A 62569-nucleotide genomic window follows, 5' to 3' on the forward strand; every position below is an offset into this window, starting at 1 on the left:
TCAGGTCTTATAAATTGTGTGTGTGCGTGCGTGTGTGTGTTTTTTTCCCCCTTATGTTATGTAACTGATTTTGATTATGTGTAATTTTCTACTTTATTTTATATATTATGTAACCGATCTTGACTATTTGTCATTTTATATTATGTAATTGATCTTGTCTATTGTAATTTTCTACTATATTTTATGTAATTTCTAAGGTATTTTCTTTTGTGTTGTTTTGTAATCTAATTTTGTATTTCATGTATATTATTGTAACCTGGTTGAGTGGAAGAGAAGGCCTCATGGCCTTAACTCTGCCAGGCAAAATAAACCTACTACTACTACTACTACTACTACTACTACTACTACTACTACCACTACCACTACCACTACCACTACCACCACCACCACCACCACCACTACTACTACTACTACATATACCCTTAATGGTACAGAATCAACTAAACATCTTACAGTGGAATGCTGGTGGAATAACATCAGCCAAGAAGACTGAACTAGCCAATATACACTCCGTTAATAGTATACACACATTTGTTTAATAGACTTTAATTGCAGTGACTCAAATTACATGCACAAGACCGCGCTGAATCAGTCCGCATAGAAGAATACTGCAACAATAAGTCCATAGAGCCCTAATACTTCTGCGAAGATAAGGATGAGGATCATCCCTATGAAGAGTCTAGGCTGTTGGGCATTCCCGCGCCCTCCACTGTCACCAACGATGCCGATAGCAAAGCCGGCAGCCAGTCCGCCCCCGAAGTGAAGGAAACCTCTGCAATTAGAGAAATGAACATCAGTAAAGTTCATTGTTCTTTGAATATGCATGTCAGTAGCGTATAAAATGTTATGTTTTATTTAACAACCCTCGCAACTGCAGAGGTTATATCAGCGTCGCCGGATGTGCCGGAATTTTGTCCCGCAGGAGTTCTTTTACATGCCAGTAAATCTACTGACATGAGCCTGTCACATTTAAGCACACTTAAATGCCATCGACCTGGCCCGGGATCGAACCCGCAACCTTGGGCATAGAAGGCCAGCGCTATACTAACTTGCCAACCAGGTCGACTCAGTAGCGTATAATAAGATAGAGATAGAGATAGTTTATTTTGCAAAAACATGTGGAACATGTATGGCATCGTCATATACAATCTATACTAATAATAAATCTGTAGCCGAAATTTTTCTGGTAACTTTCGATTTTCCAAAAATAATTGGTCCTAACATATTTTATAATTAACCACCCCGAAACCGAAAATAGCTTTTTTGAAATTTTTGTTTGTATGTCTGTCTGTCTGTCTGTCTATTTGTTACCTTTTCACGCGATAATGGCTGAACGGGTTTCGATGAAAATTGGAATATAAATTAAGTTCGTTGTAACTTACATTTTAGGCTATATGGCATTCAAAATACATTATTTAAAAGGGGAGTTATAAGGTGGCCTGAATTAAATAAATCGAAATATCTCGTTTATTATTGATTTTTATGAAAAATGTTACATAACAAAAGTTTCTTTAAAAATAATTTGCGATAAGGTTTATTCCTTGAAACATTTTGATAGGACTGATAATTAATGAGATAAATGAGTTTTAAAATTAAAATAACTGCCATCTAAGGCCGTGTAATGAATTAAAAAACAAATGACTTCGTCTGTAAGGGGCCTTGGACAACAACAATCGAAAGCTATGAAAGATAGCCTACAGACAATGTTTCTGTGTTTTATGAAGTAATATCGGAAGCTAAATTAACCGATTTGTATAATTAATTATTATTTCACCATTGGAAAGTGTAGTTTCTCTAGATGGACATAATGCTATAATGTTATTACAGTAACTTCTGATATAATATAATATAATATAATATGTAATATTATATAATATAATTTAGGTTATTTGAAGGGTTCACAACCATAGTGGGCCACGCGCCATTTACTGAATACGTAGAAAATAAGGGTTAAAATTAAGTTATTACCATAATTCAATGAAAACCTATAACAAGTAAAATAAAATATACACATTAAATCTAAATTATGTCAATCTTCATTAAACTATGGTTGCATGTAATAAAAATTAAGAAACAGGTTAAAGGAATTGTCATTGCACAAATGAGTGTCTCTGGACCAAAATGATCGCATTTTAATTATTTGGATAGAATTTAAATTAAGTAACATATTAAACGATTTATCCTTCTATCAAACACGAATGTTCCCTGGATCAAACGTCCTATTTTAATTATGTAATTACTTTATATTTATTTCTAACGGGTGCAGCGGAGCGCACGGTTACGGCTAGTTTAAAATACATGATGTCATACAATGGAAACAAATTAAGATACATCATACTCATCGACACCATAATATAGTCCTAATTCGTGTCCTAAACACTCGGAATGGAAGATTCCTTATATCAACAGGTAGACTATTATAGTACATTATGCAACGAGCCTATAATAATAGTAATTAAGAAGCGAGTATGGATGTTTATGAAACAAGCGCAAGCGAGTTTCATAATTTTCATACGAGCTTCTTAATTACCATTATAAGCGAGTTTCATACGACTTTTTATGCTCGACCATATTTCTAACTTGAAATTATTCAGATGTATACATTTTATTTGTATCTGACAAGATCGGAAGTGACCTTGTTCTAGGTCGTGAATTGTGAGATGTGCGCAGACGCGAAAGTATTGATTTTTTCCGAGGAACAATAATGTCATTGACCTTGTGTAATCCCGTTAAACTTGGTATAACCTTGATTATTGAATTCGAATTGGAAAAACGAGATGACAAATTGAATTTATTTGAATATTATTTACAATTAACGCTAATTATTATAGTAAGAGAACATAACCTTCTGCGACAGTATTGGATTTCCAGCCTCCGTGACTTTTCGCTAATTCTCTTTCGATAGCATATCTGAGAATAATCGATACTTGCGGTTTTATAACGGTACAAAGCTGACTTGTTATTGGCTGAACACCTGTAAGCTGAGTTGTCATTGGCTGAAAACACCTATTCTTTAATGAGTAGGTGTACTTTAATGATATGCATTAAAGGACTGCTACTAGGTGTATAATTACTACATTTCGGCATGGTCGAGCATAAAATAATTTAAAAGCAAAGAATAGAAAACTGTTGTGAGTAATACTGTATTTACATTTATCAATATATAAATTTGTATTATTTCTCGTAGAATATTTATGAACAGAAGTACATGCTATGTAATTATTAATGTTATTCCGAATGTAAAGGAGACAGGCCAGTACATACTTAGACGGCAATGAATTGATCTTAAAGCTTTCTTTTGTAATATGAAAAGAGCTTGAGCAGATGTATGGTGACCGCAAAGAATAATACCATGATTTAAATGACTTTGTATATGGCTATGAAATATTGTAAACAATACCTTGTTAGGTAAATTATTCCTTAACAACCTTAACATATATAGGCCTTTACTTATTTTTTTGCAACATAGTCAACATGAGTTTTCCATCCCATTCCAGGCTCAAGAAAGATGTCCTGAAACCTAACAGCAGTATTACTAACAGTAGTAAGACGATTAATAATAAGATAGATTGATTGTTATACTCGGACTTTTGATATTATGTAATATATATTTTAATGTGGGTGAGGTAAAAACGAAAAGGGTTTCGTAGTCAACTAATAAAAACAGCTCGTAAAGTTTATACTCACATAGAAGAATAACACTAATTGACAAAAGAAAAACACTATGAATTCTAACGACAGAAATTAATAGTGAGATTCAACAAGGGTGTCCCTTTTCACCAATACTTTTATCTTTAGTCAGTCGAATTCATCAGAAAATGGCTCATTGTTGTAAATAAAAACTGTATAATTAATAAAATAAATTTAAATTGCATTTTATTTACCGACGACTTTAACGTAATTATTGCAGATTCAAAAGACGTCCTTCAAATGGCTACATACAAGATGTGGCAAATAACAGAGGATTTTTAGCCTTAACATATTCATTCATTCATTCATTCATTCATTCATAGTGTTCTGCCCAAAGGCCGATCTTTCATTGCAAACCCAGCATTCTCCAGTCTTTTCTATTTTTTTGATTTCCTTTTTGTCTCTTCATATGACCCATAACATAACTTATATGTGTAAATAAAACCTAAATTATACTTGTTATTACTTTCAAGTCCTACAAGATCCAAAGGGGTCAGCATGCTGGGCTCTTACGCAGAGGGCCCGGGTTCGATTCCCGGTCGGGTTGAATTTCCTGGTTGAGGTTTTTCAGGGTTTTCCCTCAACCGTAAGGCAAATTCCAGGAAATTCGGGCCACACAACATCCCTGAATATCACCGGCCCCATTCATCACCGAAATCATATTCATAACAAATCAGTAATTCATATACAATTGCCATCTAGTTCACAACAATAGAACCAGTCTCAACAATAGTACACAGGCCTTCGGATTTCACCTAAAAGATTAACTCGCGATATGACCAAAGATGTTAAAGCGGGTATAAATAACAGCGAGTGAAAAAAAAAAAAGATCCAAAATAGCTGTAGATAATAAAATCATTGAATAAGTTAATTTCACTACCTTCGATGCAATATATCTCACCTAAAATATATTATGGAAAATAGGCTTATGAAATATCAATGAATGTGTGAAACAGTGACGAGGAATTTAAATAAAGTGACAAGAAAACAAAATCAGATGAAGTTTTAAAATGATGATCATCTCTGTATTTATGTATGTTTCAAAGACGTGATCTTAACACAAAGGAAAGGGGAATTTAAATACAGAAATAAAAGATCGCAGAAGAAACTGAAAATAACACATTAATCCTATGATAGAAAATGGAATTCTATACATGAGCCGTTCAGAGCAGAAGTGGTGTAAGTCAAAAATGGATAATGAGGGTAAAAGTAAACATTCTGTAAAATACAGCGCAAGGTATCAATAATATTCAATTTCTTTAAACTATTAGTAGTCAGTGGATAGCAATAAGGCCATATTAATTGCTACTTTGCGCTGTACTTTACAGGATTTTTACTTTAAACCTCATTACCCAATTTTGACTTACACCACTTTTGCTCTGAGCGGCTCACAAACTGTTAAACTATGATGGTGGGATCAGTGCTAGACAGTAGGGACGGAACGGACCAAGTGACCCATATAACGATGATGGTGAACGGAATTACATTTTTTTTTATCGGAAGATAAGTTATAATTCTTCCGACTTCAAAATTTTGCTGGTACAGAATCTCATTTACCACTTATGTAAGAAGCAAAATTAAAATAACGTCATATGCAGACCCATTGATTTTCACTAGAAATATTTCATGTCCACCGTCCCTGGTTCCTGAGAATATAGATTATGAACATTTTTCAAATAAAAAATTCGAGACGAAACCGGGATTCGATCCCGGTCATCTTGTTTGAAAGGCCAAAAGTGTGACCACTCTTAAGTTTCATGCCTAGTATAAGGTGTATGTGGTACTGTTCCCTTCTATCATAGACTTCTGGAATGCAGGCAGATTCCCCATCCCATTGTAACCTGCCCGAATTCATGCGGTATTAATGGTACCTGCATGCGTCAGTTTCGACAGGAAGTTTTCACTAAGTGCACGCATTTTAACGCAGCATGGCCACTAAAAGAAGTGAGTGACGCTTTAGAAGCCATTAGAATTACGAATATTTCTATGAAGCTAGAGGAGGGAGTATGAAGCTAGGAGAGGGAGCAGTGAAATTGCAACTGAAATAATGAACATAGAATTTAATTTAGAAAGTGTATATTGGGCAAGTAGGAGACAACAGAGTAAAATGACTGATTACTTCACTCCTCAGTAAATAAGTTTGGTGAGTAATGAACAAACTGTTTTAATACAGAATACTGTATTTATAATTGTACATGTATTTTATTGTGTTCATGGTATGCTTGAAAGTGAATACATAAATCTAAAATAAGCCTAATTATGTTTATTATTTTTCATTTTCCACCTCACTAGACTGATAATATGAATCTCGGTTACTACGACACTCGTTTATAACAACATAATTTTCAAGGTCCCTTGGATGTCGTTATAACCAAGTTCTACTGTATTTCAGATTTCATATTCGACTCTGTCCAAGCTGAATTTCCCATTGAAAAAAAAAACACAAGATGTTTTTATTTCTTTACCTATTTGGTATCTGTTGAACTACATTGAGTTCTTCATTGACTTACTGCACCTATTTTGAAAGTGGGGCAACACGCAGGGTCACCGAGGACAGGAACCACACTCATCATAGTGGCACATTGTTAGTTATCTCTGGTTGAATGTCGTGACTTACTTGTACACTGTGTACCCGCCGATGTTCTTCTTGATGTCATTGGCGATGAGAGCCCGTAGATAGCCAGGATGCCCGCCATGATGATGGGGACGAGGGATTTCATGATGAGGTCGGGTCGCATTACAGAGATGGCTGCGACAGCTGTGCCGGCTTTCGCGGTTCCAAACGCTGCTCCCAGAGCTAGAAAACATCGTACATTTGACAGATTCGTTGGCGTATTTCTTCGTTTCTATATCTAGTGTTTTCCGTAGCCTATCCCTAGCTGGTTTAGCAATATATCCGTATTTTAATATAATACAGAGTGTAAGAGAACGTACTACATTTCTTCTCAGATACAATTTTTGTAATTACGTTGAACAAAAAAGTAGACCCACAATCTTTTGCGGCTTTCGAAATTAAAAAAAAATACATTTTGTGTTACAATTTTGATTGTGAATTTCATGACATTGTTTCTATTAGTCCTCCTTGAGGGGACGGACACGGGTACGGGCTTGGGACATCCCTCGCACGTAGGCCGCTTGAGTGGGCCCATTGTACTACCCTAAATAGAATGATGTGCATGCCCCCGCTGCAAATTCCACTGCGTGCCGTCACCGAACTAGTAGTAGTAGTAGTAGTAGTAGTAGTAGTAGTAGTAGTAGTAGCAGCAGCAGCAGCAGTAGTTTCCCTGGCAGAGTTAAGGCCATCAGGCCTTCTCTTCCACTCAACCAGGATCAAATCACATACACAAAAATACATACCGGTATACAAATATTAATTTAAAAATAATAATAAACCTAATTAAGTAAAATAGAGAGATTGAATACATATGCACAATCAGTATTAACTTTAAAATAACAATTATATGTATATATATATATATATATATATATATATATATATATATATATATATATATATATATATATATAGTATAATAAAAAAGAGACTGAATATATAATCACAAAAAGGAAAATACATTCTAGTATACAAGTATTAACTTAAAAAAAAAAGAATTAATACATATGAATATAATCTCACAACTACAGGAATAGTAGAATTATTAGTATGATCAGCACAGCACGTGGTACATTGAGACAATGACAATTACCTAGATATAAGTGTTAATGGAAAAATAAAGTAATGACTGTGTAAAATAATAATAATAATAATAATAATAACAATAATAATACTTACTTACTGGCTTTTAAGGAACACGGAGGTTCATTGCCGCCCTCACATAAGCCCGCCATTGGTCCCTATCCTGAGCAAGATTAATCCAGTCTCTACCATAATATCCTACCTCCCTCAAATCCATTTTAATATTATCTTCCCATCTACGTCTCGGCCTCCCCAAAGGTCTTTTGCCCTTCGGCCTTCCAACTAACAATAAAAATAATACTAATAATAATAATAAATAAAATTATACCTAAAAAACTAGTTCTGTGCATTTAAAATATTTCTAAACAACCTAATTTTAAACAACTGAGGACTAAGACTACGTCTGATTTCCAGCGCCAGCGAATTCCATGAGCATTCGATACAGAATCCCTTTATCTTTCCGCATAGACATCACCGCGGTTCCTTAACCTCTGGTCCCACGAGCTACCATGGGCCCCAGCGGAATACATAGCACCACCACCACCAGCAACTAATGACCACATACCACAGGGTCCAAGTTCGGTGACATCCCGCAAGCTACTCTACATCGGAGTAAGCCCGAAATATGGGAAAGAAACGATGATAACAAAAGAGGAGAAGTGTAATTATCATGATGAAATGAGTTCGAGGTTTAACGCCGAAAGTTAATCTGCAAGTCAGTTGGTTCCATAATTGACCTTTCTAGAACATGTGAAAAAGACCAATTGAGCGAATCAAGCAACTGAACCTATGAATGGAGTCGCCTGCCGCATAGATTTATAAAAACAAGTACAAAAATATTACTCTACAAATAATAGTATAGTACATTATGCAACGAGCCTATAATGGTAGTAATTAAGACGCGAGGATGTTCATGAAACGAGCGCAAGCGAATTTCATAATTTTCATACGAGCGTCTTAATTACCATTATAGGCAAGTTCCATACGACTTTTTATGCTCGACCATATTTCTAACTTGAAATTATTCATAAGTATTCATGTTATTATGTGAGTGCAATAGCCTACATCATACATTGTGAGATGTGCGCAGACGCGAAAGTATTATAGGCAAGTTTCATACGACTTTTTATGCTCGACCATATTTCTAACTTGAAATTATTCATAAGGATTCATGTTATTGTTATGTGAGTGAGTGCAATAGCCTACATCATAAATTGTGAGATGTGCGCAGACGCGAAAGTATTGATTTTTTCCGGGAAACGAATGCCGACGACCTTGATATAATCTAAAGAGTAAGATAAACATTAGTCTTGATATAACCTTGAAATTGAATTCGACATTGAAAAACGAGATGACAAATTGAATTTATTTGAATATTATTTACAATTAACGCTAATTATTATAGTAACAGAACATAACCTTCTGCGACAGTATTGGATTTCCAGCCTCCGTGACGTTTCGATACTTGTCTTTCGATTGCATATCCGAGAATAACCGAAAACCTGAACTTTAATGACATGCATTAAAGGACTGCTACCAGGTGTATGATTACTACATTTCGGCATGGTCGAGCATAAAAAATATAAGTTATCTGCTTACATATGGCACAGAAAGTTGGATATTAAAAAGCGGGTCCGAGTACAAATCCTGTTTGGGACAAGTTACCTAGTTTTGTTAAAACTGAGAAATTGCTTAAAAATGAAAGTGGTTGAAATGGGTAGTCTTCGTAGAATCATGCGAGTAGGTTTTTCAAGAATGCAGCATATTAGAAATAAGGAATTCAGAGAAGGGATGGATTTAAGAGAAAGGACCATAGATCTGTTGGAAAAGAGAAGTATACAATGGTGTGGGCACGTACAGAGAATGGTGGATGGAAGATTGCCAAAGCAAGTTATAAATTGGTCACCAGCAGGCAGTAGAAGAGGAAGAGCCAATATAATATGGCATAGAGGAAGTGCTAAAGCCTAGAGAGAATAGATTTAGAAGAGGGAAAATGACAAGACCGAAATTTGAAGGAAACGAATAAAAAGCAACCGCTGAAAAGGGGAACACTTGTAAAAGAAGAAGAAAAAGAAGATACCCAGATGACCAAGAACATCATGGCCAAAGAATCTCAAACATTGATTTGGACAGTCCCCTGTGCAACTGTGAATCAATTTATGATCGCTAAAGCCAACTTATATGACAGCGATAGTTAAACATTCACAGCATTAGAATAATTAGTACGATCAATTATAGCCACTGCCCTTAAACATGCCGATTACAACACCTTTGAAGAAGTGCATGGTCTCTCCGTCACTGGCAGTACACGGCGCATAGATATAATAGCTTTCAAGGAATCTACAAGATCTGGATACATAATTGATCCCACTGTGCGTTTCGAAACGGATGAGAAACAGCCAGCAGAAGTGGATAATGAAAAAAAGAATATCTACAATCCTACCATTCCCTATTACCTCAAAAAATACCAGCTAAAAGAGCTTGAAGTAATCGGAGCAAGAAGGTACCGCTACTCTCTTCATGAAAGATGTGTTTAAGAGGCTTGGAATACCTACATCTATTATTCCGATTGTAACCTTAGCTGCATTGAAAGGATCAATTGCTCTCCTGAAGAATCACCTATATTCGAAATCAGACTAAGTTCAGTAGCACTCTTTACTTTTTTGTAACACTTACCTTTCTAAAAATAGGTATATTTTCACTAATCAAAAAAAAATATTTGCAGGAAATTATTTGTAGGAATTTCATTGTTAAAACAAAATCAATGGTTTTTTCATGAACTTGTTAAAATTTCTATGGCTAAGTACTCTTTGTCCCTTGTGGTAGCTCACGAATGGTGAGAAGATATATAAATTAGAAATTAGAATAATAATAATAATAATAATAATATAATATTAATAATAATGCTCCTGATATAGGACTACAGGTAAGATTTCTTGGCCATTTCTCGACTACATTGAATTTCAGCTCTGAATCATTGCATTTGAAAACGTCGTTAATTTAAGTACATAAATACTACTACTGCTAAAATACATTAAAGGTGATATGTTACAGTTGTATGAACACTAATAAATACATTAAGATTGTTAAAGATATTAGTTATAGTCAGATATGTTTCGGAGATGCTTCTCCATCTTCAGTGACTATTTACCGCGACGGTTGGTTCAATTGGTCGAACCGTGTTGTTGCTTGGCTTAAAGGAGACTAACCAGCTGAACCACCCGTCGTGGTAAATAGTCACTGAAGATGGAGAAGCATCTCCGAAACATGTCTGACTATAACTAATATCTTTAACAATCTTATTGTATTTATTAGTGTTCATACAACCGTAACATATCACCTTTAATGTATTTTATCAAATCTATGAACACTGTATTATTGACCTAACATGTGTGTTTTAGCTTTAAATACTACTACTGCTATTATTACTACAATTTCCGGGGATTTTCTGTTTTCGTCTCTTGCACTAAAAAGTGCAACTTACTTTATTGGTGAAATATGAATGCAAATTATTGAGTACAAAATCTTAAATTATAAATTAAAATCGTAGATTTATAAATGTAAAATGATAACTTACAATTTGAATACTTACAACTAAAAACTATGGCAGAAACTGCGCCCATAACTCCAAAAAATAATGCATAAACTGGATTAGAATTCACCGGAGCGTTGTCTTTTATCTGAAACATGGTACCATCTGTCTTGCAGGCGAGGTAAATAAAACGGAAAATAAGCCTGTCTTCCACTCACAACATCTGAATATGCACAGCCAGTTAATTGTGTGGTACTGCAGTTTAGATAAAACAAATTGGTGAATTACTGCAACTTGTTCTGAACTTTATTGACATATTATACATGACTTTATATGTAGAGATAACGTAACTACATTCCATCGTAAATGATCGAGCATATTATGCAATTATCTACATTATTGAGTTGCTGTCATGCGTACCAACTTATGAAATGCAGTTGTAACATTTTCGAAGTGTTACCACAGTTTAGTATATACAGTCACGAAGCTTGAGTTGTGAGGGTGCTAGGAACAATAGACTGTGCCGGTACTATTTCGCATTTTCTGTAATGAGGCGATATTAGCGATCCTAGTGGTTAGCAACAATCTATGGATGCATATTTACTAGGTATTGAGCTTCGTGACTGTACATACTAGACTGTGGTGTTGCTCTTATATTGTTGACTGTTTTCTTTTGTCGAGAGGTTTTATTTGCATTTTATATTATTCTTGCTCAAACTTGAAAACATTAAATATTAACGAAGTGGCCTAGATATAATTTTTTATTCTTAAACATTGTTTTGCCTTGAAGATTCATGTTACTTTTCTGAGTTCATTCATTTAGTGTTCTGTCCAAGGATAGGTCTTTCGCTGCAAACCCAGTTTTCTGCAATCTTTCCTATTTTCTGCCTTCCTCTTTGTTTTCTCGTATGATCCATATATCTTAATGTCGTCTATGATCCGATATCTTCTTTTACCCCGAACTCTTCTCCCGTTCACCATTTCTTCTCAGCCAGTGACCCAACCAATATTCCTTATTCTCTTACTGATCAGTTTCAGCGTCATTCTTTCTTCACCCACTTAAAATTAAAATATTACATATTAAATTCAGTGGTTTCGGAAACGTTTTTGTTAATGAAATATAAGTAGGCCTTACTTACTTACTCACTTACTTATTGGCTTTTAAGGAACCCGGAAGTTCATTGCCGCCCTCACATAAGCCCGCCATTGATCCCTATCCTGAGCAAGATTAATCCAGTCTCTACCATCATATCCCACCTCCCTCACATCCATTTTAATATTATCTTCCCATCTACGTCTCGGCCTCCCCAAAGGTCATTTTCCCGCCGGCCTCCCAACTAACACTCTATATACATTTCTGGATTCGCCCATACGTGCTACAAGCCCTGCCCATCTCAAACGTCTGGATTTAATGCTCCTAATTATGTCAGGTAAAGAATACAATGCGTCCATCTCTGCGTTGTACAACTTTCTCAATTCTCCTGTAATTTCATCCCTCTTAGCCCCAAATATTTTCCTAAGAACCTCATTCTCAAACACACTTAATCTCTGTTCCTCTCTCAAAGTGAGAGTCCAAGCTTCACAACCATATAGAACAACCGGTAAAATAACTGTTTTATAAATTCTAACTCAGATTTTTTGACAGCAGACTAGATGACAAAAGCTTCTCAACCGAATAATAACAGGCATTTCTCATATTTATTCTGCGTTTAATTTCCTCCTGAGTGTAATTTATATTTGTTACTGTTGCTCTAAGATATTTGAATTTTTCCACCTCTTCGAAGGATAAATCTCCAATTTTTATATTTCCATTTCGTACAATATTCTGGTCACGAGACATATTCATATACTTAGTTTTTTCGGGATTTACTTCCAACTCTATCGCTTTACTTGCTTCAAGCAGAATTATCGTGTTTTCCCTAATGGTTTGTGGATTTTCTCCTAACATATTCACATCATCCGCATAGACAAGAAGCTGATGTAACCCGTTCAATTCCAAACCCTCAGTGTTATCCTGAAATTTCCTAATGGCATATTCTAGAGCAAAGTTAAAAAGTAGAGGTGACAATGCATCTCCCTGCTTTAGCCCGCAGTGAATTGGAAAAGCATCAGATAGAAACTGGCCTATACGGACTCTGCTGTAAGTTTCACTAAGACACATTTTAATTAATTGAACTAGTTTCTTAGGAATACCAAATCCAATAAGAATATCATATAAAATTTCTCTCTTAACCGAGTCATACGCCTTTTTGAAATCTATGAATAACTGATGTACTGTACCCTTATACTCCCATTTTTTCTCCAATATCTGTCGAATACAAAAAATCTGATCAATAGTCGATCTATTACGCCTAAAACCACACTGATGATCCCCAATAATTTCATCTACATATGGAGTTAATCTTCTCAAAAGGATATTCGAAAAAATTTTATACGATGTCAACAAAAGTGATAGTCCTCGAAAGTTACTACAGTTAGTCTTGTCCCCCTATAAGTAGGCCTATTGGTGTTAATTCTTAACGAGATGTTTCTCTTAAAGTAAGTTTTTCATTCAGTCCGACACGACATTCATTTTCTGTGAATGTAGTTTTTAGAAATGTAGGCATAATTATATGGTCTGTAATTTCTGCTTTTTGAAGAAAGTAATGAAGTAATTTCTAAAATTAGATCTAAAATATTTTTTTCTGAATTTCCTATCTCCCTGTAGTGATTTTAAGACTTGGAGGAATTTTGCGCCAAATAAGCAAATGAAAGGCTCGTGTGAGTTCAATTCTGTATACTGCCTGTCTTAGGAGTTAAGTGTTCGATGGCAAGGTTAGAAAGCAGGTTTTTTGGCGGAATATTCCAGGTAATCTATTACTGAAATGCTGTTTAAGATAATTATGTGTATTACATAATCTGTAACAAATGTAAATGATACTCGGGAGGAAATTAAACACACAATAAATATGGGAAATGCCTGTTATTATTCGGTTGAGAAACTTTTATCATCCAGTCTGCTGTCAAAAAATCTGAAAGTCAGAATTTATGAAACAGTTATATTATCGGCTGTTCTGTATAGTTGTGAAACTTGGACTCTCACTCTGAGAGAGGAACATAGGTTAAGGGTGTTTGAGAATAAGGTGCTTAGGAAAATATTTGGGCCTATGCGACATGAAGTTACAGGAGAATGGAGAAAGTTACACAACGCAGAGCTGCACGCATTGTATTGTTCACCTGACATAATTAGGAACATTAAATCCAGACGTTTGAGATGGGCAGGGCATGTAGCACGTATGGGCGAATCCAGAAATGCATATAGAGTGTTAGTTGGGAGACCGGATAGAAAAAGACCTTTAGGGAGACCGAGACGTAGATGGGAAGATAATATTAAAATGGATTTGAGGGAGGTGGGATATGATGATAGAGACTGGATTAATCTTGCACTGGATAGGGACCGATAGCGGGCTTATGTGAGGGCGGCAATGAACCTTCGGGTTCCTTAAAAGCCATTTGTAAGTATTATTATTATTATTATTATTATTATTATTATTATTATTATTATTATTATACTCTGTCTACATAGGCCTAAATTATTTCCATCGGAAACAGGGTTTGCAAAATCGATTATCGAAAAATCGTATCTTTTTTTTTTTTTTTTTTTCCTTGTGCTGTCTCTATTTAACTTGAAAACTAGTGTATATAGGCTATGCGTTACCTTTTTTTGAAGATTGTTATTAATTAATTTTCTTCATTATAACCTATTTATATCTCAATTTGTATAATCATTTTTTTTTTGTAAAAGGCAAGAGTCCAAGAGTGTTAGTTGGAAGGCCGGAGGGAAAAAGGCCTTTAGGGAGGCCGAGACGTAGATGGGAAGATAATATTAAAATGGATTTGAGGGAGGTGGGATATGATGATAGAGAATGGATTAATCTTGCTCAGGATAGGGACCAATGGCGGGCTTATGTGAGGGCGGCAATGAACCTCCGGGTTCCTTAAAAGCCAGTAAGTAAATAAGTATGGGTCCAAGAGACCTGGTACTTTTAACAAAATGTCTTAAATCTAAAAACAAAAAAAAAAATCAAGATTGTGTTGTTTTGGCGCATTGTCTACACTCTAACGAGAACTTTGAACCAAAATCTAGACATTCACAAATATCGAGTTTACCTATTTATGTGGTACGTAACTGAAGACAACGCAAGATAAACACAAAACAAACACAATTTCAATGTAAAAGGTGCAACATTCAAATCTTCACTTCCAGGAAGTCAATCCTGTGTCGTCTGAACTTGTAGTAGCCAGAAAAAGTACCACATCAGCCACACCTAAAAAGTGGAAATATTGAAAGCGTTTAGCTTAATTAATTAATCTTTATTTCGTGTAAAAGTTACATCCCAACATTGGCGTACAGTACGACACCCATTATGAGCCCATAGAGACCCAGGACCTCCGCGAAGATGAGGATGAGGAGCATCGCCACGTACAGCGAGTTCTCCAAATGATTGCCGCGGATGCCTGTGTCGCCCACGATACCGATCGCAATGCCGGAGAAGAGGCCGCAGAAACCCACACTGGAGCCCGCAGCCAGGTGCACGAAACCACTGCGAAATGCACACGATGGAGATATGGGTTATTCCAGTGGGAACTTGCAAACAGTAGCAAGGTTCTTGTCGCTAAAAGTAAACCCGTAGTAAATGTCTTCAATTGCGTGATTATTGTACTCGCCAAACTTAGACGACCTCAGCTCAGAGGAAAGAAGTCAAGGAAGTCACATCAACATGCTCTCTATGTTCATGTTATGCAGTTGGCCGCGTCCGATAACTGAATTGCTTTATAACAGCGTTGCCAAACATAGACGGCCTCAGCCCGAGTAGAGAGGTCAGCTTATCTTGCCGCAAGAGATAACTATAGGTCTCGCAAGCACGGAATACCGACGGAAGGAATGCAAATCAAACACTGCGATAAGGAAGAGCGGGGGACAGGAAAGGCCACGAGATAACTTGAATGATATTCAAGAGTACAGTCGGAAGAGAAATGACATCGATAAAATCAGTTTTGCGTTGTGATAGTTACATTACGACTTTAGTTTGTTCCATTGCATGTGAATACGTGTCTTGTATCGCACGGTATTATTATTTTATTCGTAAACATATGTTGCGCGTTTAATTAGCTTCGAATTTTTCTCTTGCTACGTTCTGTATTTCCACAGCGATGTCCTCATTTGTTCATCTTCTTAGAAGAGACAGTACTTCCATCGGCTCGCACCTCTCCCCCTCGGTGTGCCTACATACACATGTCAAAACAGACAGCAACGCCACCATTGCTTTTTGGTAATCGTTTCTTGCGCGAGCTATACTAACTTCTCTGTTAAAAAAAAACATCGTACTTGCCTCAGCCCAGCGGCTGGGCTAATTCAGAGTCATAATGTGACAACGCTGCATAACTAACAGGCATGCAACGTATGATGTATTATGTTTTGGGTAAGGCACGAGTTAGCAGAGTGGTGTGAGTGTGGTCGTCTAAGCTTGGCGAGAATAGTAGCTTCTATACCATACATGGGCACAATTTTCGGTTACGTGAGGCACTCGATTTGAAATAGTTTGTTTACTAGGAGAGGAGACTGCAGAGTTGGATGGAAAATATAAACTGCTGTGACCTGCGTCACCTTATCGTAATCGCTAAGGCGGTCAGTGGCGAATTATTAGGAAAGCGCTTGGTTAACGTGAGATACTCGAAAACTTTTATTCAATCTGGAAAATTAATTCGGCAGCTTTAATCATAAACCTCTTTACTATTTCTCCATCATTGAATTGATTTAAATCACAGGCGAGAAATTGCGTAACTAGCCAATAATATTCCATCATGTTGTCTACGTTTATTTTCTTGAATATTCTGGCGTTTATCAAGATTGCTTAGTAGATTTTCACGTTCGCGACCAAAAATAATTTCAGAAAATCATATTTCGTTTTCTACGCACATTTGATATTTTTCTTTTCATAAATTTCTTTTGGAAATAATACGTAGAAACGACAGTTAATTCCTCGTACCTTTTAATGCAGCGTGTTTAAGGTATAATGTCGTATTTAGTATACTATGCAAATGTTAATATCATAAATTTTCTTCGGAATAGTACGAAAAATAACATTTAATTTGTCTTACCTTCTAATTCAGCGTGTTCTTTATGACATAAGTACTAATGTCGTTGTATATTAAATTTATTAATGCCTAATAGGATTTTCGAGCATAACCTTCTAAACAGCAAAATAACTCTTCCTCCCATTTCTCATGAAATAATCGTTTTCTAACGCATACACACTGCTTTGATAATGCCATTATGCCACCACTGATATTGCTTATGAAACTGATATAGAATCTGCCCACGCCTAGGAGCTATGTGAGGGAGGAAAGGGGTCTGTGAGGATGATGTCACTCAGAGCGATAATCTATGTGAAGGTCAGTGAGGCAGAAATTCTCAATTGAGGCACGATGCCCAAGTATGTTCTATACTAATGGCTAACGAAATCGATGTCTGAACAGTTAAGTTTTGTTATTACGCAGGCGCGGTATGCGTCTCTTTCCTTATTTTCCATTACTTTCTCAATCTAACAGTCCACATCGCCACAGTTTTATGTGGCATGTATGTATGAATGTAGAAATGAAATGATCATTTTGGTCACTAAACTGAAGTAGGCTAAGTTCATATCGTATAAGTTTGCTACGGAACTTAGGCTCTTAGATCTGTTCTTTCTTTTCTACAATGATTTATGAAATTTTAAAATGTTGATGAATGTCCCTCAGCCGCTTTTTCGAGCGTGCAACATTTACGCGAAATTTATAACGATCTACAACAGTGATCGGCAAAGATTACGTTATATAAAATGGAGCCCGCAATACACGGATACCAAAACTGCTTTAACATTGAATGAACAAGAGGAGGGACATCATGCCTTACCCCTCTGTGCTGTTTGTGTATTAAGGGGTTGATACGTGAATCACGAAATGCCAATCACTTATTTACCAACATGCATGTTCAGCGCTGGCACTTATGTACAACAATGACGTAGAATATCTTTTAAGCGTGCGCCTGTATGAGATTCTGAAATTGTACGTCACTTTTGCATCTGATTTAAACGGTAGAAATGTCCGCACTTGAAATGCCTGACCTACAAGTTGCCTACAATGTCTTGGTTAAGATCCAGATTTCTGGGTAGTATGTTGTTATGGAAATTTCCATAGTTTTGTGAAACTTGATGCATATGTTACGTTAAAGGAAATTAATATTGTGGAATACGAAGAAGACTACAGAAAGATTTGTAATGCTCTAATCCAAATGATATACACATAAGCTTAGCATTGTTTAGAAAGATCTCAACTTCTTTGGCTTAATAGAGCGTTTATAAATGAAAATGCATTCTTACTGGTAATCTGTGTAATTATTTCCACGTTTCTTCATGTCGTTAATAATTATTACGGCAATGACAACTCCATAGATTGCAATTATTCCAGCCATAATGACGGGAAGTATCGACTTCATGATGAGATCGGGTTTTGTCGGCGAAATGGCTGAAATTGCTACTGCAGATTTAGCAGTTCCATAAGCTGCACCAAATCCTAGAAGAGTCATAAATATATATTATTTATATGATACAGTTTATAACAATTATTTACATAAAGACTAAAAACATAAACTCTATTCACATTATAATGAGAAAATTTAACATGATTTCAGGTTAAAAGTCTTAAAGATGATTAGTAATTTGTACCGTAGAACAGAGTAAACTTGACCACTTCTCACATATATTACAATTTACACGTTCAGAATGATCATAAAAATGAGATGAATACAGTGCTTAGATGCATGAATATGCAGGTGCAGATTTTAACAGCTTATTCCTTAGAGAAAGTACAGTAAATTCTAATACTATTTTAGTCCCAATTGAATACTTTCTCAGAAAAAAAAACTTTCCCCTAAATGTTAACACTATTTTACTCGATAAGTATTATCTTACGATTCTGATTTTTACTTATCATTAGGAAAACTGATAAGGAATAATTGATCCCTTTGCAATTGTTCAGTAAAATGGGCGATTTTCTTGCAAATTAAATAAAAAATTAATACATGTCGTTCCTCTGATTGAGGTTCTGGATGATATGTACAGATATGGAAATAAAATTTGGAGCTCCCTTATTGTATGTTTCGCTTACAACAAATTGCGCATGTGCAGTAATCAAGTTTATTCACTATCATCGTGTGCAATTCGGAGACTCCTTTGAACGCGCACTTAACAGATTTACGACTTCCTACACTAATCCCTTTGACCATCCCATTCACGTGGATATGAAGAGAGTCTGTGAATTTTTTTAAACGAGGGTTGTGATTGGTTAATAACAGGCGAAGACAAGTAAGGAAGATTTAATGACAACCAATTAGTAGGGGGCAATAGAAGGTATGTTGGCAAAGTCCTTGGTGTGAAACTGCATTCCATGATATAAAATGAATTATACTTGTGGACAGTCGTGTGAAATTGTTGCCTACATACAGGTAGACTCCTATCAAGACTCGCTCCAAATTTAATTCCGTATCTGTACGTCTATTTTCAGGCAGTACGTTTCACTTGACGATATGTGTCAGAGGAAGAACAATTGTTTGTATATATCTGAAGTCTGATTAGTGTATATGTAGGTACTCGGCGATGTATGCAATGGATAGGAAAAGTAACTGACCACCCTACCCCATTATCTTCTGGCCTAGTTGCCTCATAAGTTTTGCCTTCTTGGTGTCACTTGTGGGGTTCAGACCTGTCTTCGGACAGTTGACCAAACAAATAATACAAATCGTTATTTCCTGCCAATAAGTCTGACAACCCTACAGGAGTGACTGAGGGAGGGAACTCTGCTATTCAGACCGAGTGCGTGTGTGCTTTGAGTTGATCCCACAATTCGTCTCGATTTCGAGGGCGTCGGTGGGCATAGGTGGCTATCCTTCTCTTTTTCAATTCCGCCCATAAATTTTCGATGACATTCAAATCAAGTGACTTCGGAGGCCAATTAATGATTTCGAGCTCGGGTCTCCTTTGAAACCATCTTTGAATGTTTGCAGCATAGTGCACGGGATGGTTATCCTGCTGGAACAGCAATGTTCCTTCGGGAAAACGTTCTCGGGCGGAGGGAAGGAATATATTTTCCAGAATGTGCTCGTAAGTTCCCGCATTAAACCGGCCATCGATGCGTTCTATAACGCCAGGTCCATCGTAAGACATCCACCCCCAACACGATATGCTAAAGCGCCCCGAACTTTCACGTCGGTGCACATAGCGCTGATAATGTCGGAGACCATCCTCACGATAGACACGGACAGGACCTTCGTAATCACTCGAGATGGTTGTTTCGTCGGAGAAAATTACATTTCTCCAATCGAAATCCACTCGATTGGTAGCGAAGGCAAGACGGTCGACAGCTTGTGCTTCCCCCAATATTTCCATTTGCGCAGCCCTCCGGCTCCTAATACCGCGGTTCCTCAACCTGCTGATCACAGTCTGTGAAGAGCCGGGAAAGTTAGATGCTGCTCTTATTTCGTTAGCAGTCAGAAAGGGGTCCTGTCGAACTGTCTCGAATAAAAGAGCATCCTCTTCCAATGAAGAAATCCGCGGACGCCCAGGAATAGGGCGATTTTCGACCTCCCCAAAATTTTGGTAACGATGAATCCACCTCGTGGCTGTACTTTCAGGAACACCGACCAAACGGCCAGCAGAACTAGCCCCATATCCAGCCTCAACTAGAGCTATAACTCGCTGTCTCATGTCACGTCGGTTCGCCATTACGATGAGAAATGAGAGATGACGATAATACTTTAGTGTAGACAATGACTATTTAACATGATATAGAATTATTGAAATAAGAGGCATCTTGCATAGTAAGAGTTAATAAATCAACCCTAAATTAAATATCTAAATAACAGGATATAACAGGAAGTCCAATTGTTGCGAAACTAATCAAATTAAATCTAATTACATTAAATAAACAAACCCCAAGTTATGACACCACATTGCTACAGCTAAATTGTAGGTTATTAACATAAGCATTGAATAGGTCCGTGGTTGTGCGTTGGACGACAAAACCAAACATCGAAAGTTCGAATCTTGCCGAGGAATGTGACTTCTTGCTTTTTATAATGTAAATCAGACTTATAACTACAATCATTCATATTTCTTACATTATTTATTAATATTTATAGCCAACATTGAATTTGTAAAGAAAAGACTTTAGAAATCTCATATGGAATTTGTGATCTGTAGTGACATAAACGTAGATTATCTCTCGGAACTTTTCCGTAAAAGTAAATTAAATTCACTCCTTGAAACTGGAAACCTTAGTCGTAGGGTCATTTTCCCATAGCATACAAGCTGAAGTAACACAGCCATTGATAAATGTTTTGTACACAGAATTAGACTGAATTCCTATTCGACAGAACCTATAATCAATGGCTTGTCTGACCATGATAAACAAATCCTAAGTGTTTTCAATGTCACTGAACAATTTCAAAATATTAATTTAAAAACTAAGAAAAGATCGTAATTGCTGTATCTAGTGATTATTTACATTTATGTCTACAAAATGAATCTTGGAAAAACATATATGATACTGGTACTACTGATATTAAGAGTAAACGTATTGAATTTTTCACTAAATTTCAGAATCACTTCAGTGGATGTTCTCCACTCAATGTTGTGAAAAAATTCAAAAGTTAAAACATGTAGATAACGCAGGGACTTCAAAGCTCATGTATTAAAAAGAAGAATCTATATGTAATGAGTTGCAATGTAATGATCCTCATGTTCTTAAATACTGCAAGAAGTACAGTGTAATTTAACAAAAATTATGAAAGAGGGAAATAGAATATATTTGAGTAGAAAAGTACAAAATTCAGATAATGCAATTAAACCTATTCGGAATATTATTAAATTTAAACTTTTAGATAACCTAAGAAAGAAAATATTTTTTCATTAAAACCAATGATTATAAAGTAGAGGATCCCAAATCTATTGCAAATTCTTTTAACGTATTATAGTATATAGTACAGAAATATTATTGACAACTTAAACATTCAAGATTTTGCAAAAGATACTGCAATTGGTTACTTAACAGATGTATTTAATAATTAGTATTAATATATGTAATTAGTCAATAACTGCAACAGTGTTTTTTCATTCAATCATAACATGAATAAAATTGAATGCAAACACGTAGATAAAATAGTTAAAATTAACTGCAGGGGTGAGAATGAAATAATCCAAAGCCATACTTTTAACAAAAATTGTTTTTCGCGAGTGCATTTCTTACACATATGTGAAAGCTATTAATAAATTATTGCAATAATTACTCAACAAATGACATAGCCTAAGGACTCTAAACCTTTGTAAAAGTTTGTCTATTATTATATATTTTTTTAATTTCATTTTAATTGTTAGTTTTTAATATATATGCATTTACATTGTATATATGTGTGTGTATAAATGCATTCATTAGATTAACGTTTATAATATTATAACTTGTAATTTTGTATTGTTTGCGATCATTAACACTTAATCTCAGGACTTCTTCTACACAACACGCAGAAGTCTTACCATCCGAGCTATGGAAACGACATGAAAGCTTTCCTTTCTGTGCGGAGTGTCGATCTAGTCATGAAGGTCCATTGTCGATTTAACTACACGATTTATGTATATATTTATCTTTTATTTACGTAATATAATCATAAGAATCGAACTCGCACTCTTCTACACAACACGCAGAAGTCTTACCATCCGAGCTATGGAAACGACATGAAAGCTTTCCTTTCTGTGCGGAGTGTCGATCTAGTCATGAAGGTCCATTGTCGATTTAACTACACGATTTATGTATATATTTATCTTTTATTTACGTAATATAATCATAATAATCGAACTCGCACTCTTCTACACAACACGCAGAAGTCTTACCGTCTGAGCTATGGAAACGACATGAAAGCTTTCCTTTCTGTGCGGAGTATCGATCTAGTCATGAAGGTCCATTGTCGATTTAACTACACGATTTATGTATATATTTATCTTTTATTTACGTAATATTATAATTTTTTTGCAGTTTTTGAAGTGAATTTCGGAACGATGCTAGTAACAAACCAAATAGCCTGAATTTAAGTAACTCAATATTCGTTACCTTGTGTATCGGTGCTCTGGTCTCCGATCATGCGCAGTGTCCTACATCCGAGACTTAGGAATATTCAATCGTCTCATCCTTTTCCAAGGAAACTGTACGTATAGACATATTACGTACGTACGTACATACATACATACATACATACATACATACATACATACATACATACATCAGTAGGCAGTTTGTTTTCAGCCAGTTACCCAGCCAATTCCTTTTTCTCTTCCTTATCAGTTTCAGCATCATTCTTTCTTCACCTACTCTTTCCAACACAGCTTCATATAAGTTATATCATCTGTAGATATTTATGTAGCCCGCTCGAGTTCTTTGTCCATTGTTTTCCAAATAGAAGAGGTACAATTTGTGCCGTAACAGTACCCACGATACTCTGAAGCGCCGCTCTCCATCACCCGTCTGTTGCGATCGTTGGGATTTAATTTCTGTTATACAGGGTTTAAATGCAGTGAATTAACAACAGGTGCGATCGCAGCGACATCTGGCAGAGCGGCCACACCGTTACACTGAACCGCAGAAGTGCGATAATTTAGAAGGGGCTTCAAATGAGCGAGTTACAGCGATTCGCAAGGAACGGTATCCCTAGCTCAGTAGTTCAGTAATGCCACAGTCCCGAAGCGTGCTACCAATCTAATCTCCTCTAAGCTGCTTACAACTTGCATGTAAGTCGGTAGGCTTTTGCCTACTGATCCGGAGTTGCGCACGGGCATGGGTTTGGTTACCGTTGGCACTCATTACCTACTTGGTGTTTTTCCGAGGTTTTCTCCAACCGAAAGGCAAATGTCAGATACATGATCAAATACCATCTCCCTAAGTTTTATCGACGCTAAGCAACCTAGTAGTTAGTACAGCGTTGTTAAATCACTAATTAAAATAAACATACATAATATTATACTATATTATTGTTAATCATATTATATTATATTATATTATATTATATTATATTATATTATATTATATTATATTATATTACTCGTATATTATATATTATATTATATTACTTACTTACAAATAGCTTTTAAGCAACCCGCAAGTTCATTGCCGCCCTCACATAAGCCCGTCATCGGTCCCTATCCTGTGCAAGATTAATCCAGTCTCTATCATCATATCCCACCTCCCTCAAGTCCATTTTTTTATTATCCTCCCATCTACGTCTCGGCCCCCTCCAAAGATCTTTTTCCCCTCCGGTCTCCCAACTAACACTCTATATGCATTTCTCGATTCGCCCATACGTGCTACATGCCTTGCCCATCTCAAACGTCTGGATTTAATGTTCCTAATTATGTCAGGTGAAGAACACAATGCGTGCAGTTCTGCGTTGTGTAACTTTCGCCATTCTCCTGTAACTTCATCCCTCTTAGTCCCAGATACTTTCCTAAGCACTTTATTCTCAAACACCTTAATCTCTGTTCCTCTCTCAAAGTGAGAGTACAAGTTTTACAACCATACAGAACAACCGGTAATATAACTGTTTTATAAATTCTAACTTTTACATTTTTTTTTACAGCAGACTAGATGACAAAGCTTCTCAACCGAATAATAACAAGCATTTCTCATATTTATTTTCCTCCCGAGTGCCATTTATATTTGTTACTGTTGCTCCAAGATATTTGAATTTTTCCACCTCTTCGAAGATAAATCCCAAATTTTTATGTTTCCACTTCGTACAATATTCTGGTCACGAGACATAATCATATACTTAGTCTTTTCGGGATTTACTTCCAAACCTATTGCTTTACTTGCTTCAAGTAGAATTTCCGTGTTTTCCCTAATCATTTGTGGATTTTCTCCTAACATATTCACGTCATCTGCATAGAAAAGAAGCTGATGTAACCCGTTCAATTCCAAATCCTGTCTGTTATCCTGAACTTTCCTAATGGCATGTTCTAGAGTAAAGTTAAAAAGTAAAGGTGATAGTGCATCTCCTTGCTTTATCCTGCTTTATATTATATTATATTATATTATATTATATTATATTATATTATATTATATTATATTATATTATATTATATTATATTATATTATATTATATTATTATTTCAGGAACATTAAATCCAGACGTTTGAAATGCGCAGGGCATGTAGCACTTATGGGCGAATCCAGAAATGCATATAGAGTGTTAGTTGGGAGATCGGTGGGAAAAATGACCTTTGGGGAGGCCGAGACGTAGATGGGAGGATAATATTAAAATGAATTTGAGGAAGATGCGATATGATGATAGAGACTGGATTAATCTTGCTCAGGATAGGGATCGATGGCGGGCTTATGTGAGGGCGGCAATGAACTTCCGGATTCTCTAAAACCCATGAGTATGTTATGCATTCATTCATAGTTTTCTGCCCAAGGGCAGGTCTTTCAGTGCAAACCCAGCATTCTCTAGTCTTTCCTATTTTCAGCCTTCCTCTTAGACTGGCATTATGATCCATATAGGCCTATCCTAATGCCGTCTATCAACTGATATCTTCTTCTGCCCCTAACTCCTCTCCCGTTCAGCATTCCTTTTCAGTGCATCCTTCAGCAGACAGTTTCTTCTCAGCTAGTGACCCAATAAATTTATTTTTCTCTTCGTAATCAGTTTCATCACCATTCTGTCTGTACATTATATTACATTCTGCTTGGCGTTTTGTCAGTCATGTGTGAAAGTGCACACATCCGCCACTGGTACAGCAGCGATGCTGGTGTTTATTTTGTATCGAGGACAAAGAGAAACTGGAGCTTTAGAAACAAACTATGTCAAAACCAGAGACTTGTGACGTCAGAAATCTAATTGAAATGAAAAGTGAGGAAGGACTCCATCCTTCCAAATAAGTCAAGTCAGTATAGAAATGGCCTGAGGATTTGAGTTTCAAGCTTACATGCTATGCAACGTACAGCCAAGCCTGTTTAAGCGGTGAACGGAAGAGACTCTAGTCTTAACCTTCATCATTTTAATTGCTTGTGCTGATAAACTTTTATTTAAAATTTTATTTTTATGATATCATATATTTTGTTACATGTTTTTACTTTCAAGTATCTGAAAATATATATATTCGCCCTCGGTAGTGTACTTGGTATAGCCCCAGATCACATATAGATTGTTCATTCCTATGTTAAAATCGGTTGCACTTTGAAGAGAACAACCGCCAGGATCGCCACCCGTCCGCCGTAAACGAACACGAGATGGCAGTCAGTACAGTCGCTAATGCTATTCGAATGGGAATTATGACGTGACTCCTTATGTAACAATTAGATGGCAGCATAGTAAACCTGACAAAAGTTGTTACCGTCAAAGCCTATAACGCCGAGCAATCTGGGTATATATGATCTAGGGTATAGCGCTGGCCTTCTATGCTCGAGGTTGCGGGTTCGATCCCGTCCAGATCGATAGCATTTAAGTGTTTTTAAATGCGACAGGTTCGTGTCAGTAGATTTACTGACATGTAAAAGAAATCCTGCGGGACAAAATTCTTGCACACCGGCGACGCTGATGTAACATCTGCAGTTGCGAGCGTCGTTAAATAAACCATAATTAAAAAAAAAAAAAAAATCTGAAATATATTCCAAAAATATGTTTCTTATGTTCATTGCATGGTGTGGACCAATAGCCTGTCATGCAGGCGTTCCGAAGTCGAATCCCTGTCCCTGTTGAGGTTCTTTATTGAAAATCATAGTGAGACTTGTGGAGGACAATGTCGCATTTGGGTTTTTTTTTTTTTTTTTTTTTTTTTAGGTTCTCTTGTTCCCCCATAGCCTATTAGACATCTGTATCATTCCGTCAATATTTTCTCCATTTCTTCACCATTCCATAGCATTCCCCGAACTCTGGCTGGCGATAGGTGAAAGGGGTTGGCCTAGGGACGAGTATGGGTTGCCTGCTAGGAACTTGTGTACTCAGCGAACCTTAGCGTGGTCAGCCGATGTGGATTGCAAATGCTCCTAGCTGGTTAGTTAACAGTACTGGGTCATATTGATCCTTTCCAGTAGTAGCAGTAATAGTGACCAATCCCAAGCACCTGGCAACTGATTCGATCTTTTCCACTAGGCTTGGCTTACATTTCATACATGTCGTGTGTTTTTCTAGGTGTCGGACATAGGGATTTAAAACTGCCATAAGAAACCTATGTATAAAAACAATGAAGAGATAATTTAATCAGTGAGTCATGTTTAGAAATTAGTAGGCTTTGACAATTTGTAAAACAAGAGATCATAATTTATGGTTGCTAAGTCAAAGCATGATGTTCTCCAAAGAAAACACGGTATACCATACTCCTGTACCTACGAGTATCTACAATGGAATTAGGCCTACTGCGTTTCCTCTGAATATTGGTTTGTTGAAAAGCCGTTGGTATGGATCTATGGTAAGAGAAATAAGAAACATAATTCATGCAAAAAAGTACATCATCCTTCTAGCTTTAAATATATCTGCTACGAAAGTGACGTCAAAATAGTGCGACTAACTCATTACCATTGCTAAGGAAGTGACGTTAGATGGTGAAATTTTCGTAACATTTTATTCATTTGATACTAGGGTATAAGCGTTTCAAGCTGATCTGTTGCTAGGTGACGCCAGAATAGTGTGATGTAAATCATTGCCGTTGCTCTAAAACTGACGTCAGATATTGAAATATTCGTAACATTTTATTCATTTGATACTAGGGAATAACCGTTTCAAGCTGATCCGTTGCTAGGTGACGCCAGAATAGTGTGATGTAAATCATTGTCTTTGCTATAAAACTGACGTCAGATGTTCAAATTTCCGTAACATTTTATTCATTTGATACTAGAGTATAAACGTTTCAAGCTGATCCGTTGCTAGGTGATACCAGAATAATGTGATGTAAATCATTGTCGTTGCTATAAAACTGACGTCAGATGTTGAAATTTTCGTAACATTTTATTCATTTGATACTAGAGTATAAACGTTTCAAGCTGATCCGTTGCTAGGCGACGCCAGAATAATGTGATGTAAATCATTGTCGTTGCTATAAAACTGACGTCAGATGTTGAAATTTTCGTAACATTTTATTCATTTGATACTAGAGTATAAACATTTCAAGCTGATCCGTTGCTAGGTGACGCCAGAATAATGTGATGTAAATCATTGCCGTTGCTATAAAACTGACGTCACATGTTGAAAATTTCTTGACATGTTATTCATTTAACACTCAAATGTTAAACCTTTCTCGTTAAAACTAGGAAATATTGAGAACTGAAGCAGATAAAAACTTGGAGATGTCATTGTCGCTCGGAGGGTTAATGTCCTCGATGGTCAAGGACGAGACTTCGGTCGTTGCGTCACTTTCTGCTCTGGCCTAGTTTTGTCCAGAGGCCTGCAGGCCACCCTTCATGGAGAAACTTCTTCGTGTGTGGAGCGACACAGATTCCGAGAAGAGACGAAGCCCCGCGCGGAGATGATGGACCACGGCGAGATGATGAGTCTGCGCGTGAAGCTTTCTAGTATTTGAAGTGTTACGAGATTCCGGCCACAGGTTGGCCACTTTACAGTCAAGCTGAAGTCGCTGCTGAATAATAAAAAAAAAGAAAGAATCGATGTCACTAAAAGGCATATATATTTTATCTACTACACGTTTTATGTCTTTTGCAATAATTACGTTCTGTTACCATATCGCCAATCATATTCTTTTTCACTATTCATTGTCTTCAACTTTGATCGAAAGACATACTTAAATGAATCCATTTGTTAAGCACACAAATAAGAAAAAGCCTTCGTTTTCTCGTTTGCATGTAAGGAAGTCGTACTATATAATCTCGTAAAGACATCTGATTTGATTAATAAATTGTAGAGTTTAAATGGATATGCAATTAATTTTGACTAAAACATTGGTAATAGCATTTTCGTGTACTATGAACTATTACGTCTCTATAGAAGAGGCCGTGGCTAAAAAGACATAGTTTACTAGCGGTAAAACTTCGTCTTAGAATTATTGGTCACAGATGTCGCATGTGTTAACAGTTAGAGTCCGCAGAGGGGGGGGGAGAGAGAGAGAGAGAGAGAGAGAGAGAGAGAGAGAGAGATTGTGAAAACGAGTAAACAGGAAATAGTTCTAAATGTGATCACGAGAGGGCCACACGATGATCAATGTGACCAACAATGAAGGAAAGAAGAGTATAAACACTAGTTTACTGTCACATTTCTTTTAATTGCATAGCAGATTATGTACTTTCTCTACAATTGTTTAAAACGATTGGCTTTCCAGTTTTAATATTAATATTTATTTAGCATGTTTTAACTTACTGTTTTTAAGAAAGGAAATTCAGTGTTCATAAGGAAGTAGGGAAATTTCTATTTCAACTTATGACTGCACTGTTCGTTTTGTAATGTTTAATTATGGCGGTCGTCGTAGTAGTAGGTGAAGTTATTGAATGAGGAAATGATTATGAAATAACTTTTTGTAATAGCAATATATCGTTTACAAAGAAATAGTGCTCATGAAAATGAACTTGGCACATCTTTTGAAGCGCATATATTTACGATATATGCTGTTGTTACTTTAATAGATTAAGTTTCAAACTGCGAGTAACACAATGAATGTTTAATATTAATTACTCCTTTTAATTGGGCGAAAAACTGTCAGGTATGTTACATATCTCTGTTTTGTATGTAATATATACCATTTATTGTGAGCTATTTATCGTTTGCACCAATAAAGACCGCCTAAATATATAATAGACTGTTGCATTGTAATTGTATGTCACTTCATTTCAATTCTCTTCGACAAAGATATTTCCATTAAATACAGTGTGCGCTGTACAGATTTAATTTGATTTTAGCATATGAATAGAGTCATTTCAATACGTGACATTGATGTCGCCACATGATACCAACAAATTTTAATTTTAGGTGATGAGCATATTTTATTAATGTAGCTGCTTTGCATGACAGTTTTGTCTGAAAATGCGTTAACTGGAATGGTTACCGTAATTTTAGCTTAATTTTAACTTGAATCTAATTCACGTTTAGTTAATGCATATTTGTTGAAAAGACAAGTTTCCATATATATATATATATATATATATATATATATATATATATACTTGCATTAAGTTTCAAAATACCAATCTGTATGATTTACCATATAATAAATATAAAAAAAAAGTTACATTTTATAACATTTGTTCTAAATTTAAACTTAAGAGTGGCTTGTTGCCATTATATCCTCAATTATATTTTAAGAATGTCTTGCCTATGTGTGATAACATTGCATTGAATTTTCAATGAACATTGATTAATTAAAATTGGTTAATATTCATTAAATGTTGCCATAATGGGATTGCTTAGAGCAGCAGTCATCAGTATACTGCACTCTCGGGCTAGCGTCTCTTACCCACGGACAAGACACTGCTCTAGCATGCATTCGTGGCTGCTGGCGGGTATGCTGTCTCTCTATCCCTTGTGCACGATGGAGCATATTTCATTACCCTCCATGCACTCTACCCATTTCAGCGAGTGCTGACGACCACTGGTTTAGAGTGTACAAATAATTATTACTTCTCAGTGCAATTCATAATTACATTATTGGAGTGAATTTTTTTCCAGTTTCCCAAATAGGTGTAACAATAAAACGAATCAGAATGCTCCAGACTTAATATTTACAAAACAGAATTTACCAACATTGACATTAAAATTGTTGTTTTGAAGAAAAAAATGTAAGCTGCACAGTTTGTACTGTTGTGTTGGACCTCCTTTTTTAAATAAAGATCGTCAGAAAAACAATAACTCATCAGAAAGCATTTCGAGTAAATCACATTTTGATACTCTTTACAATCAAAGTAAGCTGCAAATTTATAATCGTAAATCATTATGTGCATTTTAAAAATAGATTTTCATCAAATTGTGGAAAAATAAATTAACCGTTTGAATGTAAGATTTATCAAGCTACTCAGTCTTATAACATGTAACTTCATATTTTATTGTATTCCATTTATCTTCCATCAGCATTGCAGCTTTGAGATCAATCAATCAATCAACTTAATATATCCAGCTGTTTGTTGACAACATAAAGTCCACTATAGTCCACTGTAGTCTATTCAGTTTTTGTTTTTCACGAGAAATGAGGGGTATTTTGATCGGTGTTCATTATAGATGCCTGTTGCTAGTAGCCAGAATTGAGGTGTAGTCAATATATACTGCAGGGCTGTGTCTTCTGCAACTGGTACTGATGATTTTAATTTACTTTTGTGGTTTATGGATGGACAGTATAGAATAATGTGTTCCAGATCATCATGAGTACTACACCACAGACAAGTAGGATTATCAGAAATGTGAAATCGGTGTAGGTACAATTGAGTGAAAATGTGACCTGTTCTGGCTCTTGTTAAAAATGTTTGAACATGTCTGGGCAAGTTATTGTACATTTCCAGGTCATTTGGTTTCTTTTGTACGGACTGTAAAATTTTTCCTTTGTCAGAAGAGAGCCAATTGTTGATCCATAGGTTTATAAAATGAGACTTTACTGAAGCAAAAGCACTGGATAGAGATATCACTTGAAGAGGTCTTGGTTGCAAATATGTTGCCTGTTTTGCAATATTATCGACTTTGCACTCCCTCGTGGGTACTCACCTTGTCGTGGTGAGGGGGCTTAAACATGTTGTTTATGCTAACAAGTAACAAAGAGGTACCCACACAAGCTGCATTAACACCAACGCAGTCCCATTATATTTTTTCACTGCTTATGATACATGGAGTCCCTCAATGTAAAATTCTCTGGAGGTAAAATAGTCCCTCAGTCGAATCTTCGGGTAGGAACTGCACTGAGAGATGCCAAGAATCGTACTAAAGTACTTATTTGGAACACCAAAAGTCACACCGTCCAGTCAATCAGAGCCAAGTTTAATATTGAAAAGAAACATATAATGAGACAAGGAGGCAGCTTTGAGATATGGAACAAGCAAAAAATTGTACAAAAGTAATTATATAATTTATTATTAATACAAAGTAGGCCTAAGCAAATAAATTTAATTTACAAGCATAATCAGTTTATCAGTTATGTGGAAGATATGATTATGGAGAAATTTTTGTTAATTCTGTCCTGAATTTTTTTTCGAAAAAAAATCGAAAAATCGAAGGAGAATTGGGAGGAAAATTTAAAAGGTACGCAAAACGCGTCCTTGCAAGTGGGTTGGGGGCTGTACAAAACTAAATATGTGAGCTCCAAGCCTGTTGGCCACTAGTCTCACTCCGGGTTACGCTGCTCCCCTGAAGGAGCTCTAGAAAATTTTGAAGCCGAAATTGGACGTAACCTCTTAGGTACCACATACGCGAGAGGGCTGACATTGATCAATTGATCACAGAACGGGGCAAGGAGGAGTTGGCTGGTGTTTGCCGTTAGAATGGCAAGATGCTGTCATCTGTTGTTCGATGACAAAGCATGTGAAGGCCGTCGGAAGAAGCGCCATGAAATCTAACCTGCAATTTGAGAGGTCCCTGTCCTTTCAATTTGCGACTTATTGAGTGACCTCGTATATTTAATAGACTATTTATATTATCTGAACTAGGGCATACATCGTTTATAATAAGGGTGGAATATGTATGGGGAAGGGCATAGGTCCGTGGCCCATTTCTTATAGGGCTCATCCCAGCATTTGTCTTACGCCTGAGGAAAACCACGGAATACCTTAGGCGAGATGAGTTGTCTCATGTATAAGAGACTAGCCAATTTGGCTATTATGTAGGAGGTGATTGTTGTCATGAGCCTTGTTGAATCGTCTCAATTTTGAGACAAGCCATTTTTTCTCGACCCTTCGAAGATTTAAGGGGAGAGGATGGTATTTTTTGGTGAAAAATGAGTAAATTAAAAAAAAAAATCTTTAAAATACACTGTGATATGTGTGGAATGCATAGCATAACATTTTGTGGGTATTTGTGCCCTTATCGGATGTTGAGTCGCCATTTTTAAACTTCCTGCATTATGGATTTTTAAATCACTAGCCCACTTTTACTGTTGTTTCCGGTAAATTAAATGTTCAAAAAAAAAAAAAAATTCTTTAAAATACCCTTTGATATGTGTGAAATGCATTGCATAACATTTTGTGGGTATTTGTGCCCTTATCGGATGTTGAGACGTCATTTTTAAACTTCCTGCGCCATGGATTTTCAAATCACACGCCCGCTTTTATCGGTTTCCAGTAACTTCATTTTTTTTTGCTACATTGCCAGACAAAAATGGATATAATTTCTGAACTATTAAAGATACATGCATGAAATTTAGAACACACATTCTTTAGACTATTAGGAAACTTTTCTCTGTAACAGAATTTTGTTAATTGATTTGATTTTAAAAATACGTCCGTTTGTTTGCAAGAAAGGAAATCAGAAAATTGTTATTAAATTTGAATTGTTTATTTTACAAACGTAGGGACTAATATCAAAATTCTGTTACAGACAGTTTGTAGAACATGCTTTTGCAAATACATTGCAAAAAATTGTTTGAATCTATCTTTAAAAACAGTTTAGATATATCGGTTTTAGTACAATCCTGCATTGGGTATATTTTTCAAATTTGGGGCCCCAAATAATTTTTTGTTTTCAAAATATTTTTATTTGGTTGAGTTGCCACAGCTATGAGCTCTCTACATACAAAAAATTAATATTTTACACCAAATAGGAAAAAAGTTTTAAAAAATACCATCCTCTCCACTTAAGATAATTAGGCAGTGCATTGAAGACTGTAATACATGAATAGTGAACTCTATGTTATTTATATGAAAATAATGAATTCTACTTCTGTGGTATAATTGTATTTTCTTTGCTTAGCATAAAGAAAAATAAAAAAATATTAATTGAAAATATAGTAATTCCGATCCTTCAGCTTTCAGATGTGTTAATTGTTGCAGTATGAGAATAACACTGACCCGCCTGCTGTCTGCAATTTGTCTCTCCACGGTTGTGCTGCTCATGTGGACAGTTCTGAGGCAGAGCCACGTTAAACAGTTCACGCAGACATGCCATCATCCAGAGCAGTTCCAAGAAGACCTGCATAAGCTGGCCAATAGGTACGAATGAAGGGAACTATGTAATAGTTCCATTTCATTATTATCATTGTTATAATTATAAATGTAGAATAACATGGCAAGAACAGGAAAATAAATAATTAACTGGGTCTCGAACTCGGGATTCTTCCGTTATTTGTCTCATGTCAACTCACTGAAGTTACCCCACTACTTGTTAACCAGCACGAAGGGAAGGTACTTATCTACCATAGGGAGAAAAATTTGCAGTTTTTATCCAAATTTTAAAAACTCTTTTTTTCCATGATTACTTGACACCTAATTAAAAATATTCGGAATATGTATGATAAGAACTTTCTTGTGTTAAATTTTAACGTACCTTGTTAACATGTTTCGACCTATTTTCGGTCATCTTCGGAACTGGTCGTTATTGGTCTTGGTGCCTCTTGTTTCCTGTGTGGATGCGTTCGTAGTGCAGAGTCAAAGAGTGTATGTGTTTTGAAATTGAGTTTTGTGTTGAGAATTTCGTTGGGGTGTGTTTTTGTGTGTCTGTATATTTCATATTGTTCTAGTGTGTTTAGTTTCTGGCTTTTTGGTTGGATGCGTAGTATTTCCATGTCTGTTTTGATGTCTCTGTGGGTGTGGTTAGCATTTGTGATGTGTTCTGCATATGTGGTGGTGTTTTGTAATTTTGTTATGGCTGTGATGTGTTCTTTGTAACGTGTTTGAAATGATCTGCCTGTCTGTCCTATGTAGAAGTTGTTGCAGGTGTTACATTTGAGTTTGTTTACGCCTGTGTGGTTGTATTTGTTTGTTTGTGTTGTTTGTGTGTTGAGATGTTTTTGTAGAGTGTCATTTGTTCTGTATGCGATGTTGTAATTTAATTTCTTGAATTAGGTTGCAATTTTGTGTGTTTTTTTGTTTTCGTATGTTAGTGTGATATATTTTTTGTGTTCTTGTGTTTGTGTTGTATTCTTATGTTTTTTGTGATTATGTTTTGTCTTACATATTATGTTGTCTATTATGTTAGGGTTGTATCCGTTTTCTTGTACTATGTATTTCTTGTGTTTAGCTCTTCTTGTAATCCTGTTGGTTCATTGGTATGTTGAGTAGTCTGTGTACCATTGTTCGGAATGCAGCTTGTTTGTGTTGTGTGGGGTGGTTGGATGTGTTGTGCATGTGTGTTGTTGTTGTCGTTGTTGTGGGTTTTCTATATGCTTTGAATGTGTGTATGTTGTCTACTTTTGTTATTGTGATGTCTAGAAAATTTATGGATTTGTTGTTTTCAATTTCTAATGTGTAGTGGAGCTTTGGGTGTATTTTGTTTATGTGTTGATGCAGGTTTTGGATCTGTCTTTTGTTTCCTTTGTATAGTATTAGTATGTCATCTACTTATCTGTTCCAATATATGATGTTGTCTGCGTGTTTGTTGTTGTCTTTGTTTAGTATGTATGTTTGTTCTATGTGGTGTAAGAATATTTCTGCTAGTATGCTGGAAATGGGTGATCCCATAATTATAAATGTAGAATAACATGGCAAGAACAGGAAAAGTAAATAATTAACTGGGTCTCGAACTCGGAATTCTTCTGTTATTTGTCTCATGTCAATTCACTGAGGTTTCTCCAGTATTTGTTAACTAGCACGAAGGGAAGGTACTTATCTATCCTAGGGACAAAAATTCGCAGTTTTTATCCAAATTTTAAAAACTCTTTTTTTCCATGATTACTTGACACCTAATTAAGGATATTCACACAAAAACCTCTCAAATACTTTTGGATGGGCAGGGGAACAATTTTTGGGAGTGAAAACTGAACTTTGTTTGTTTTAGATCTTGGCCCACAGTTTTTATGTTAGAACAAAATTTGTTTCACTGTCTTACTCCTAAAAGAACACAGAATAGGCTGAGAAAACTGTTTTTTTCCCATCTTAACCCATTAAGGAAAAATGTCATTTAATTTTTTAATATTTCAAACATAAAAATAAACATGTTAGATCTTGGAATTTTAAATTAACTTTCTTAAGCAGTAGGACACTGTTTGTAGTTTGGCACTTAGCTACGTTAATCAGCTTCATTTTGGTGCAAGAATGATTAAAATATCTCAATTCTGAGTGCACTTTGTGTTAACATTAGTGTTGTAAAATGCTGTTAAACTGAACATGGAGGAAAATGATCTACATCTACATCCAAACACACATCTTTCTGATTGTATGAAAAATAATACAGTCAAACTCTATCACCAAACTACGAATGGCTATTACACGAGAAATATATAAAATTGACAGAATGTGCCAGATTAACACTTGCAGAACTGCACTTCCAGGTTCTCTAAAAGCCATAAGTACATATTCATCTCTTTAATATTGCTAAGACATTACTTCACGTTAATGATGAACATCTTCATATTGGTAAAAATTTAGTGTCCGAGATTGAAAAGTGTTTACGAAATTTAGCAATCCAATATAATAACAATTCTGTTCCACAAACTGGACGTCAAATTAGAAAACATTTACAGAAGGAAGCCTGTAATGCTTGGGCTAGTCTTCAGCATAAAGGAAAAGAAGTATCAGTTTTCCAATATTAACCGAAAGTAAATTCTTGGATGAGTAACAGAAAAGGATTATCGTCATGAGAATGGACCACTGCCATTAAAATGTCATGCAATACTGCAGCAGTAAGATCAGTATCAGGGCGAATAACTTCACGACAGTGTAGAACCCCAGGATGTGAGACGATTGAGACTCTTGGTCATGTGCTAGGATTATGTCCTAAAGGAGATTTATTGCGCAATGTATGTCATCATTAGGGCTAGGATTTTGATGAAATTGCATCTTTTTTCTAGTAAGCCAGAAACATAGCTGCTTTAGTATATATATGTTATGTGATAAACTGAGTGTTTTAAGACATATTTGTTAGGGTATTTTTTGCCTGTTTCAAGTCATAAGAGCAATTTTTGTTTTATTCGGTCATTTTTTAGGCATTTTCATTTAATTTTGGCCATAAATCCCAATTATTAACGTAAAATATTGTTTATTTCCTTTGATATTTTCTCTACATATTTTGTCCATTAATAACCATTTATTTTGTATAATATTTTAATCGTTTTTCTATTTTGTATGATATTTTAATCGTTTTAAGACATATTGTTAGGGCATTTTTTGCATTTTTTTTGTTTCAACTTATAAGAGCAGTTTTTGTTTTATTCGGTTATTTTTTAGGCATTTTCATTTAATTTTGGCCGTAAATCCCAATTATTAATGTAAAATAATATTTATTTCCTTTGATATTTTCTCTACATATTTTGCCCATTAATACCCATTTATTTTGTTTCATATTTTAATCGTTTTTCTATTTTGTATAATATTTTAATCGTTTTTCTATACAAATATTACCATCTTAAAGTAGTACACCCCATCCAATGGATCAGTCCAACCACCCTTTCAATATACCTGCTAGTTCCGGATAAGAGTGGCCATGTGGTGGACTACATGGAAACTACATTGGGTAAAATAATTAATTGAAGTGTACTACTTAGAAAAAAATTATGTAAAATTAAATAAACTTTAATGTTGGTACTAGAATTTAATTTAATTACTAGTCTAAATATTAAGTAGTACAAAACCTCTTTTCCTACTAAACCAATTATGTAAGATGAATTTTTAGAGCATTTTTAAAGGCATTTTTGAAAGATTTTTAGGTCATAAATGCATTGTTTTTAGGATATTTTTTCATGATTTATAGGTCATCAAAATCCTAGCCCCAGTCATCATAGTATTCGTTCTTATATTGCCTCACATTTAAGGAAAAATAAAAATCTTGAAGTGCATGAAGAAGTACATTGTATATCCGAGGATGGCAGTAACAGACGAGCGGATATAGATGCTCTTAATAGACAGTAGAAGAAGTCACTAATATTGGACCCAACTGTACAGTTCGAAAAGGATGTATCTCAAGCATTAGCAGTCAATCAAGAAAAACAAGTCATTTACTATTCATGTGTTCTTCATTTGAGTGAGAGATATAATGCAATTGATTACACATTAAAAATATTTGTTTAAATATCTTTAAAAAATCCATAGGCATTTTACATAATCATTTATATAATGTGAAATATATAGTGGGACTGCGTTGGTATTAATGCAACTTCTGTGGGTAGTACCTCTTTGTTACTTGTTAACTTAAACAAGTTTAAGCCCCCTCACCACAACAAGGTGAGTACCCACGACAGGGCTCTCTTCTGACAAAGGAAAAATTTTACAGTCTGTATAAAAGAAACCAAATGACCTGGAAATGTACAAAAACTTGCCCAGACATGTTCAAACATTTTTAACAAGAGCCAGAACAGGTTACATTGTCACTCAATTGTACCTACACCGATTTCACATTTCTGATAATCCTACTTGTCTGTGGTGTACTAATCATGATGAAGGTCTGGAACACATTCTTCTATACTGTCCATCCACAAACCACAAAAGAAGTAAATTAAAATCATCAGTACCAGTTGCAGAAGACACAGCCCTGCAGTATATATTGACTACACCCCAACTCTGGCTACTAGCAACAGGCATCCATAATGAATACCGGTCAAAATACCCCTCATTTCTCGTGAAAAACAACAACTGAATAGACTACAGTGGACTATAGTGGATTTTATGTTGTCAGCAAACAGCTGGATACATTAAGAAGATTGATTGATTGATTGTTACAGAACTTTTGAACTAGCTCAACTATATTACGTCAAAAACTATTGAAGCCACATTGACCTAGTGAATGAACTGCAGTTTCGTTTTTTGCAGGGTTCACCACGTGTTAGCTGCTTTGGGCTTAACACATTTCTTGTGTTACGGCTCGCTGTGGGGCCAGATTCGAATCTCGCGGTCTCTGCCCTGGGAGGCTGATGTGGAGTTCTGCCTGCTGAATGAGGAACTCTCCAAGTACGACGAAGTGTTCCTAGTGCGTACATTCAAGAAACACAACCTGCACATAATGTACAACTCAGGGGAAGGCCTATACTCGGTGAAGGACCCTTCGTTCCCTGGTGCATCTGTTCAGCTCGTCGTGTTTGAAGAGGACCCTTTGGTATGTCACACAGTTTGTGCTCCACTAGAAGATAAACATTGCATCTTTTGGGTACATCTCTGAATACCATCTTATTATATACTGTGCTCTCAGAGCTAAGGCTCTTCTGTGTAATAGCCTTTACTGAACTTATTAATTTCCAAATACCAAATCAAGAACACATTTCATTTCCTCTATCATGCTCTGATTAGTACATACTTACTTACTTACGGCTTTTAAGGAACTCGGGCATTCATTGCCGCCTTCACATAAGCCCACAATTGGTCCCTATCCTGAGCAAGATTAATAAAGTCCCTACCAACATATTCCACCTCCTTCAAATCTATTTTAATATTTTCCTCTCATTTACGCCTTGTCCTCCGCAAAGGTTTTTTCCCCTCAAGTCTTCCAACTAACACTGTATATGCATTTCTAGATTCACCCATACATGCTACATGTCCTGCCCATCTCAAACGTCTGGTTTTAATGTTCCTAATTATGTCAGGTGAAGAATACAATGCGTGCAGTTCTGTGTTGTGTAACTTTCTCTTGTAACTTCATTCCTCTTAGCCCAAAATATTTTCCTAAACACTTTATTCTCGAATACCCTTAATCTCTGTTCCTCTCTCAAATTGAGAGTCTAAGTTTCACAACCATACAGAAGAACTGGTAATGAGAGAGAGAGAGAAATAACTCGTCCGGCCTTAATTAAGGATGACCATGAGGATCCGGAAATCAATAGCAAATAAATATAATTAATTAAATATGAATATTGTTATAAAAATAAAATGTAATAATTAGGCACCATTTATTATCAATTATAAAATAAAATCTTAGAAGTTGACTGTAAAATTATACTTATAAATAAAAGATTTTATTTAAAATTAGCATATCCTTAATTAAGGCCTTCTGAGTTGTATAAATGAAACTGTATAATCTGCAGGGAATCTTTAAGAATTTGCGAGATGATTTTTTTGAATTTCAAAAGATGATATTGATAATTGTTTTAAAAAAATTATATGTAAATTTTGGTAAAGAACTCCGAGCACCAAAAAATAAACCTGTCACTGACCAATTGAAGAGAGGGATGTTATACTTGGCACTAAGGTAGGGAATACAAGGTTCGTAAATGGCCCTCTTTTCATGATCAACCTGATGAGCTTGGTTTAGATCTCTCTCCAGTTTTATAAATTTTAACTTTCACCTTTTTCGATAGCAGACTGGATGGTGAAAGCTTCTCAACTGAATAATAACAGGCATTTCCCATATTTATTCTACATTTAATTTCCTCTCAAGTGTCATATGTCATGTGTCTCCACACATATTACATAGTTTATAGTTCTCGGTGTAGTGTGTTAAGGGCCTAAGTCTAGTTTCTGGCAGTATGAATGTTGAACGCACAGTAAAAATGTTATGATTTATTTAACGATGCTTGCAACTGCCAAGGTTATATCAACGCCGCCGGTTTGCCAGAATTTTGTCCCACAGGAGTTTTTTTACATGCCAGTAAATCTACTGACATGAGCCTGTCGCATTTAAGCACACTTAAATGTCATCAACCTGGCCCGGGATCGAACCTGCAACGTCGGGCATAGGAGGCCAGTGCTATACCAACTACGCCAACCAGGCCGATGAATTCACAGTATTTAAAACTTGTTTCCTATCCAACTGATTTATTTTTTATTACAATTTTGCATCTCACTTCAAGGTGAAGATAAAGAGAAATTGTATAAACATATGTTACATGTCCTTCATTCACTGTTGGAGATAGAGTGTTGTAGTGAACACAGGATTTTGCTTGTTGTTGCAGATTGGGATGCTGCGGCGGGTTGGATGGAAGCGTCGGATGCTGCCACCTGACTGCGAGGGCATGACATCCCTGGAATGCTTCCCACCTAGACTGATTGCCCCGCCATTGCCGATCAAAGAGTTTGGGGGGTTTGTGTTCCCAGTGCCACGAGAGGGGATCGAAATACAGAAGTACCACTACCAGGACAACTGGTGGAAGGAGGTCCTGCCCAAGAACTGTTGAGACTGCTTTGTTCCTGACGTGTGGGATGCTGGAGCAAGTCAAGATCTTTATATTGTTGCTAGTTTAGGTTGAATGGGTGATGTAAGCCCAAATGTTACAGGATAATCAATCTTCTTACCTCTCCATTTCTGCTTCCAAACCTCTTTCTAAACTCTTACTTAAAATAATTTATTCTTGATATAAATATGTTTCCATATTCAGTTGAAGATAAACATGTCTAGTTCAGAAGATAGGTTACAAACGAATATTTCTTCTGAACAAATTCTGAAAATTATCTAGGCCTATATATCTCATAAAATCTGAAACAGTGATCTTTTGACGTGGAACATCTATACTCGACTTACAAGGAGAAAAAAATTGTAACATTTTGACATGGAATTTGAGTAGGAGAGGTTGTTGAATGCACTTCACTACTCCTAGCAACCCAGTTTTCAGAATGAATTACTATCTGCTGATAGACTCCAAAGTTGTAGTTCTGGCTATAATATCAAACAAAATTACAAAGTATTATACAAATCTGGCTTTCAAGTAGTAGCTCCCTGTAAAGCAGGTTTGAATAATTTCAAAATTGTGATGGTCTCGTGTATAGTTCCTGGGGTAGCTCAGTCGGAAGAGCTAAGCAAAGGGTCCTGGGATCGATACCCACCCCGGAACAATTTTTCCTTGAAATTATTCAAACCTGCTTTACAGGGAGCTACTACCTGAAAGCCAGATTTGTATAATACTTTCGTTACTGGAGGTACGTTAACAGGAAACCACAATTTAAGTCACACAAGTATTTGTGTGCACTCATAGTTGAGTTCTGGCGTCTTGTCAGCTCATTTGAGTCGTGTGGATACAAAGGAAAAATTGTGACGGTGTCGTATATAGTTCCTGGGATAGCTCAGTCGGAAGAGTGTTCGCGCGCTAAGCGAAGGGTCCCGGGATCGTTACCCAGCCCTGGAACAATTTTTCCTTGAAATTATTCAAAATTACAAAGTAATTGAAATTAAAAAAACTAATCAAGAAATTAATATATCTTAATAACGTGATTAAACTTCAATTGGGCATCATTGCGTGTAAATCTTACAGAAAATGAACTTGGCAGGAGAGGAATGTCCCTGTAACAAAAAAGTTTTAGAAGTCCCATACTGCACAATAGAAACAATACTTACAAAAAAACAAAAAGTGAAATTTCATACAACAAAAAATGTTAGTGGGAAACAAACGCTGGGAAAAAATGTCGTAGAAACATGGAAACATTGCTCAGAAAATTCATGAAAGAAAGCATTTCAGATTGAACACGCAACATGATTGTTTAACAGCACATCTGCGTAGAATCAATATTGAGGATTCATGATATTGCACCATCTGCAATAACCCAGTCTACAAGATGATGAAGGATCATGTATCTCAAAGCCAACTCATCAGTCCAGATGATAAGATATTTATCAACTTGCTAAAATTCTACTTGGAAGCCAAACAAATAGGATAACCTGAAGTCAGCTGTAATAAAAGATTTTTCAATAAATAGTAATAAGTGAAAACATGTATATCTTGCTGAAAACAATTGTTTGTAACCATAACAACGAACATTTGAATACGACCGTAACAGACAATATTATGAGAAGAATGTAGTGATAAATATGGTTATGGTCATATTCAAATATTCGTTGTTATGGTTACAAACAATTGTTTTCAGCAAGATGTATATGTTTTCAGCTTATTAAATTGTAATAAAAGACCTTTAAGTAAATAGGCTTAATAAGCTGAAAACAGGTACATCTTGTTGAAAACAATTGTTTGTAACCATAACAACGAACATTTGAATACGACCATAACAGACAATATTAGGAGAAGAATGTAGTGATAAATATGGTTATGGTCATATTCAAATGTTCGTTGATATGGTTACAAACAATTGTTTTCAGCAAGATGTATATGTTTTCAGCATATTAAATTGTAATAAAAGACCTTTAAGTAAATAGGCTTAATAAGCTGAAAACAGGTACATCTTGTTGAAAACAATTGTTTGTAACCATAACAACGAACATTTGAATACGATCATAACAGACAATATTATGAGAAGAATGTAGTGATAAATATGGTTATGGTCATATTCAAATGTTCGTTGATATGGTTACAAACAATTGTTTTCAGCAAGATGTATATGTTTTCAGCATATTAAATTGTAATAAAAGACCTTTAAGTAAATAGGCTTAATAAGCTGAAAACATGTACATCTTGTTGAAAACAATTGTTTGTAACCATAACAACGAACATTTGAATACGATCATAACAGACAATATTATGAGAAGAATGTAGTGATAAATATGGTTATGGTCATATTCAAATGTTCGTTGATATGGTTACAAACAATTGTTTTCAGCAAGATGTATATGTTTTCAGCATATTAAATTGTAATAAAAGACCTTTAAGTAAATAGGCTTAATAAGCTGAAAACAGGTACATCTTGTTGAAAACAATTGTTTGTAACCATAACAACGAACATTTGAATACGATCATAACAGACAATATTAGGAGAAGAATGTAGTGATAAATATGGTTATGGTCATATTCAAATGTTCGTTGATATGGTTACAAACAATTGTTTTCAACAAGATGTACATGTTTTCAGCTTATAAAACGGAAAATCGCGTTTTTGAAATTTTTGTTTGTGTCTGGCTGGATGTTTGTTACCTTTTCACACGATAACGGCTGAACCAATTTATATGAAAATTGGAATATACATTAAGTTCGCTGTAACTTAGATTTTAGGCTATATGACATTCAAAATACATTATTTAAAAGTGAGGTTATAAGGGGCCTGAATTAAATAAATCGAAATATCTCGCTTATTATTGATTTTTATGAAATATGTTACATAACAAAAGTTTCTTTAAAATGATTTCCGATAAGTTTTATTCCTTGCAAAATTTTGATAGGACTGATATTTAATGAGATAAATGAGTTTTAAAATTAAAATACAATGCCATCTAAGGTGGTGTAATGAAATGAAAACAAATGACTACGTCTATAAGGGGCCTTGGACAACAACAATCGAAAGCTATGAAATATAGCCTACAGAGAATGTTTCTGTGTTTGTATGAAGTAATATCGAAAGCTAACTTAACCAATTTGTATAATTAATTTTTATTTCACCATTGGAAAGTGTAGTTTGTCTAGATGGACATAATGCTATAATGTTATTACAGTAACTTCTGAGTGCTCTCTGGACCAAAATGACCGCATTTTAATTACTTAAATACAATTTCAATTAAGCAACATATTAAACGATTTATCCTTCTATCAAACACGAATGTCCCCTGGATCAAACGCCCTATTTTAATTATGTAATTACTTTATATTTATTTCTAACAGGTGCAGCGGAGCGCACAGGTACGGCTAGTAGTGAATAAAAAAAAGAAAACAAAGAAAATGGTATGAAAAGTTATAATTATATTAAGAGGCACCATGTCGTTAATTAGGATTTGACACGATTTTACTACTAGTTGAAATATATTTACGTATTTGGTGTAACATCCTCACCAGTTCAGCATCTTTGTTACCTCCGTACTTAAATTTATACCAAATTTAAGAAATTTATACAGCATAATAGCTGTTAGTCAGGATTATCTTCTTTGTTTCTCATGACTAGAATTTAGCCAACAACTGTTTGAAGACATCTTATTTCCTTTTTGTAATGAAATTGAAAGAGGTTTGGAAATGCTTTCTTCATCTTGTTATCATAATACATTTGACACCCACAACACATTGCAGTTGGATGAGCGAGATCTCTTTCCAAATGAACTGTATATTGTTATGATGTAATGATACCAGTCCTGCTGTTAGCTGAAGATGTAATAATTGTACTAATGTGTGAATGCCTTTAAGTCAGCAATGAAGAATGACCACAACATTACATTACCCTCCAAGTTTAGGTGCTTTTATAATGCTGTAAGGTTGAGTGCTTCATCATAATATAAGATCTACAAACAGTTTCAGTTTAAGTCTTAAAGTGCTGGATTTGGAGATTCTCATTGATGTAGGATTGAAATCATTCTACCTATAAACTTTGGACATGCTAATGAGGTACAAAAATCCTTAAAATTTGCCAGTGTTTACGAGACAGGATAATCGAGACAAATCTTGAATGTCGAGTTAGAAAAATTCTGGTAATATACAGGGTGGGGCATAGGAACCAAGTGTTTTTAAAATAATCATAAAACAGTTAGTTTTTGTTTGAACACATTTTATTCGTAGAACAACGTTTGTGAGAACATACCATTTCAATTATGAGCGGAAAATTACATCTGGCATGTGATGTCCGTCTGTGTTGACGCATTGTTTAAGGCACTGACGAAAATTCACCTCTATTCTTTCCAGGGGATCTCTGTTGATTTGGGTGATGTGTTGACGTACTGTGTCCTTTAATTCATCTGATATTCGGGACTTATCCTCGTAAACATGTGCCTTTAGGTACTCACATAGAAAAAAATCACGTGGACAGGTCAGGGGACCGAGGGAGCCATGGAACATCACCAAATCTCGAAATGAGACGATTGGAAAACAGGAGGCAAAGAACTGCCATTGACGCTCTAGAGATATGCGCCGTGGCCCCATCTTGCTGAAACCACCTATCTTGTATGGGTGTAAATGTAAATCACCATGCAAAATCCGTCTTACCATATGATTTCTGATTCCAAGAGCAGAGCGGCCTGGGCTGCGTAGTATCGCTTATCTGACTGAAAATTTTCTGGAGTACGCACTCTGTGTTGGGGGCCGGGCGATTTATTCTTCAGTATTGTGCCCCTTTTTTTTTTTTTTTTTTTTTTTTTTTTTTTTTTTGACTCAACATAAGATTGTGTCACGCACGGGAACAGAATCATTGCGATTAATATTGAATCTGTAGCAAAACTCACGCTGTATCGAGATCACCGACTCGCCATTTCTAACAAAACAATCATACGCAAACATGCGTCCACTGCTCCATGATGCCGACTGCAGGTGAAATGCTATGAGCCACGGAATGGACTGTCACATGCCGCAAGTCTCTCCCTTTCATAATGACCGAGTACAAGCCATTTAAAAAACACTTGGTTCCCATGCCCCACCCTGTACTATGACAAGAAGATTTCTTCACAGTTATGTTTTGTACTATTTGTCGAAACATGTCCAGAGAACCCCATTACACTAGTATGGAAACAGTAACACCCATTCTTATAAAGTTATACAGTGTGGTGATTTGGAACAAGCAGCATAGGGATTTTATTGCTAAAATTTATATTTTGTTAAATTAGCTCCTAATTATTACAGATGCACCGTGACGTCGTGGTCTAAGGCATCCTGCCTAGGACTCGCGTTACAGAATGCGCGCTGGTTCGAGTCCTCGTGGGTGGGGGGGGGAGAAATTTTCTCATGAAATTTCGGCCAGTGTATGGGACCGGTGCCCACCCAGCATCGTGATGCACTTGGGGAGCTACGATAGGTAGCTAAATCCGGTTGCGAATGCCATCTATAACGGCTGGGGGGATCATCGTGCTAACCACACGATACCTCCATTCTGGTTGGATGATCATCCACCTCTGCTTCGGCATGTGGGCGTGAGGCCAGCAGCCGGCTGATCGGTCTAGGCCCTTCACGGGCTGTAGCGCCACAGATTATTATTAATTATTACAGAAGAAAATGTCGTGAAAGTTTTTTTGTAGAGAAAAACATTCTACATCCAATCGTACCATTAAAAACAATTTTTGAATGGGGATAAAAAATCTAAAAAATAATACAAAATACCCCCACCACAAAAACTGCACTAATTTTTAATGCGTAGTTGGCCATGGATTAGTAAAAACAATTGAATATAAAGATATTGTTGTTTATGGTTAATTTGTTAATCTGAGAAAATGTATTCCATGAAAGAAAAAGTTCAAATTATTAAATGGTAACAGTAGCTAGCAAATGTCACACGAGAGTTTTATAGCAGCAAATGGAGATCTGTCTGAACATTTATTGTGATTTACTAATGTACAGAGATGCACTCATTACGAGTGACTATATGGCCGGGGTCCAACGGAACAAGGTGTCGTCTTGAATTATGAAGTGATTACTTCTGCTATCATATTACTTTTTACTTTTGCACAGAAACCAAAGAACAAGTGGATTAAGTCCACGTTTGAAGTTGGAGGTAAATATCTAATAACTTACATATGTACATAGTGGAGAAGAATATAAAAAGAGTTTTACGAGAAAGTAGATGCAATAAGTAGCCTATAGATTTGAGAACAGGGGTGGCCAAAAGTTTTATAAATCTTGTTGCTATCTTATTGTTCAAGGAAAAATCTGCAGTATTAAAATCACTGGAAGTCCTCTGCTTGCGTGATTTGTTTATCAACTGAATTAGTTAGATTTTATATACAGTGAAGTCTCCCATAAGCAGATTCTTATGGGGAATCTTCTCTTTTCATAACTGCAGTGCAAAATAACGAACTCAAACCCGGGTTTCTTGTTATGTATCAGGTAGATGTGTAAGAAATGAACCTGTCATTACTTGTACAGTTCAGTCATCTAGCTAATGACTTTTTGCTGAAGGACTAAGGTTTAGTTCTTAACAGATCCTTTGTCTTGTTTCTAAGAATTTCGGATCAGATTTCAGTATTCACTGCTTCTTAATTATACATCTTGATTACACAACTTTTAACACTGTATCACTTCGGAATATATATGATAAGAACTTTCTTGTGTTAAATATTATTAACGTACCTTGTTAACATGTTTCGACCTATTTTCGGTCATCTTCGGAACTGGTCGTTGTTGGTCATGGTGCCTCTTGTTTCCTGTGTGGGTGCGTTCGTAGTGTAGAGTCAAAGAATGTATGTGTTTTGAAATTGAGTTGTGTGTTGAGAATATAACATACAAAAACAAAAACATACATAAAATTGCAACCTCATTCAAGAAATTAAACTACAACATCGCATACAGAACGAACAACACTCTACAAAAACATCTCAACACACAAACAACACAAACAAACAAATACAACCACACAGGCGTATACAAACTCAAATGTAACACCTGCAACAACTTCTACATAGGACAGACAGACAGATCATTTCAAACACGTTACAAAGAACACATCACAGCCATAACAAAATTACAAAACACCTCCACATATGCAGAACACATCACAAATGCCAACCACACCTACAGAGACATCAACACAGACATGGAAATACTGCACATCCAACCAAAAAGACAGAAACTCAACACACTAGAACAATATGAAATATACAGACACACGAAAACACACCCCAACGATATTCTCAACACACAACTCAATTTCAAAACACATACACTCTTTGACTCTACACTACGAACGCACTCACACAGGTAACAAGAGGTGCCAAGACCAACAACGACCAGTTCCGAAGATGACCGAAAATAGATCGAAACATGTTAACAAGGTACGTTAATAATATTTAACACAAGAAAGTTCTTATCATACATATTCCGAAGCTTCTTAATTAATAATAGTGATGATAATAATAATAATAATGATAATAATAATAATAATAATAATAATAATGATGATAGTGAGTCGCCACGATGGTCTAGTGGCTAGAGTTCTGGACTTACAATCCTATGAACTGGGGTTCGAGCCCCATTGTACCCCCGATTTATAACTTGTGTTGGGCAAAGCCTGGATCGTGTCTAAGTGCTCACGATTTGTGAACTCTGGCATCTCGTAGTTTTGAAATAATCTAAACTGTATCGCTGTACGTCCAACTGCACACTAATGCAATGTAAACATCACAACAGCTGATCAGTTGCGAGTACTAGGCCAACTGTCTGCCATCTGGACAGCGATGCCAGATTGTGTACGTGACCCGACAATCATTGTTTCTTCAATCGATTAATTCGAAATCTGTGAATTTTCTAATTAAAATACTGCTGCAACGTGAACATTATAAACGTTCTCTTCGTTGTTATACAAGAAATTAAACCGTATTTTAAATAGTATTCGTAAAATTCGCAATCGAAATATCGGCATAAAAGTATTATTTCTTCAAAAACCGAGCAAAACCGAGCAAAATGGTATTAGACTTTTTTGTTCGTTATATTTCAAAGAATCACATCGTACAATTAATAATAGTAATAATAATAATAATAATAATAATAATAATAATTTTTTTACCATTTAATACGAGAAAAAATTCGTACCGGCACCGGAAATCGAACCCAGGACCTCTCAGCTCTGCACGCTGAGCGCTCTTTCCAACTGAGCTATGCCGGGACACGATCCACGGCGCTGGCCGAACCCCTCTCATAATGTTTTTACGGCCTTACTGCCTGCATTTGAGACGATACACGTCATATATGCAGGAGCGCATATATATATATATATGACTTTGTGGCCATATTCAACAACAGTTTGTAACAACTGTTAACAGTTAATACATCAATATTCATTATGTATTAAATGGTAATAATACACATTGGCTACTTCATAGTAGACGTGTAATATTCAGTGAGGTGGGCGAGACCTCATACATATTGAATATTGATGTAATAATAATAATAATAATAATAATAATAATAATAATAATAATAATGATTTATTTAACCTGGCAGAGTTAAGGCCATATGGCCTTCTCTAACACTCAACCAGGAGTAAAACTGCATTACAAAAAACACTACAAATTTACAAAGTACACTACAATTTTACAAAGTACACTACAGTTTTACATACAAAACTGAATAAGATAATGTACTACCTTACTTTCCACCCTGTATTTACGGGCTTACTATGCAATAAATGCCCCTCTTTTCTTTCTCAGTATACAAAATGTACATTTTTTACATAACAGAGATCTTAAATTACTGTCAGGAAGAAAAAGACACTGCATATTTTATCTTAGTATGCGTACTTACAAGAGATGCTTGAAACGAGGGACTTTCGAAGTTACTGGCATGTGGTGACTGTACTGTACTGGGAAACAACTTTGGCCTATTTCAAGATAACAGTATGGGAAATGTCTTGAAATCCTTGTTGGACGTTAATGCAAATCCGGAAAGCAATGCTCAGAATAACAAGCTGTTGAATAACACACTGATATGTTATACCTGGCAGTCAATTCTGTAGATTTTATTTGGCCTATAATCCATAGATTGCTCACCCCTGGTCTCGATCGCAGCATGTTGCCATTCTAGGTGCCATTAACTTTACGAGAGATGTAAGTTGAAGTGTAAATATGCACGTAGCTCCAGTGTCCCTAAGGTTCAGTTATCTGCATCACAAGCCAAAGATTAAGTAATATTTGATTATTTGCAGATTTTAAGCTTTTTTTTTTCTAATAGTTTAAGACAGTATTGGATTGTAGCATAATAACAAAGTGTGAATAAAGCATATTTATTTTATAAAGCAGCAGATTAGTTCATTCCTCACAAAAATCCTTTTATAACGAGCATGATTATTCAGTATCTTGTTCCAATCTCTTCCTGATAACTCCAACAAACAAGACAGACAATAAATAATACTAACGTGACAAAGAATTATTCGAACTCCTTGTCCTTTCGACATATGGTAAGTTAAATCTGTTATTTCATGCCTTGCCTTTTGAGATGTAGACAAATGTTACAAATACACACTCAGGGGAAGACACAAGACGTTGGAATTAGTATCAAATTTATAACACAATCGTCGGTTTTATTCGATACTTTTGTGGTCGGAATTTAATTATTGTTTTTGTGTGGCGAGGGAGGTACAGGTACTAGTAACCAGAAATATGCATATGATAGTAGACTATCCCCTGAATGAACCTCCAAGACTACACTGAATAACATCTGCTATAATCTGGAAGTATTTTCATATATAAGATACAGGTACTGGTAACCAGAAGTAAAGCGTATGATAGTAGACCCTAACTCCTGAATGAACCTCCAACACTACACTGAATAACAGTCTGCTATAATCTTTCAGTATTTTCATATATAAGATACAGGTACTAGTAACCAGAAGTATAGCGTATGATAGTAGACCCTAACTCCTGAATGAACCTCCAAGACTACAATGAATGACAGTCTGCTATAATCTTTCAGTATTTTCATATATAAGATACAGGTACTAGTAACCAGAAGTATAGCGTATGATAGTAGACCCTAACTCCTGAATGAACCTCCAAGACTACAATGAATGACAGTCTGCTATAATCTTTCAGTATTTTCATATATAAGATACAGGTACTGGTAACCAGAAGTAAAGCGTATGATAGTAGACCCTAACTCCTGAATGAACCTCCAAGACTACAATGAATGACAGTCTGCTATAATCTTTCAGTATTTTCATATATAAGATACAGGTACTGGTAACCAGAAGTAAAGCGTATGATAGTAGACCCTAACTCCTGAATGAACCTGCAGGACTACACTGAATAACAGTCTGCTATAATCTTTCAGTATTTTCATATATAAGATACAGGTACTGGTAACCAGAAGTAAAGCGTATGATAGTAGACCCTAACTCCTGAATGAACCTCCAAGACTACACTGAATAACAGTCTGCTATAATCTGGAAGTATTTTCATATATAAGATACAGGTACTGGTAACCAGAAGTAAAGCGTATGATAGTAGACCCTAACTCCTGAATGAACCTCCAAGACTACAATGAATGACAGTCTGCTATAATCTTTCAGTATTTTCATATATAAGATACAGGTACTGGTAACCAGAAGTAAAGCGTATGATAGTAGACCCTAACTCCTGAATGAACCTCCAAGACTACAATGAATGACAGTCTGCTATAATCTTTCAGTATTTTCATATATAAGATACAGGTACTGGTAACCAGAAGTAAAGCGTATGATAGTAGACCCTAACTCCTGAATGAACCTCCAAGACTACAATGAATGACAGTCTGCTATAATCTTTCAGTATTTTCATATATAAGATACAGGTACTGGTAACCAGAAGTAAAGCGTATGATAGTAGACCCTAACTCCTGAATGAACCTCCAAGACTACACTGAATAACAGTCTGCTATAATCTTTCAGTATTTTCATATATAAGATACAGGTACTGGTAACCAGAAGTAAAGCGTATGATAGTAGACCCTAACTCCTGAATGAACCTCCAAGACTACAATGAATGACAGTCTGCTATAATCTTTCAGTATTTTCATATATAAGATACAGGTACTGGTAACCAGAAGTAAAGCGTATGATAGTAGACCCTAACTCCTGAATGAACCTCCAAGACTACACTGAATAACAGTCTGCTATAATCTTTCAGTATTTTCATATATAAGATACAGGTACTAGTAACCAGAAGTAAAGCGTATGATAGTAGACCCTAACTCCTGAATGAACCTGCAGGACTACACTGAATAACAGTCTGCTATAATCTTTCAGTATTTTCATATATAAGATACAGGTACTAGTAACCAGAAGTATAGCGTATGATAGTAGACCCTAACTCCTGAATGAACCTCCAAGACTACAATGAATGACAGTCTGCTATAATCTTTCAGTATTTTCATATATAAGATACAGGTACTGGTAACCAGAAGTAAAGCGTATGATAGTAGACCCTAACTCCTGAATGAACCTGCAGGACTACACTGAATAACAGTCTGCTATAATCTTTCAGTATTTTCATATATAAGATACAGGTACTAGTAACCAGAAGTATAGCGTATGATAGTAGACCCTAACTCCTGAATGAACCTCCAAGACTACAATGAATGACAGTCTGCTATAATCTTTCAGTATTTTCATATATAAGATACAGGTACTGGTAACCAGAAGTAAAGCGTATGATAGTAGACCCTAACTCCTGAATGAACCTCCAAGACTACAATGAATGACAGTCTGCTATAATCTTTCAGTATTTTCATATATAAGATACAGGTACTGGTAACCAGAAGTAAAGCGTATGATAGTAGACCCTAACTCCTGAATGAACCTCCAAGACTACACTGAATAACAGTCTGCTATAATCTTTCAGTATTTTCATATATAAGATACAGGTACTGGTAACCAGAAGTAAAGCGTATGATAGTAGACCCTAACTCCTGAATGAACCTCCAAGACTACACTGAATAACAGTCTGCTATAATCTTTCAGTATTTTCATATATAAGATACAGGTACTGGTAACCAGAAGTAAAGCGTATGATAGTAGACCCTAGCTCCTGAATGAACCTCCAAGACTACACTGAATAACAGTCTGCTATAATCTTTCAGTATTTTCATATATAAGATACAGGTACTAGTAACCAGAAGTAAAGCGTATGATAGTAGACCCTAACTCCTGAATGAACCTCCAAGACTACACTGAATAACAGTCTGCTATAATCTTTCAGTATTTTCATATATAAGATACAGGTACTGGTAACCAGAAGTAAAGTGTATGATAGTAGACCCTAACTCCTGAATGAACCTCCAAGACTACACTGAATAACAGTCTGCTATAATCTTTCAGTATTTTCATATATAAGATACAGGTACTAGTAACCAGAAGTAAAGCGTATGATAGTAGACCCTAACTCCTGAATGAACCTCCAAGACTACACTGAATAACAGTCTGCTATAATCTTTCAGTATTTTCATATATAAGATACAGGTACTGGTAACCAGAAGTAAAGCGTATGATAGTAGACCCTAACTCCTGAATGAACCTCCAAGACTACACTGAATAACAGTCTGCTATAATCTTTCAGTATTTTCATATATAAGATACAGGTACTGGTAACCAGAAGTAAAGCGTATGATAGTAGACCCTAACTCCTGATTGAACCTCCAAGACTACACTGAATAACAGTCTGCTATAATCTTTCAGTATTTTCATATATAAGATACAGGTACTGGTAACCAGAAGTAAAGCGTATGATAGTAGACCCTAACTCCTGAATGAACCTCCAAGACTACAATGAGTGACAGTCTGCTATAATCTTTCAGTATTTTCATATATAAGATACAGGTACTGGTAACCAGAAGTAAAGCGTATGATAGTAGACCCTAACTCCTGAATGAACCTGCAGGACTACACTGAATAACAGTCTGCTATAATCTTTCAGTATTTTCATATATAAGATACAGGTACTGGTAACCAGAAGTAAAGCGTATGATAGTAGACCCTAACTCCTGAATGAACCTCCAAGACTACACTGAATAACAGTCTGCTATAATCTGGAAGTATTTTCATATATAAGATACAGGTACTGGTAACCAGAAGTAAAGCGTATGATAGTAGACCCTAACTCCTGAATGAACCTCCAAGACTACAATGAATGACAGTCTGCTATAATCTTTCAGTATTTTCATATATAAGATACAGGTACTGGTAACCAGAAGTAAAGCGTATGATAGTAGACCCTAACTCCTGAATGAACCTCCAAGACTACAATGAATGACAGTCTGCTATAATCTTTCAGTATTTTCATATATAAGATACAGGTACTGGTAACCAGAAGTAAAGCGTATGATAGTAGACCCTAACTCCTGAATGAACCTCCAAGACTACACTGAATAACAGTCTGCTATAATCTTTCAGTATTTTCATATATAAGATACAGGTACTGGTAACCAGAAGTAAAGCGTATGATAGTAGACCCTAACTCCTGAATGAACCTGCAGGACTACACTGAATAACAGTCTGCTATAATCTTTCAGTATTTTCATATATAAGATACAGGTACTAGTAACCAGAAGTATAGCGTATGATAGTAGACCCTAACTCCTGAATGAACCTCCAAGACTACAATGAATGACAGTCTGCTATAATCTTTCAGTATTTTCATATATAAGATACAGGTACTGGTAACCAGAAGTAAAGCGTATGATAGTAGACCCTAACTCCTGAATGAACCTCCAAGACTACAATGAATGACAGTCTGCTATAATCTTTCAGTATTTTCATATATAAGATACAGGTACTGGTAACCAGAAGTAAAGCGTATGATAGTAGACCCTAACTCCTGAATGAACCTCCAAGACTACAATGAATGACAGTCTGCTATAATCTTTCAGTATTTTCATATATAAGATACAGGTACTGGTAACCAGAAGTAAAGCGTATGATAGTAGACCCTAACTCCTGAATGAACCTCCAAGACTACACTGAATAACAGTCTGCTATAATCTTTCAGTATTTTCATATATAAGATACAGGTACTGGTAACCAGAAGTAAAGCGTATGATAGTAGACCCTAGCTCCTGAATGAACCTCCAAGACTACACTGAATAACAGTCTGCTATAATCTTTCAGTATTTTCATATATAAGATACAGGTACTAGTAACCAGAAGTAAAGCGTATGATAGTAGACCCTAACTCCTGAATGAACCTCCAAGACTACACTGAATAACAGTCTGCTATAATCTTTCAGTATTTTCATATATAAGATACAGGTACTGGTAACCAGAAGTAAAGCGTATGATAGTAGACCCTAACTCCTGAATGAACCTCCAAGACTACACTGAATAACAGTCTGCTATAATCTTTCAGTATTTTCATATATAAGATACAGGTACTGGTAACCAGAAGTAAAGCGTATGATAGTAGACCCTAACTCCTGATTGAACCTCCAAGACTACACTGAATAACAGTCTGCTATAATCTTTCAGTATTTTCATATATAAGATACAGGTACTGGTAACCAGAAGTAAAGCGTATGATAGTAGACCCTAACTCCTGAATGAACCTCCAAGACTACACTGAATAATAGTCTGCTATAATCTTTCAGTATTTTCATATATAAGATACAGGTACTGGTAACCAGAAGTAAAGCGTATGATAGTAGACCCTAACTCCTGAATGAACCTCCAAGACTACACTGAATAACAGTCTGCTATAATCTGGAAGTATTTTTCCCTGTAAGTTAAAGGTATAAAATACAGGTACTGGTAACCAGAAATAAGCTTATGATAGTAGACTCTATCTCCTGCTTCAGGATCACTACAGCGATGATAATGATTATGATGATGTTTAAAAATGAATAGAGATAGGCTACTTCTCTCTAAATACCTGTAAATATTTCAGATGTGGGTTTATTTGTCCACAGTTAGTGGTTTTGTTAAAATTCTATTAATATGTTATTTTGTTTAAAAAAAAAGACTTTAAATTATAGGCTATTTGACTGAATATGTACGATTATTATGTAGGCGTAATTATCTTCTATAAAGTACAATAAAATAGCAAGTTGATAATGAAACTTCTGAATTCCTTCCAATCCCTGTGAAAATCTGTTTCATAAAGTTATTACTATTATTCTTTTAAATTCAACCCCTATGAGAAGGTGGTTTATATTACCCAAAGTAATCAGAGTTTACATACAAACGAGAAATGCTATTTGTAAACTTCGTACAGTACAACATTTTACGAAAATCTGTTAGAAACGAGAAGAGTTATTAATTCTGTCCTAGTAGATTTGTATTTGGAACCACTGTGCGGCGTGTCGAAAAGTATCGCATGTCGTTTTCACACTGCCATCCATACCTCGGACCGAAAGGATGGACGTATTCAAATCAAGAAAGAAGATTTTTTTTTATAGAAAACTTAATAAATTCAACTATATCTGCGACCAGGGGCGGATGCAAGGGGGGGATTAAGGGGATATATCCCCTCCAGAAATTTTGAGAAAAATACGAAACAAGAAACAAAAATAATATTAATTTTAATTCGTGAATGTACATATGAATTAGAGGGTTTTCCACGTAAATTCTCTTTGCTAAAATGTTAAATTCCAAGAACTGCAGGAAGACAAACACAGCGTTCTTACTTCAAGACAGAGAGTCATGAAGAGTATTTTAGGCTCTTAATTTTCCTTCTGTTCTTAGACTATTTCATTAGTCAGCTCAAGGACAGGTTTTTAAATCATAAGGGAATCCTAAAGTCCATACAAACTTTTCTGCCTAAAAACATAGTGCGAGCATCAGATGAAGATTTATAAACTGCTGTTGAGACTATAGTAAATCAGTGGCCCAATGATGTTGATGCATCACCAGAGTCTTTCTTCAATGAATTGAAGATGTGGAGAAGAAATTTCCTTGATCAGAAAAATCTTCACTTAATACCTACTGATTTTATATCATCTTTGAACAGGTGCAATGAAATTATTTTTCCATGCACTCTCAAGGCGCTGAAACTTTTCTGCACGTTGCCTGTAACTACAGCAACACTAGAACGGTCGTTCTCAACATTGCGGTATTTGAAGACTTACTTGAGGAGCACGATGGGAGCAGACAGATTAAATGGACTGGCCTTGATGTATATACATAAAAATGTAGAAGTAAAAGCTCATGATGTACTGGATGAAATGTCTAAGAAGCCTCGTCACCTTCTTCTGTAAATGTCATTCTGTCATTGTTTTTGTACTGCAGTCATTATAAATGTTAAAATTAAAAAATTATGGTTTATTTTACAACGCTCGCAATTGCCGAGGTTATATCAGCGTCGCCGGTGTGCCGGAGTTTTTCCCCTCAGGACTTCTTTTACATGCCAGTAAATCAACTGATAAGAGGCCTGTCGCATTTAAACACACTTAAATGCCATCGAGCTGGGTTGGGGTAGAACCCGCAACTTCAAGCACAGAAGGCTATACCGACTACGCTACTCAGGCCAACTTGTAAATACGATGAAAGAGTAATGGAACGGAGAAAAATGCTCTCTTTCATCGTATGATGACGCAGAATATCTGCATGGAAATATCATATGTACTTCGGTACATTAAAATAATATATACAACTTGTAAATGTTTGTGACTCGGAAACAAATTGTGAGTATATAAACTTATTTCTCATTATTCCATTTTTACTATCTCCTCAAATCCCTCCCCGAAAAAAAATCCTGCATCCACCCATGTCTGCGACATAATTAAAAGGATTTTTAAAAATACAAGTACTCCCCTATACTACTGCATAGCCTCAAGTTTTGTATTCTTACTATAAAAAAAAAAAAAGAAGAAACATAGCTTGAAAGCAGTAGATATGAGATTTTTGAGAACTGTAACGGGTTACACTTCGTTGTTTTCAACTTGTTTAAAATCACATAGGCCCTACAAAATAAGTGAGTGTAAGAAGTAGAGATACCACGTAGATAGAAAGACTGACAACCGCAAGCCAACAATAATGATGAATTGCAGACCATCTGGAAAGATAAATGTTGAGCGACCATTAAAGCGACGGACTCAACAATTGTAAAGCAGGCTCTATACGGTAAGTAATATTCTTAGTATTAACAGATAACTGATCGTATGTGGACTGGAATGATAATGATAAAGGAAATGCTGATTTTTGAGTATCAGTATTAGCGTCGTGCATTACAGGCGCTATGTTCGGTTCAAGTTTGTCAAGTATGGCCAAGTTCAATATTCGCCGATGTTCGCTCTGCAGGAGGAGGCCTGTCGTATTTATTGCACCCTGTTATAAAAATATTCGCTGTCCTCCACTCCCATCCCTCCATGTTTCAACCGCTTAAGTATTTTAGCACAGGTCTTTCGATTAGGTCAGCGATGTCAAGGTCAAAGCACGTGGACAGTTCTGCGTGCGATCAAGCGCTCACTGGTTGCAATGAATCTGTTCTTCAGGCAGCAGCAGTGAGCAAGAAGGGGTGAGCAAAATGAACTCTATTGGCCTACCACTGCAAGATTAATTAAACTGCTTTTAAGTAATGGATAACGTGTTAAATGCATACAAGACAACAAGAAATCAGGAAATGTTTTGTAGAATGCACCTCTCTAATAAATGCAATGAATTATAAAATAGTAAGCTACAATAAATGATAAACATAACTTCTCCTTAACTTATACAGTTCCAGATAATAGCTAGAACCTAATTAAGTTTTATATAATTATTTAATCCAATTAGCATAAAACACTTTTCCTGTTTTAAACTTATCTAAACAAAAGTGAAAGAAATCATAGAACATTCTGCATATGGAGAAATGAAATAACAGGTCTACAACATACTTACTTACTTACTTACTGACTTTTAAGGAACCCGGAGGTTCATTGCCGCCCTCACATAAGCCCGCCAATGGTCCCTATCCTGAGCAAGATTAATCCAGTCTCTACCATCACATCCCACCTCCCTCGAATCCATTTTAATATTATCCTCCCATCTACGTCTCGTCCTCCCCAAAAGTCTTTTTCCCTCCGGTCTCCCAACTAACACTCTATATGCATTTCTGGGTTCGCCCATACGTGCTTCATGCCCTGCCCATCTCAAACGTCTGGATTTTATGTCCCTAATTATGTCAGGTGAAGAATACAATGCGTGCAGTTCTTTCTCCATTCTCCTGCAACTTCATCCCTCTTAGCCCCAAATATTTTCCTAAGAACCTTATTCTCAAACACCCTTAACCTATGTTCCTCTCTCAAAGTGAGAGAGTAAATCTACGCCTGAAAATGCAATTTACTTACGGAATAGCGATATATCGATAATCGTTCGATATATCGATATATTTTCTGCGATATATATCGTTTAAACCTAAGCTGTTGATAAAGCGTCGTAAAATAAGCTAGTAAAATATATATATATATATATATATATCGTTTATCGAAATTAGGTTTGCAATATATTGCAATATCAATATATTGGTATTTAATTTATTCCCTCCATCACTACTCCTTGCGTATTCCGCTGAAATTATGGTTGTAAAGGCATGGACATTGTTCTACTAGTTGAACGAAGGCAATGTTCTTTTTTCCTTCAGCCATCTGAAGCGACTGGTCGCGCGCGGCAAGACACCGAGGAGACTGACATGCCGAGTCTCGCGCGACTCGCCGCTAGCGGGTGAAGTGATCTCGTATCCGTCGCGCTAGTGGGAGAACTTCCATTTAAAGCCGCGTGCAGCGACTTAAAAGCGACGCACAGTGTGCAATTTCCTTAATCTAGCTGGACAAAATTAATATCTTCTCTTCTAAGTAACAGATTTCCATGAAACTTTATACAGAACTTAAAAGTAACGAATTTGATATGATTACCAACTCAGGTTACGTTTGTGTGAGGGGAACTACCCTTTCGTAGGGGTGAATTTAAAAGAAATTAATGACTTCTTTTTCTTTCTAACATATTTTCATGAAACTTTACACAGAACTTAAAGGTAACATATTTGATATGATTACGAACTCTGATTACGTTTGTGTGACGGAACTACCCTTTCGTAGGGGGTGAATTTGAAAGAAATTAATGGCTTCTTTTTCTTTCTAACATATTTTCATGAAACTTTACACAGAACTTAAAGGTAACATATTTGATATGATTACGAACTCTGATTACGTTTGTGTGACGGAACTACCCTTTCGTAGGGGGTGAATTTAAAATAAATTAATGACTTCTTTTTCTTTCTAACATATTTTCATGAAACTTTACACAGAACTTAAAGGTAACATATTTGATATGATTATGAACTCTGATTACGTTTGTGTGACGGAACTACCCTTTCGTAGGGGGTGAATTTAAAAGAAATTAATGACTTCTTTTCTTTCTAACATATTTTCATGAAACTTTACACAGAACTTAAAGGTAACATATTTGATATGATTATGAACTCTGATTACGTTTGTGTGACGGAACTACCCTTTCGTAGGGGGTGAATTTAAAAGAAATTAATGACTTCTTTTCTTCCTAACATATTTTCATGAAACTTTACACAGAACTTAAAGGTAACATATTTGATATGATTACGAACTCTGATTACGTTTGTGTGACGGAACTACCCTTTCGTAGGGGGTGAATTTAAAAGAAATTAATGACTTCTTTTTCTTTCTAACATATTTTTATGAAACTTTACACAGAACTTAAAGGTAGCATATTTGATATGATTATGAACTCTGATTACGTTTGTATGACGGAACTACCCTTTCTTAGGGGTGAATTTAAAAGAAATTAATGACTGCTTTTTCTTTCTAACATATTTTCATGAAACTTTACACAGAACTTAAAGGTAACATATTTGATATGATTATGATTTCCTTTCTTGCAAACAAACGGACATATTTTTAAAATGAAATCAATTAACAAAATTCTGTTACATAGAAAAGTTTCCTAATAGTCTAAAGAATGTGTGTTCTAAATTTCATGCATGTATCTTTAATAGTTCAGAAATTATATCCATTCTGTCTGGCAATGTAGCAAAAAAGAAAATGAAGTTACTGGAAACCGATAAAAGCGGGCGTGTGATTTAAAAATCCATAGCGCAGGAAGTTTAAAAATGACGTCTCAACATCCGATAAGGGCACAAATATCCACAAAATTTTATGCAATGCATTCCACACATATCAAAGGGTATTTTAAAGAAAACAAATTTTTTTGAAAATTTAATTTACCGGAAACAAGAATAAAAGTAGTCGAGTGATTTAAAAATCCATAATGCAGGAAGTTTAAAAATGGCGATCCACACATCACAGAGTATTTTAAAGAATTTTTTGTTTTTTTGAAAATCTAGTCATTTTTCATCAAAAATACCATCCTCTCCCCTTAATACTATTATAAAGTCTTAATTTATAGTCACAGTCTAGATGAGATATATACAGTACAGAAGAGGTTTACAATATAGTCTACTAGTAAACACAAAGTTTTAGTATCAATTTCATGAAGTGTTATTGAATGTCATGAATTCACCTACAGAATAGAAGGCGTGAGAAATTTGGCCCTAAATAATCTTATGTTTTGAGTTTCTATAGCCTATCGATAGGGAGGCTATTAAACATTTTTACTGCCATATAACGCACTCCTTTTTGATAGCACGATAGACTTGCCGATGGAGTACGATGGAATACTGTCTTGGAACTGAAAGGAGCCCGAAGGTTTAATCCACGAAGACGAGAATTTACGAAAATGTATTTTTCCATTTACCGGGAAATACCGCCTTCTAAATTCCTCTGTTAACTTATCGTAATTTAATGCTAGTTTCCAACATCTTCACTTGTGAACTGAAATTATTGCAACTAATCGCATGAAATGGCTAAACTGAAGTAATGTGTGTTTGTAGTCAAGGAATAGTATTTTGCGATACAAGTGTGGTAAATGCTTTATAACAGAATCGAGGAAACAGTTTGAAAAAAAGGCGAAGTCGAGTTTTTTCAGTTTCCGAGATTCTATTACGCACTTTACTCACGTGTATTGCATATGTTATTTTTTGATCGATCGAAATTTGTTTTCATTTTCGAATAATGCATAAACTTGTTTGATAAGTAAAAATTTATCCTATAAGAACATTTGAAGTCATTGCCAAGGCAATAAGAAAGTTATTTTACTTCAGTGTAAACAGTCATTGTTGTTTCTGGTCATTAAATGTGTATTAAACTGATTAATATAATACGAGTTTAATTAGAAGTTTTGTAATAATTTAATGATTGTGGCAAAAGAATTGGTTGAGGATTCAGTGGATGAAAAGATTGAAGAAGCGTGAAGGATCGGTTATGCTAAGTTAATATCGGTGAAGTCTAGGGTCGGTC

At 35.7% G+C, this 62569-nt stretch overlaps 1 protein-coding gene and 1 pseudogene across 1 annotated transcript; one reads left to right on the plus strand and one right to left on the minus strand.

Annotated features, from left to right (window-relative positions):
* Positions 1-460: 460 nt before the first annotated feature.
* LOC138702911 (V-type proton ATPase 16 kDa proteolipid subunit c-like) lies at positions 461-11545 on the minus strand (annotated as a pseudogene).
* Positions 11546-29434: 17889 nt separating this feature from the next.
* Positions 29435-50537, plus strand: LOC138702912 (uncharacterized). Its single transcript, XM_069830307.1, has 4 exons — positions 29435-29683; positions 33942-34100; positions 38850-39132; positions 40922-50537. Exons 2-4 carry the CDS (start codon positions 33943-33945, stop codon positions 41141-41143), a joined length of 663 nt encoding a protein of 220 aa, XP_069686408.1. The 5' UTR covers positions 29435-29683; position 33942; the 3' UTR covers positions 41144-50537.
* Positions 50538-62569: the final 12032 nt, after the last annotated feature.

Source organism: Periplaneta americana, chromosome 7, assembly GCF_040183065.1.
Source record: "Periplaneta americana isolate PAMFEO1 chromosome 7, P.americana_PAMFEO1_priV1, whole genome shotgun sequence".
In the NCBI taxonomy this organism is placed as follows: domain Eukaryota; kingdom Metazoa; phylum Arthropoda; class Insecta; order Blattodea; family Blattidae; genus Periplaneta; species Periplaneta americana.

Bases quoted from the DNA above. Each gene is read 5' to 3' on its own strand.
- LOC138702912 (XM_069830307.1), top strand. From the start codon at position 33,943: ATGAGAATAACACTGACCCGCCTGCTGTCTGCAATTTGTCTCTCCACG. The intron at 34,101-38,849 runs GTACGAATGAAG...CGTTTTTTGCAG, and splicing joins CTGCATAAGCTGGCCAATAG to GGTTCACCACGTGTTAGCTG. The intron at 39,133-40,921 runs GTATGTCACACA...TTGTTGTTGCAG, and splicing joins TGTTTGAAGAGGACCCTTTG to ATTGGGATGCTGCGGCGGGT.